The sequence below is a fragment of the Oncorhynchus clarkii genome, chromosome 2 (genome assembly GCF_045791955.1).
Source record: "Oncorhynchus clarkii lewisi isolate Uvic-CL-2024 chromosome 2, UVic_Ocla_1.0, whole genome shotgun sequence".
NCBI lineage: Eukaryota > Metazoa > Chordata > Actinopteri > Salmoniformes > Salmonidae > Oncorhynchus > Oncorhynchus clarkii.
In genome coordinates, this window is record NC_092148.1 from 13,561,692 (window position 1) to 13,624,388 (window position 62,697).

Here is a 62,697-nt window from a genome sequence, read left to right on the forward strand (position 1 = left end):
AATAAATAAAAGTAGCCACCCTAGCGGTAAGTCCTTGGTGTTAGTGGCCTATAATCAGTTGGAATCCCAGGTCTGCATCTTACATCATGGTTCCCTGTTTTCAAAAACTGAATCTGCTTTATTTAGGATGCTTAAGACAGAAGCTATCTTAAACAACAGCACAGAAAGTGTGGTTTCAAATAAAACTATTTTCTAATTAATGTGCCTACAACAGGATTCAACCTCATACCCTCACATCCATGAATGTTCCATAGTTCCCTACTCTACTTGCTAAGCTACCGATCAGGTGAACATTTTGGTACAAAATCCTAACTATATTTGCAAGTACGGTGTCCAGAATAGGTCAGTGTTTGAAAGCAGATTGGAATCAACAAAAGAGCCCAAACCACCGAGAAATCATTGGGATCTCGCATTTCTGCAACACACGGGTTGAAAAAACAGGTGACCAAACAAAGCTTCGGGTGTCTTTGATAAAGTACTTCTGATAAAGTGATACAAGCATCGGCACACTGCTTTGAAGGTAGCTGCTTAGCGATTTTGATGCATTCCTCAGAGCTCCGGTTTTAAAGGTAACATCACTACTTACCAGTACCACCCATGACTGTGTTTGCTAGTGACCGAGACGTGGCTGTTGCATTCAATCATTTTCAGTTCTGTGGCCTTCACCAAGTGAGATTCTAAGTGAATATGTTGTCATTGTTAAAAAAAATAGATTAGCTATTTCATAAGGCCTTATTTTGAGGGCCTAGTTTTACCCTAATTACAGTGGCCTGAAACTCACATTATGCTGACTTGCAAAGTGAGGTGTAATTCCTATTGAAATCCAGCCAGAGTGGGGATATACAATAATTGGAATATTTTAGTCACCTCCAACCTGCATTCAGAATGACTGACAGTGCTAGGGTTGGGAAGACTAAGATATGAGACTGCCTTAAACATCTACACTGAAACAACCCTTTCAGTAACGGGTGCAATAAGTCCAAGTAACAGATTGGAATAGTTTATAAAAATGTATGTTATTTATATTTGAGTAGCATAAGATGAATTAATCAATCAATGTACATAAAAAACTTCAATAGAGCATGCTGGGAAATATGATAATGACAGGCGTGGTTATATTTCTGGTTATTAACACCAACACTGGGGTTATTTTACGCCACTGAGTGTTAATGTAACTCTCTACAGTGTTAATGTAACTTTTGAATCAACCCTAGAAATGTTACACTGAAAAATCAACACTAGATAACACTGGCCAATTTGCTGTGTGCTATGAAAGGTACACATCTGCAGGTTTCCATACAATTCAAGAACCTTTTAGAATTCCGAAGAACTGTAGATGCCATGTCAAGAACCCCACACTTAACTCAAAGGTTCTTTATCGGACAAGAGTTCTCCAAGGAACCTTAAGAGCTAAAGAAGAACCATTTAAGAACATTTCTTGTTTCAGTGTAGATTGAACTAGATCACAGCCAGTCAAAACTAGTTTCTATAGACCTGACAGGTAAGGTGTCTATAGGATCTGTTATGGATACAGGTATCCTGTGTGTGTATCCTGTGTGTGTGTGTGTTTCTTTTCTCTCCTTCTCCCCTCACAGGTGAAAATCATTACTCCCCAATCAGTCAACAATCAATAATCAATCAGAAGACACACCTCCTCCTGTTTCCTACCCTATCACAGTTCCTTCCCCATGGTTTAAAAACTCCATCATTTGTTTGCTCTGGAGCTTAATCTCTTTGTAAATGCCATGTTTGTAGATCTCTGTTCTTCATAGATTTCAGTAGCTCAATCTCTTTGTAAATGCCATGTTTGTAGATCTCTGTTCTTCATAGATTTCAGGAGCTCAATCTCTTTGTAAATGCCATGTTTGTAGACCTCTGTGTTTCACTCGCTCTCTGTGTATTAATTAACCTCTTTTGTTTGAGCACCTCCAAATCACTTTGTCATCTCCTGTGAGTATTGTTTTTGCTTCTGGTGTTTGCTGGTGGGAAAAGGGGAAACCAAGACAAGTCGCCCATGGGCATACACTACCCGTAGGTGAACTTTGTTAAATACACTAGTTAGAACTGGGCGGACCACCCACTGTATTTTTGGTTAGTTAGCTGTTGTTAAAGTAGGCTAGTCTAGCTTAGGGGTGTTTTTGTATACTTATTGTTTCTTTCCTTGGGTCCAGCTCAGCCCCTTTTCCTGCTCCCCCCATTACCGTGTGTTTATAAATAAACCCTGAGTTTGACGGTATTATTTCAGTTGTCGTGGTTATTTCGTTCACACTTACTTTGTCACAACTATAATTTGCATGAGATATGTTACGGGTCTCATTACCATCCCCCCCTAGACTGTCGGGCCAAAAGGGATTCGTAACAGGATCGTACAGCTGAATCAGCAGATACTTGTCCAGGTAGACAAGCTCACCTCAATATGAGCTTTTTGATTTACACACCAGCATTGAGACAATTGAAAGGTAGGCGACTTTCGAACCAGTTATCTGAACGGTTCACTGAGAATAAAGACCAAAAAGTGTTGACTGTCATGATGTTGACATTTTTACATGGGGGCGATGCAGGGGCTGAAAATGAGCCAAGGGGGAGACCTATGGACCGTGGACCAGTCTCAGGACATCTGCCAGGTAAACTGAGTGTGGCGGTCAAGCGCAAGGCCAGAGCAGTCTTTAACGTTCAACATGTTTTAGCAGAATGTCAAGCAGCCTTAGTATACTGCGGTAAAGGATTCCAATAAAAGTGTGGATCTTCCCAAAAGATACTGCTCAAGTTATGACTACTACTCCTTTCCACCATTTGGCCCCTCCCTCCCTTCCTTTCTCCTCTCTCTGACATCCATCCTCCTCTTGACCTCCTCCCCTCCTCTTGACCTCCTCTCCATATATATATATATATATATATATATATATATATGATCCACACCTGTGAATCTTTCTCGTCAGCTTGATGTTGCATGTTCCCTTAGTACCTGACTGTCAATTAGGAGTAAAGGACTAACTGTTTTCTTCTGTAGAAGGTAAGTGAGTCATTCCACCAATTCGGTGCCTTTTGAGAAGTATAACTTGATTTTAAAAAAGTGATTTCATAAAATGTTAACATTGTCATAATTTTTTTTGCCATCTCAAGTGGTAAAATAAAATGAAAAATACTATAATAAGTGCCAAATAAAGGAACAGGGTTGACAAAGGAACAGGGTTGATTTCATCTTAAATCCGCCATGAATCAATCCCCTTGTGACAGGCAGAACTGAAGCTTGTTTGCAACAGGGAGTGGCAATTGAATACAAGCTTCACAATAAGTGTAATTGTTAAAACATTTCTAGCCTGTCAACCTATGGTTAATAGTGTTGGCGTGTTGAGCTTGACCCACTTAGTTTTCAACCACAAAACAACACAAAATGTCCAAAAAGAGTAGAACCAGTTCACCTGCTTTTACACTGATTTGACTATTAGATGTCAAATGTTTCTTCAGAAAAAAAAACATTTTAAAAGGAACAGTTTACCCATTTTGAATTGAGAGTTCAGTTCACACAACACGGTGGACCTTAAAATGAGGGACAGACATGAAAGGAAAAATAATTTACAAAAATGTCTTTGGCGACGACTTAAGAGAAATGTTTGGGTTAAGTGGGTAGCAATCTAACTAGAAGTCACATAGGGGGCACAGAGGGACATGTCAAAATACTGAATCTGATTTATTGAATTCTCCATGTGGTATGTATTAAAGCGATAAGAGAAGGAGAGAATGGCCTTTCTAAGGCTGTGTCCCAGATGGCACCCTATTCCCTGTTAAAGAGCACCACTTTAGACCAGGGGCCATCGGGCTCTGGTCAGGAGTCGTGTACTATATAGACTACGGGGTGACATTTGGGACACAATCTTGGCTACGTGAGCGGTTGTTTTCTCGAAGTGTATCAGTTCATTTCGTGTGTTGCTCAGGTACATGGCGCTTGCAACGTCAGGGTTGATGTGGGTTTGATTCCCATGGGGGGAATTCAGTACAAAATGTACGCACTGACTACTTTAATTCGTTCTGGATAAGAGCGTCTGCTAAAACAAATAAAATGTAACAAATATTTTTTAAATGTCAAGGGCACTTCATTTAATATAACAGGGTCTTAAAATGCAATATTGGTGCACAATTTCTACTTGAAATATTAAAGGGACGCAAAAGGCACTCTTTTTGTGGAATGATAATTATTTACCTTTTATGTTTTACAGAACTGTTTAGAATAGGATAGAATAGAGAAAAACAACGTTATTGTGGACATCTTCCATTGCCTGGATTAATGGGGAAATATGGACCTCTGTTTCAGGTTCAGCTCTGGTCTGTGGAATGGTGCAAACCTGAGTGATCTGTCAGTTAGTTTGCTGACAGCTCACACATTCTAGATTTGATTTGAGTCCCTAGTACTTAAGGAGAAGGATGTATTTCTTTCTGTGTTAAGTCTGGTGGTAGGACATCTCTGTTTCTCACACTAAATTTCTCTCACACACATGCACGTCTCTCTCCTCCCAGCCATTTCAAATAGACTCACTAGAGGATGGCCCCGGCCTTGGCAAGATCTGCTCCAGGTGAGCTCAACCATTGGTGGAGCCAGTTTAGGTTCCGCCTCCAGAACAGGAAGGGGTGGAAAGAGATGCTGGATGAAACTTTTTTGCTGCAGAACAAAAGGTGAGTTTCCTGTTGGTAAAAAATAACAGTGACTGTCCGGTATTGGTTGATATTATATTATTACAAGTGGGAAACTCTGAAAATATTAATTATAACCTGGAAGCAACGAGTTGTGTGTGTTCAAAAGCTTTGAACTCACTTAGAACGCTGATTGGCTAAACCCAAACTGGCTAAACCCAAACCGGCAATCTGGTAGGTATTCCCTTCATATTAAAAATGACAGCCTTAGGAATCAATGGTGGGCTGAAAATGTATTTTTTCTGGATGGTTTGTCCTCGAGTTTTGCCTGCCATATCAGTTCTGTTATACTCACAGAAATTATTTTAACAGTTTTAGGAACTGTAGAGTGTTTTCTATCCAAATCGACCATTTATATGCATATCCTAGCTTCTGGGCCTGAGTAACAGGCAGTTTACTTTGGCCATGCTTGTCATCCAGACATCAAAATACTGCCCCTAGCTCAAAGAGGTTATTAATCATTTGTATTTTCTTTATTATGTTTTGTTGTTGTACTTAACTGCCAAAAATACTGCTATCGGGGTCATTTCCTTAGTCAAATCAAATCAAATCAAATGTATTTATATAGCCCTTCGTACATCAGCTGATATCTCAAAGTGCTGTACAGAAACCCAGCCTAAAACCCCAAACAGCAAGCAATGCAGGTGTAGAAGCACAGTGGCTAGGAAAAACTCCCTAGAAAAGCCCAAACCTAGGAAGAAACCTAGAGAGGAACCAGGCTATGTGGGGTGGCCAGTCCTCTTCTGGCTGGCTTAGTATCCCACTTGGCAAATCAATGTTGTTTCCACTTCATTTCAACCCAAGAAATCTATGTGATCTATTTTGAATCAACATGGAAAACTTATTGGATTTGGAAAAAGTCATCAACATAAGGGCATTTCGTCTTGGCTGAGATTCCGCTATCGGGATCGATATGACAACAGTCAGTGAAAGTGCAGGGCGCCAAATTCAAAACAACAGAAATCCCATAATTAAAATTCCTCAAACATAGAAGTATTTCACACCATTTGAAAGATACACTTCTTGTTAATCCCACCACAGTGTCCGATTTCAAATAGGCTTTACGGCAAAAGCACCACAAACGATTATGTTAGGTCAGAGCCAAGTCACAGAAAAACACAGCCATTTTTCCAGCCAAAGAGAGGAGTCACAAAAATCAGAAATAGAGAGAAAATTAATCACTAACCTTTGATGATCTTCATCAGATGACACTCATAAGACGTCATGTTACACAATATGTATATGTATATGTCACGCCCTGACCTTAGAGAGATGTTTTATTTCTCTATTTGGTTAGGTCAGGGTGTGATGTGCGGTGGACATTCTATGTGTTGTTTTCTATGTTTCTTTATTTCTATGTTTTGACCGGGTATGGTTCTCAATCAGGGACAGCTGTCTATCGTTGTCTCTGATTGGGAATCATACTTAGGTAGCCCTTTTTCCCTCCTTTCAGTGTGGGTAGTTGACTTGTGTTAGTGGCACTTGTGTTAGTGGCCCTCGTAAGCGTCACGGTTGTTTATTTTGTTTTGTTGGCATCATTCCATAATAAAGGAAAATGTACCTTCACCACGCTGCGCTTTGGTCCACTTCTTCCTCCACCGACGACTGCCGTGACAGTATGTTTTTTTTCGATAAAGTTCATATTTATATAAAAAAAATCTCAGTATACATTGGCGCGTTATGTTCAGTAGTTCCAAAAACATCTGGTGATTTTGCAGAGAGCCACATCAATTTACTGAAATACTCATAATAAATGTTGATGAAAATACAAGTGTTATGCATGGAACTTTAGATACACTTCTCCTTAATGCAACCGTTGTGTCAGATTTCAAAAAAGCTTTACGGAAAAAGCAAACCATGCAATAATCTGAGTATGACGCTCAGAGACCAAACAAGCCAAAAATATATCCGCCATATTGTGCAGTCAACAGAAGTCAGAAATAATATTATAAATATTCACTTACCTTTGATCTTCATCAGAATGCACTCCCAGGAATCCCAGTTCCACAATAAATGTTTGTTTTGTTCAATAATGTCCATCATTTATGTCCAAATAGCTACTTTTGTTAGCGCGTTTTGTAAACAAATCCAAACTCACAAAGCGTGTTCACTAGGAATGTCAAAAAGTTCCGTTACAGTCCATAGAAACATGTCAAACGATGTATAGAATCAATCTTTAGGATGTTTTTAACAAATCTTGAATAATGTTCCAACCGGAGAATTCCTTTGTTTGCAGAAAAGCAATGGAACGCAAGCTACCTCTCACGTGAACGAGTGTCACGAGGTTGTGGCGCTCTGCCAGACCCCTGACTCAAAGAGCCCTTATGAGCCCCTCCTTTACAGTAGAAGTATCAAACAAGGTTCTGAAGACTGTTGACATCTAGTGGAAGCCTTATGAAGTGCAACATAACCAATATCCCACTGTATCTTCAATAGGGAATGAGTTGAAAAACGACCAACCTCAGATTTCCCACTTCCTGGTTGGATTTTTTCTCAGATTTTTGCCTGCCATGTGAGTTCTGTTATACTCACAGACATAATTAAAACAGTTTTAGAAACTTCAGAGTGTTTTCTATACTAATAATATGCATATCTTAGCTTCTGGGACTGAGTAGCAGGCAGTTTACTCTGGGCACCTCTGGGTACCTTATTCATCCAAGCTACTCAATACTGCCCCCAGCCATAAGAAGTTAACCTCATTCCAATGACAAGGCCACATTTTTTTGTTGATTTCCTGTTGAATTCACAACAGCTGACAACTCAACCAAATGTAAATCAAAATTAGACGTTGAACTGATGTCTGTGCCCAGTGGAATATGACATCAGAGCTCAGCATGTGGGAGTAGTCTGCGCTCAGAAATGATAGACAGTTTCCCACTAGTAATTACCAGCTGGAGGAGCATTCAAGTGAATTTTTCCCAGTCATATGCTGATAATTACAACATGTTATGAATGCAGCATTTGAATTTTAACTTGCAAACACACTCTCTCTCCCATAGGATGAATGGCGTCCCTCTCTTTTTTGCCGCCAAAGAGAACAGTGCAGGTTGCATTAAGAAACTTCTGGACTGTGCATCCACTAACATCTTTGAGAGAGGGGCTCTGGGGGAGACCGCGCTGCATGTGGCAGTTATGAATGATAACATGGAAGCTGCTTTAGCTCTGATGGACGGAGCACCTGAACTCATCAATGAGCCCATGACCTCTGACCTCTTCCTTGGTACATAAACTCTCACACACAAATACACTATAATATCATAAAACTCACACAGATATTTAATCACACAATCATATATTCTCTCTCTCTTACTCGCTCTCAATCAGGCATGACACCTCTCCACATTGCCGTGGTGAATCAGAACTTTAACCTGGTCCGCAGTCTGATTGGTAAAGGGGCGGATGTGGCCACGCCCAGAGTCACAGGCCTGTACTTCAGGAAGAGAAGAGGAGGGCTGCTCTACTATGGTAAGATGATTGTTTGTGGTCTGTAAGGAGTAGAAAAATGCATTTTGGTAAATGTGGTTATTTGATTCCGTTTGCTTTACTTTAGGTGAGCACATCCTGGCATTTGCGGCCTGTGTGGGGAATCAGGACATCATCTCCATGGTGATCAACGCAGGAGCCAGCACCAGGGCCCAGGACTCCATTGGTATGAAACATTCCTCTTTCTTCTCCTCGTCCTGCCCCTCTCCTCTCTCTTCTCCCTTTTTCAGCAGTTTAATATCTCCTTCTCTCCCCCCTAGGTAACACAGTGCTCCACATCCTGGTCCTGCAGCCCAATAAGACTATAGCATGCCTGGTGTTGGATCTGCTGTTGGCACGTGACATTGAGCTGGACCAGGCTGTGCCACTGGACATGGTGCCCAACTACCATGGCTTAACACCCTTCAAACTGGCTGCCAAGGAGGGCAACCTTGTGGTGAGGATGGCTAGAGGGATAGAAAGAAGGGGACAGTGGGAGACATGGGAACAGTAAAACATAAAAAATAAAACAACATCTGTCCCTCCCAGGCCTTCCAGCACCTGGTCAATCGGAGGCGAATTAACCAGTGGAACCTGGGACCCTTGACCTCTAACCTCTATGACCTCACAGAGATCGACTCCTTGGTCGCCGCCGACGACTGCTCTGTGCTTGAGCTCATCGTGGGCAGCCAGAGGAGAGAGGTACAGTACATTACAAAACACAAACATGATACATTGTAATATACAGTACAGGGAAACTGATGATGATCTCCTACTTCAGGCAAAGAGGATACTGGAAGTGACTCCTGTTAGGCAATTGGTCAGTCTCAAGTGGAACCTCTATGGAAAACACTACTTTAGGTAACAACACATACAATGAGGGGGAAAAGTATTTGATCCCCTGCTGATTTTGTACATTTGCCCACTGACAAATAAATTATCCATCTATAGTTTTAGTGGTAGGTTTATTTGAACAGTGAGAGACAGAATATCAACAAAAATATCCAGAAAAATGCATGTCAAAAATGTTATAAATTAATTAGCATTTTAATGAGGGAAAAAAGTATTTGACCCCCTCTCAATCAGAAAGATTTCTGGCTCCCAGGTGTCTTTTATACAGGTAACGAGCTGAGATTAGGAGCACACTCTTAAAGGGAGTGCTCCTAATATTAGTTTGTTACCTGTAAAAAAGACACCTGTCCACAGAAGCAATCAATCAATCAGATTCCAAACTCTGGATGTCAGGGACAAGATTGTAGACCTACACAGGGCTGGAATGGGCTACAAGACCATTGCCAAGCATCTTGGTGAGAAGGTGACAACAGTTGGTGCGATTATTCGTAAATGGAAGAAACACAAAAGAACTGTCAATCTCCCTCGGCCTGGGGCTCCATGCAAGATCTCACCTCGTGGAGTTGCAATGATCATGAGAACGTTGAGGAATCAGCCCAGAACTACACAGGAGGATCTTGTCAATGATCTCAAGGCAGCCGAGACCATAGTCATCAAGAAAACAATTGGTAACACACTACGCTGTGAAGGACTGAAATCCTACAGCGCCCGCAAGGTCCCCCTGCTCAAGAAAGCACATATACATGCCCGTCTGAAGTTTGCCAATGAACAACTTAATGATTCAGAGGACAACTGGGTGAAAGTGTTGTGGTCAGATGAGACCAAAATGGAGCTCTTTGGCATCAACTCAACTTGCCGTGTTTGGAGGAGGAGGAATGCTGCCTATGACAGCAAGAACACCAGCCCCACCGTCAAACATGGAGGTGGAAACATTATTTTCTGCTAAGGGAACAGGACAACTTCACCGCATCAAAGGGATGATGGACGGGGCCATGTACCGTCAAATCTTGGGTGAGAACCTCCTTCCCTCAGCCAGGGTGTTGAAATGGGTATTGAATGGGTATTCCAGCATGACAATGACCCAAAACACACGGCCAAGGCAAAAAAGGAGTGGCTCAAGAAAAAGCACATTAAGGTCCTGGAGTTGCCTAGCCAGTCTCCAGACCTTAATTCCATAGAAAATCTGTGGAGGGAGCTGAAGGTTCGAGTTGCCAAACGTCAGCCTCAAAACCTTAATGACTTGGAGAAGATCTGCAAAGAGGAGTGGGACAAAATACCTCCTGAGATGTGTGCAAACCTGGTGGCCAACTACAAGAAACGTCTGACCTCTGTGATTGCCAACAAGGGTTTTGCCACCAAGTACTAAGTCATGTTTTGCAGAGGGGTCAAATACTTATTTCCCTCATTAAAATGCAAATCAATTTATAATATTTTTGACATGCGTTTTTCTGGATTTGTTTGTTGATATTCTGTCTCTCACTGTTCAAATAAACCTACCATTAAAATCATAGACTGATAATTTCTTTGTCAGTGGGCAAATATACAAAATCAGCAGGGGATCAAATACTTTTTCCCTCACTGTACAGTGATCATGTTCTGATGTTGTGTTTGAGATGCTGTCATTTGTTTATGTCTAATGTTGTGATGTTATTATTGTGTTGTGTACAGATTGTTGCTGCTGCTGTACCTCCTGTACATTGGGACCTTCACACTGTGTTGTGTGTATCGCCCTCTAAAGGACGCTCCAGAGAATTACACTGTATCTGACATGGACAAAACCATCCGCGTGCAGAAAACTCTGAAGGTGGGGGAGACATGAAGGCATCTTCATATGACAGCCTGTGTGCAAACCTCAATCAGAGGTGTTCATATGAACCCTTTGTGATCCACCTGCCCTGTTCTCTGTCCCTGTAGGAGAGTTATGTGACCTATGGGGACAACTTGCGTCTGGCAGGAGAGATGATCAGTGTCCTGGGTGCCCTGGTTATTCTGCTACTGGAGGTAAAACATACATCACCCAATAGTTTTACATGTCACTTATATTTACACTGTAGATTAGATCACATTATTGGCTGTCAATATAATCTGTGTTATTCCCAATCCCCAAGATCCCAGATATGCTGAGAGTAGGGGCCAAGCATTACTTTGGACAAACGGCCCTGGGGGGGCCCTTCCATGTCATTCTGTAAGTCAACCTTGGTGCCTATGTAGCATTTATTACCTACCTAGTGATGTTGTTGCGTTTTGTCATGTCTATGTAGCCTTTATAACCTGTGTAACAACCTATGTTTCCTCCCCAGTATTGCCTATGCGTTCCTGGTGGTGCTGCTGTGTGTGTTCAGGGTCAGTGGGGTGCAGGGGGAAACAGTTGTCATGGCTGTGTGTCTGGTGCTGGGCTGGAGCAATGTCATGTTCTTCGCCCGAGGCTTTCAGATGCTGGGGCCTTACGTCATCATGATACAGAAGGTATGTAAGGGAAGCAGACACACACATGTGAATGCACACACACACACAAGCATTAGCATGACGTTACTGTAGAATGTATGCTTTTGCTGTTTTGATTCCCATATTAAACTGCTGTGGTGTTTTGTCTCATTTCCTCCTAGATTATATTTGGAGACCTGACCAAGTTCATGTGGCTGAGCTTCATCGTGCTCATAGGGTTTTCCACCTGTAAGTACATTCTGTAAAAGAGAAACTCAAAAACCATATTAATAGTACAAATGTATTAAACCAAATATAATTCCTATTTTTATTTGCCGGTTATTCCCCCTCCCTCCCTCCCTCCCTCCCTCCCTCCCTCCCTCCCTCCCTCCCTCCCTCCCTCCCTCCCTCCCCTCCCTCCCTCCCAGCCCTGTGGGTGGTGTATATGACTCAGGACCCAGACTCTCTACCTGCGTACCGCTCCTTCCCCATCACGCTGTTCTCCCAGTTTGAGCTGAGTGTGGGTCTGATAGACCTACCAGTGGACCACACCATCACAACGCCCCCTATTGTCCATGTGCTGCACTGCACCTTCTCTGTGGTCTCCTACATATTGCTGCTCAACCTGCTCACAGCCATGATGAGTGATACACAATGGAGAGTTGCCCAGGAGAGGGACGAGCTCTGGAGGACACAGGTGTGCCACACACACACACACACATTTTGACACACACACATGCACACACACACTCAGGCACACACACATAGTCTCTCCTACATCAAATAAAAAATGTACATACTCCATAAAAATAGCTTAAAACCATGATGAAAGTGTATACAGCATCCCAATCAGTGCCATTCTAATGATCCTTACATCCTTTGTCCCTGCTCACTGTGTGTAGGTGGTGGCCACTACCCTGATGTTGGAGAGAAGGTTGCCCCGCTGCCTGTGGCCCCGGCTGGGGGTGTGTGGACTGCTCTACGGCCTGGGGGAGCGTTGGTACCTCCGGTAAGACAACAACACTTCATCTAACTGGCCTATTACTGTACTCTCTGTCTTAGGTGTGGTGGTGTTAACAGTGTTTCCCCTTCCCCATCCCCATCATATACAGGCTTTAAATTATAATGACTCTCTTAATATCTCCATTGCAGGGTTGAGGATCGCAACGACCCACTGGTGCAAAAGATGCGTCGCTACATCCAAGCCTTCTCTAAGGATGAGGACCAGAGCAAGGAGCGGGAGGAGACGGAGAACACTGACATGTCAAAAGGACCTGGAAGCCCTCTGATCAGACCCAAACACAGGGGTGGGATAGATGGATACAGGAAGTCCCTGGCACGCTGGCAGATGATTCGCCACAGCGCTCTGGGTTTAGATGTGGAACAGGAAGAGCCTGAGGATGACCAGGAAGTAAGATAGAGCTGAGGTTTAAGACAACAAAACAGATCGTTATGTTGTTATTATATAGTATACGAGGCACACACACATTTTGAAACACACATGCAAACACACACTCAGACACACACATATTGTCTCTCCCACATACTCCATAAAAATACCTGAAAACCATGATGAAAGTGTATACAGCATCCTAATCAATGCCCCTCCCCCATATTCTCCATGGTAAGTGGTTCCTTCCTAGGTGAACCACTGAGCAAAGATATGTGTGAAGACTGTATCATGGGTGAAGGAGGAGAGAGTGTCGAGTGACACACAGCGTTTCATCTGATTTTAGCTGCCGGTGATGGGCAGGACTGTTTGTAAATGAATTTGATCAAGCTATGTTGATTCCTTCTTGATGAATAAATAAAGCAGGAAGTAAAGAAGTGCACCTTCAGAGGGGTTGCTGATGACACTGACGAAGGCTGAAACGTTTGTCTATCTACCCACCCTTGAATGAAATAAATACAAAAAATGTACCTTGAATCTCTTTTTTGAGTGTGGACCAGCTAAACAATTTAGGAATTCTATTACATTTTGCTACCGGCACCTGTTCTGGGTGCAGTGGTCACAATAAGTTTCTCTGTCATATTAGCCACCTAGCAATTTTATAAAGTTTGTTTTAGCTAGCCAGCTAGATCATCGTAACTAGCTACCTTGTCATTTCAGGCTATCAATTAAGTTAGAATGGCTTGTCTAACTAGCTTAGCAGGCATGCCAGCTGGCAAGGTTGCTAGACTTTAGATAATATAAAAATTGCTTTAATTCTTGTCTTATGATAGAATACACACCACATGGCCAAAAGTATATGGCACCCCTTCAAAAGAGTGGATTCATCTATTTTCAGCCACACTCTGTTGCTGACAGGTTTATAAAATCGAGCACACAGCCATACAATCTCCATAGACACAAATTGGCAGTAGAAGGGACCGTACTTGAGAGCTCAGTGACATTCAACGTGGCACCGTCAGAGGATGCCATCTTTTCCATCAAATGTCTGCCCTGCTAGAGCTGCCCGGTCAATTGCAAGTGGTGTTTTTGTGAAGTGGAAACATCTAGTAGCAGCAATGGCTCAGCTGCGAAGTGGTAGGCCACACAAGCTCACAGAACAGGACCGCTGAGTGCTGAAGCGCGTAGTGTGTAAAAATCGTCTGTCCTTGGTTGCAACACTCACTACCGAGTTCCAAACGGCTTCTGGAAGCAACATCATCAAAATAACTGTTTGTCGGGATCATCATGAAATGGGTTTCCATGGCCAAGCAGCCACACACAAGCCTAAGATCACCATGCACAATGACAAACATCAGCTGGACTGGTGTAAAGCTCGCTGCCATTGGACTGGAGAAGTGGAAACGCGTTCTCTGGAGTGATGAATCACGCGTCACCATCTGACAGTCCGACGGACGAATCTGGGTTTAGCGGTTGCCAGGAGAACTCTACTTGCTCAAATGCAAAGTGCCAACTGTAAAGTTTGGTGGAGGAGGAATAATGGTCTGGGGCTGTTTTTCATGGTTCGGGATAGGCCCCTTAGTTCCAGTGAAGGGACATCTTAATGCTACAGCATACAATGACATTCTAGATGATTCTGTGCTTCCAACTTTGTGGCAACAGTTTGGGGAAGGCCCTTTCCTGTTTCAGCATGACAATGCCCAAATGCATTCACAAAGTGAGGTTCATACAGAAATGGTTTGTCGAGATCAGTGTGGAAGAACTTGACTGACCTGCACAGAACCCTGACCTCAACCCCATCGAACACCTTTGGGATGAATTGGAACGCTGACTGTGAGCCAAGTCTAATTGCCCAACATCAGTGCACGACCTCACTAAAGCTCTTGTGGTTGAATGGAAGTGCCTGCAGCAATGTTCCAACGGTCAGTGGAAAACCTTCCCAGACGAGTGGAGACTAGCTTGTTTGATTGCCTTGCGAAGGGAATAGCTACACTGTTTGTATTCTTTCATGTTTCCAGTCACCTTGCCCTGATTAAAAGCAGTGGTTTGCGCTTTCAGTTTTGCGTGAATGCTGCCATCAACCACAGTTTCTAGTTGGGGAAGGTTTTAATTGACGCTGTGGGTTCAACATCACCAATGCACTTGCTAATAAACTCGAAACCGAATCAGCGCATTCATCAATGTTATTGTCCGACACTATGCGGAACATATCCCAGTCCACGTGATCGAAGCAATCTTGAAGCATGTAATCAGATTGGTCGGACCAGCGTTGAACAGACCTAAGCACGGGCGCTTCCTGTTTTAGTTTCTGTCTATAGGCTGGGAGCAACAAAATGGAGTCGTGGTCAGATTTTCCAAAAGGATTTATATGCTTCGCGGAAGTTAGAATAACAATGATCTGGGGTTTTGCCAGCCCGGGTCGCGCATTCGATATGTTGATAAAATTTAGGGAGCCTTGTTTTCAGATTAGCCTTGTTAAAATCCCCAGCTACATAAATGCAGTCGTAGATAATGCAATCGGCATTTGATTGTAAGGAATTCTAGGTCAGGTGAACAAAAGGACTTGAGTTCCTGTATGTTGTTATGATCACACCACGTCTTGTAATCATAAGCGTTTCGTTAAGCATACACCCCCCCGCCCTTGTTCTTACCAGAGAGATGTTTGTTTCTGTCAGCGTGATGCGTGAAGAAGCCGGGTGGCTGTACCAACTCTGATGACGTATCCCAAGTGAGCCATGTTTCCGTGAAACAAAGAACGTTACCATCTCTGATGTCTCTCAGGAAGGCAACCCTTGCTCGGATTTCGTTAACCTTGTTGTCAAGAGACTGGACATTGGCGAGTAGTATACTCGGGAGCGGTGCGCGATGTGCCCGTCTACGGAGCCTGACCAGAAGACCGCTCCGTCTGCCCCTTCTGCGGCGCCGTTGTTTTGGGTCGCCGGCTGGGATCCGATCCATTGTCCTGGGTGGTGGGCCATACAGAGGATCCGCTTCGGGAAGGTCGTATTTCTGGTCGTAATGTTGGTGAGTTGACGTTGCTCTTACATCCAATAGTTCCTACCGACTGTATGTAATAAAACCTCATATTTGCTGGGGTAACAATGTAAGAAATAACACATAAAAAAGCTAAATAGTGCATAGTTTCCTAGGAACGCGAAACGAGGCGGCCATCGTAGCCGGAAGTACTCATGTGGGAACTCCTTCAAGACAGTTGGAAAAGCATTCCAAGTGAAGCTGGTTGAGAGAATGCCAATAGTGTGCAAAGCTGTCATCAAGACAAAGGGTGGCTATTCTGAAGAATCTAAAATACATTTTGATTTGTCACTACAAAACACACTTTTTAGGTCACTACATGATTCCATATCTATTATCTCATAGTGTTGATGTCTTCACTACTATTCTACAATGTAGAAAATTGTCAAAATCAAGAAAAACCCTTGAATGAGTAGATGTGTCCAAACTTTTGACTGGTACTATATACAGTTGAAGTCGGAAGTTTACATACAGTAGACTTAGGTTGGAGTCATTAAAACTCATTTTTCAACCACTCCACACATTTCTTGTTAACAAACTATAGTTTTGGCAAGTCGGTTAGGACATCTACTTTGTGCATGACATAAAATAATTTTCCAACAATTGTTTACAGACAGATTATTTCACTTATAATTCACTGTATCACAATTCCAGTGGGTCAGAAGTTTACACACACTAAGTTGACTGTGACTTTAAACAGCTTGGAAAATTCCATAAAATGATGTCATGGCTTTAGAAGCTTCTGATAGGCTAATTGACATCATTTGAGTCAACTGAAGGTGTACCTGTGGATGTCTTTCAAGGCATACCTTCAAACTCAGTGCCTCTTTGCTTGACATCACGGGCAATCAAAAGAAATCAGCCAAGACCTGGTTCATCCTTGGGAGCAATTTCCAAACGCCTGAAGGTATCACGTTCATCTGTACAAACAATAGTCCGCAAGTATAAACACCATGGGACCACGCTGCCGGCATACCGCTCAGGAAGGAGACGTGTTCTATCTCCTAGAGATGAACGTACTTTGGTGCGAAAAGTGCAAATCAATCCCAGAAGAACAGCAAAGGACCTGGTGAAGATGCTGGAGGAAACAGGTACAAAAGTATCTATATCCACAGTAAAACGAGTAGTATCACGAGTAGTATTGAAGTATCATCTCAAGACATCAGTCAGAAAGTTAAAGCTTGGTCACAAATGGGTCTTCCAAATGGACAATGACACCAAGCATACTTCCAAAGTTGTGGCAAAATGGCTTAAGGACAACAAAGTCAAGGTATTGGAGTGGCCATCACAATGCACTGACCTCAATCCCATAGAAAATTTGTGGGCAGAACTGAAAAAGCGTGTGCGAGCAAGGAGGCCTACAAACGTTTGACCTAAGTTAAACAATTTAAAGGCAATGCTACCAAATACTCATTGAATGTATGTAAACTTCTGACCCACTGGGAATGTGATTAAATAAATTAATGCTGAAATAAATCTCTCTCTACTATTTCACATTCATAAAATAAAGTGGCGATCCTAACTGACCTAAAACAGGGAATTTTTACTCAGATTAAATGTCAGGAATTGTGAAAAACTGAGTTTAAATGTATTTAGCTAAGGTGTATGTAAACTTCTGACTTCAACTGTATATGCAGTATTACATGTCAAAAACGAAATATTTGTACATGGGTATGACTGGGTTGAAATGTAGACTAGATCCATTTTCAATTTTCTTGGACCATGTACTTTATCATTCCAAGTAAAGCACATGAACACTTTTTATGAAAGATTTGATGAGACAGTGTGATAATGGATTCTTTATTACATGGACAAATTATATTCAACTTTTGTTTCTTTCAGGATTGTGAATCAATACTTAAAACAAAATGATTGGTTAATGCACATAATCATGTAGGTCATTATCACATTCAAAGGCATTAAGAAAACATATAGAAAACATCTCAGCAAACAAGCAAATAAGTGCAATATACAGTGTTAATCTTTAACATTAGTGCAGATTCTAACTGAAACTGTAAGGCCGACTTGATTGTTCTTCACAAGGCATAACTAACTGTAATGTGATTATATTTACCATCATTGGTTATACCTGGATGTCTAATGAATTATAACATAGACTTAGGTCATAAAGTGTATAATCAAGGTTTAAAAGGCTGTTGATAGAGATGTGTAATCATGGGATAAAAGGCTATGGAATAGGACTGAATGATAGCTGGAAGACTAAAGAGAATCCGTATTGACAGGTTTCTTAGTTGGAATATGGCAGTGGCCACCAACCCTGCTGACCTACAACACTGTGTTGTAGGTGTACAACACTTAAATGATTCAGCTAATCAAGGTGATTCGTTGACTAGCTAAATCATGTGTCTTACTGCTGGGCTGGAACAAAAGCCTGTACTTCGTATAGCTCTCCAGGACCAGGGTTGGTGACTGCTGGCAGATGGTGAAGTCTGGCCTTTAGCGCCCCCTCTGGCAGATGTAGAAGCTGTACTGGTCACATGATGTGGAGCTCCAGCTTCTCTCAGGAGGATCCCTTCCGGTCAGTAACCCACAATCCCCTTGTCTGTTGGATCCTGACCAGTAACTACCAATGAGAGGAAAGGGAACAACAGCTCAGTACTGTCCATACTAAAACATTACACTTATTTTCATTTCTGGATAACAAAGTCTGTTTGCCATCTTGAAGGCCAATAAACATCATCATCGGTTGTGTCACCTCTGTCCCAGTGCAGTGTTGTTGACCCAAACCCAGTTCCTGGTTCTCTGTCTCAGGCCGATCCAGTACATCAGGTTTCCCTTCTTCGTTAGAAAGGTCTGGGAGAATGCAGTTTTTATTGGACTATTAGTAACCTTCATCAATCCAACTGTTAAGTATGATTGTCATACAATGATGATAGCAACGCAACAGTGATTGTATGGTCACTGTTATACAAAGAAGAGAAACAAGAGGTAGAGAGGAGTAACAATTGTAGTAGAACCACCTGTACTGTTTTGTTTGTTATGACAGCCAGATCTGCCCCTCTCTTTTTACACTCGTCCCTGCTCTCGTCCCAGTTCATTCTGTCTCTGGAGAGGAAGTAGCAGGAGCTCTCAAAGTGCAGCCAGCCTTCATCACACATGTGGCAGGCAGGGACTGGAGGAAAGGAGGGAAATTACTATTCAAGTACAACATGTAGTTCAATTAATACATGTAGGTTCAATTATTATTATTAGCATTATTATTAGCATGGTATGAAGTCAAAGAGAAAACATTGTAGTGGTACAATACATCTCAAAGCATTAGATCGATACATTGACAATATGTAGAGCGATATAGTTGAATAGGTTACATTAGACTAACACACTACAGTAGTGGACTCACCCTGGCTCTGTTGTTGGAAGTATTGTGCTTGGCATGTCTGCAGGCTGCACACCTCAGTGGACTGGAACCTCTCCTCTTTAGCGTCAATCCCTTTTTCAGTCACACTCCCCTTCTCTTTAGCCTCAATCCCTTTTTCAGTTCCATGACAGACCTGAGGCTGGGATGGAACTAGAGAATAATGAAGAAAAAAAGAGAATGGAATCCTATTACACGTGTGTTTAGTTCTTTCTTGCATAGAAGGCTATCTAAACCAACATGCTAGATATTCTATCAAATTAAAAATGAGTCTTGCTTGTTTCTAAATCACTATTCTAGAATAGAATGTCTATGATACTCACATTTGACACAGAGGATGATGATGATGATCAGTAGAACCAGACAGATGACAGACAGTAGTAAACACACTGCGCGGTACAGACCAACGTTCCCCAGGACCTGCAGGTCTAAACAAGGAAAGAATAGTCTTAAGGAACATCCACACCAAAGACAATAACTATAACGATAACAATAACATTATACACTGAGTGTACAAAACATTAGGAACACCTTCCTAATATTGATTTGGACCCCCCTTTTCCCCTTAGAACAGCCTGAATTCATCGAGACGTGGACTCTACTAGGTGTTGAAAGCGTTCCACTGCGATGCAAAGCTTCCCACAGTTGTGTCAAGTTGGCTGGATGTCCTTTGGGTGCTGGACCATTCATGATACACTCAGGAAACGGTTGAGTGTGAAAAACCCAGCAGCATTGCAGTTGTTGACACACTCAAACTGGGGCGCCTGGCGACTACTACCATCCCCCGTTGAAAGGCACTTAAATATTTTGTCTTGCCCATTCACCCTCTGAAAGGCACACATACACAATTCATATCTCAATTGTCTCAAGGCTTTAAAGCAGACAGCCGTTTTTCACTGTTTCGCTGTGGTTTTAGTCATCAATCTAGCAAGAGGTCAATATTTTATTAATGTAGTAATGTTTCCCCCCCTAGAAAGCTATGACCTTTGGCTTTCACCTGGAATTGTTTATTTATGTCTGAGAAAATAACACTTCAACCCATATGATCTAATACACCATACAAGTATAATACAAATATGATTTATTCATTTTTTTGTGAATGAATAAGCCTTTTAATACTTCATAAAATTTCCATATATAGTTATAATCGGATGTAGGAATATCTACCCGTAATATTTCACCTTCTTTATTATATTAATGATAGTCAAAATCTGTTAAAATGTGTGAACGTCTAAATCAACATTTGGGCCATATAAACAGCTTGCATCCCTCCTATAGACAAGGGGAGAAGGGCCATGTAAAGGGCTCAATTTTGTCATTCTGAACACATGCAATGTATCTATCTGCCTCTGACATAAAATGTTTGATGTCCTCACAAACTTGTGAGTGTGTAGGTCGCAATCTTTATCGTAGAGCTATGAAAGTTATATATTTAGATCTGCCTGCTCGAGACAAATTCAGTAATTGCTTTGCCATGTCTGTGCCATGAAGCAGTCAAGACGGATAAATGTTTTTCTAAGGACCGCCCCTTTGACCTAACGTTGCAGTGAAGTGATATAAATGGATGTAATGATGCAGCCAACCACCAGAGGGAAGCAAATACAAGTTTATTCGACAAAGGATGTTGACGTGGTCCTAGGAAACTATGGATGGCTGTCTTCTGGTAAACATTCATATTTTTAAAGTAATTCTAGTGCCTGATTTGGAAAGAGCAGGTGTTCCTAATGTTGTGTACACTGTATATAAAAATGAATATATCATTTCAATAACCTCTAAAAAGCCTTGCATTTGAATGCCTGTTTCATTCTGAAATAATAATAATCTAGCCTAGGCCGGATTAGGCAACCATTTTGATCAGTAATGGGTCTTTTCTTGACAGTTCACAAGGTTCCGAACGGCACATTAACAGGACAGTGAGAGTGTGTATTTTGTCAGGATGTATTGCTATTAACATATACAGTACCAGTCAAAGGGCTGGACACAACTATTTATTCAAGGGTTTTTCTGTATTTTGTACTATTTTCTACATTGTAGAATAATAGTGAAGACATCAAAACTATGAAATAACACATATGGAATCGTGTAGTAAACAAAAAAGTGTTAAAAAAAGCCACCCTTTGCCTTGATGACAGCTTTGCACACTCTTGGCATTCTCTCAACCAGCTTCATGAGGAATGCTTTTCCAACAGTCTTGAAGGAGTTCCCACATATGCGGAGCACTTGTTGGCTGTTGTTCCTTCACTCTGCGGTCCAACTAATCCCAAATCATCTCAATTGGGTTGAGGCCGGGTGATTGTGGAGATCAGGTCATCTGATGAGGCACTCCATTACTCTCTTTGGTCAAATTGCCCTTACACAGCCTGGAGGTGTGTTTTGGGTCATTGTCCTGTTGAAAAATAAATGATAGTCCCACTAAGCTCAAATCAGATGGGATGGCATATTGCTGAAGAATGCTGTGGTGGCCATGCTGGTTAAGTGTGCCTTGAATTATAAATAAATCACAGACAGTGTCACCAGCAACGCACCCCCACACCATAAGACATCCTCCTCCATTCTTCACATGCGGAGATCATCAGTTCAGCTACTCTGCGTCTCACAAAGACACGGCGGTTGGAACCAAAAATCTCAAATTTGGACTCATTAGACCAAAAGACAGATTTCCACCGGTCTAATGTCCATTGCTCGTGTTTCTTGGCCCAAGCAAGTCTCTTCTTCTAATTGGTGTCCTTTAGTAGTGGTTTCTTTGCAGCAATTTGACCATGAAGGCCTGATTCATGCAGTCTCCTCTGAACAGTTGATGTTGAGATGTGTCTGTTGAACTCTGTGAAGCATTTATTTGGGCTGCAATCTGAGGTGCAATTAACTCTAATGAACTTATCCTCTGCAGCAGAGGTAACTCTAGTCTTCCTTTCCTGTGGCGGTCCTCATGAGAGCCAACTCCCAACTCCATAGGGCTTGCGACAGAACTTAATGGAACTTTCAAAGTTCTTGAAGTAATGATGGGCTGTTATTTTTCTTAGCTTATTTGAGCTGTTCTTGCCATAATATAGACTTGTTTTTTTACCAAATAGGGCTTTCTTCTGTATACAAGCCTTACCTTTTAACAACACAACTGATTGGTTCAAACGCATTCAGAAGGAAAGAAATTCCACAAATTAACTTTTAACAAGGCACACCTGTTAATTGAAATACATTCCAGGTGACTACCTCATGAAGCTGGTTGAGAGAATGCCAAGCGTGTGCAAAGCTGTCATCAAGGGAAAGGGTGGCTACTTTGAAAAATCTCAAATATATTTTGATTTTTTTTAACCTTTTTTTGGTTACTAAATGATTCCATGTGTTATTTCATAGTTGATGTCTTCACTATTATTCTACAATGTAGAAAATAGTAAAAATAAAGAAAATCCCTTGAATGAGTAGGTGTGTCCAAACTTTTGACTGGTACTGTACCATCGGAAAATATGGCCTTATGCGGATATGGCTGTTTGTCATGTATCATCATTCTCCCAAGTCGTTCTATATCAGCTGTGGTGAAAAAAAAGTACTCAATTAACATACTTGAGTAAAAATAAAGATACCTTAATAGAAAATGACTAAACTAAAAGTGAAAGTCACCCAGTAAAATACTACTTGAGTAAAAGTCTAAAAGTATTTGGTTTTAAATATACTTTAGCATCAAAAGTATATGGAATTGCTCAAATATACTTAAGTATAAAAAGTAAAAGTATTAATAATGTCTTATTGCTTATATTATGCAAATCAGACGGCACCATTTTTATGACATTTTTTTTTAAATGTACGGATAGCCAGAGGCACACCAACACTCAGCCATTAATTTACAAATGAAGCATTTGTGTTTAGGTAGTCCGCCAGATCAGAGGCAGTAGGGATGACCAGGGATGTTCCCTTGATAAATGCATGAATTTGACAATTTTCCTGTCAAAATGTAACGAGTACTTTTGGGTGTCAGAGAAAATGTATAAAGTAAAAAAAGTAAATTATTTTATTTAGGCAAGTTTACTGTGCCCTCCTCTCGGAGCAGCCTCACGCAGCTAGAACCAAGAGCGCGTTTTTGATTGGTTGTTAGGTCATGGGTAAACATCGCTCTGAAAGTGACCCCAAACGATTAGATCGATCTCGTTATCCACTAATTTTGTAGTTATAGGTGTAATGTGAACGCTCCTGTTCACTTGAACTAGAACGATTTCAATTGTTTGATGTTATAGTTCGTTATAGGTATCGTTCTTGGACGGCCCTGGCTTTGTTAAATGGCCGGCACCATCAGACATTTTATAAGCAATCACTACGAGCAACAATTGAAATCCTGCTTACCTTTATCTTGCTGTTCCTTCACTTCAACCGATAACTTTGTGTTTGCCTCGTCTGGTAATTTGGCTGTCCCTCCACTTCCTCCAATACGGCAAAATTGTATATACATTACTGTCGTTCCTGACCCACAGACTGCGACTGTAAAGTACTGTGAATGCTAAATGGCATGCACTGTGGTTTAAAAAAAAAATCCCTCTCAGTCTCTATAGCAACGTGCCCTTTTCAGATGTATAACTAATTCCTGTAATACAATACTCAGTCTGTCCCAAAATCATTTGGCTGCTGCTGCTACTTTCTGTCTCTCTATCTCTGCGTGTCTAGAGACAGCGTTCTGAATAACTGTCTGGAGAGATATCAAGTCCTTGGAGTGATGTCCATTCAGCCAGGCTGTGTTTTTCAACAATAGATTGGGTCTCTGCTTGGAGGTCTGCTATTATCATGTCTCAGCCTTGATTGTGAGACAGACAAACAGGTCCTTTCTCTCCAGATGGGTTTACTTTATGTTACAAGCTAGATAATATTATCCCCTAAAACTAGACATTTTCACCACATTATTTCATGTTTCCATGACAGAAATATAGAAATCCTGTTATAGGGACATTTTGGAACATTGACATTCTGTTTTTGTTATAACAACTTCACCTGACCTGTAACATGTGCTATATAAGGGTTGGCAATGAATGATCTCAAAAGTCTAGACATGCAGATGCAAACTGCAAGTTGCACACCACACACAACATTAATAGTAGGCTAGACGGAAATGTGTCGGTAATCAAAATTCGGAACTGGGAAAATTACTTTCACTGTCGCACTGACTATTTTTCTCTCTCTCTCACACACATAGACTGAATGAGTGTTTCTCTATTCCTCTTTTTCCTCTCTTGCGTAAAAGTAGAAATAATGTTTATTATTTTAATAAGACATTTTTAGACATCCATTTATTTAGGATTAGTTCAGACATATGTAATAATAATGTAATAATCGTATAATTATAATATTTGGGGTTTAGGCCGAGTGTCTGTAAATCACTTTGTGACATCTGCTTCTGTAAAAATGTATTAATAAAATATATTTAATTGATTCAATTTGATGAATAATATAATAACAGTGTTGTAGCCACTTGTACCTGGTCTGTCTTTGGCACAGGGCTGGCCACGTGAAGCTTCAGCATAAATGTCCTCCGATGGACTCTTCAGTTTGGAATAGACTGTAGATTCAGCTTCCTCGACTGATAGACATGCAGACACACAAATAGGTTATGTGGAAGCTTAGGACCAAATTAATCTTCTCAGAACACAACAAAAAATAGCCTAAGACGCTTTTTAAAAGGATTGAACCTAATACCGTAATAGAAATGAAAATATGCTGATGTATTCCGAGGAAAGTGGTGCAAATTTACCCCAGTAGCTGAAGTTTGGTGATGAAGATGTTCTCTTTCTTTACCTGAGGTCTCCAGAATTATCTGACTCTCGTCCACTTCCACGACTCTTTCCTTCTCTCGGGGGATTTCTTGCATCTCCATGATTCTCTCGTTTTCTGTCTGGGTCTAGAACTTTCTATTTCCCTGGAAAGCCTATAAGCCTGTTCAGCAAAAGCTTCAGAAAGTTACTTGTGTAGCAAGTCTCCCACACACAAACCAAATATTATCATCAATTATCATCAAATTATCTCCCTTAGTCTCTATAGCTAATGTCACTTGAATACAAAATAAACAATGTACTAAAGTTATCCCTCCTTTCAATTACAAGTTACACTTCCTCACTGATTTCTCTTTGGCTCACTCACTCTTTTTTATTAAGGACGTTTCGTCATTCCCACTCGCCATTACTGAATGTCAGCAATTGATTTGAATTGTGATTTCTGGGAAATGTGACAAAATGAGTCACACAGTATATCCAAATGAAACATCTTAGAACTTCTGCAAAAGACAAATGTCTTACATTCACAACTTTTATAAATAGAGGATGAGATGGGGACAGCTTGTGATATGACAATACACACTCGCACACAGTCTTGCTTGAATAAAACGTTTTTTTTTTTTTTTTAAATGACAAACTGCAGAACTAGCAAACCATGCATTTCGGATTTTATTTTCCACAAAAGTCCATGATATTAATTTACACAAAAAAAAAAATATTTGCCTTAAATACAGATGGCTGGCTGAGAAAGAAAAATAGAAATTAAAAGAGCTTTCCCCTTAACACTCTTCTTTTATTGAAATATCTTTTTCACTCCCCCTATTTCCAATTACCCCGTTATTTTTCAAATTTAGAATGCCTTACCATGGTTGAGAGCATACTGACACAGAATATGATCACCCCAAAAATACTGACAGAACCCACCAAACTCTCCTCCCCACCGCCATCTCCTCCCCACCGCCATCTCCTAAATACTTAAAGAATAATAGGGATGAAACATTACAAAGAGTTCTCTCCCATCTCCTGTCTCTCTCTCTCTTTCCTCCTTTTGTCCCGACTCAGGCACCGTAGACGCTCTCGTTACTGTAGGTCATGTATAGGAACAGGTCCTCTTCATGGTGCTCCTGTGAGGGACCGGGGAGGACAGGGACAGGGAGGGAAATAAGGATTTAAAATGGCAAAAGCAGAACTGCTGACAATAACTGAAGTATGTACACTGAATAAAACATGATACTTTAAATCTAATTGTTTATAACATACGCAAAACCCACGCAACACAATCTCAATGTAATTGAGTTGTGTCACTGACCGTGAGGAAATGCCTGGCATCTGGATCTCGCGTTAGGGGGTCATGGGGGTAGGATAAAAGGTTGTGTCAGTGTGCGTGTGTGTTTACCTCATAGACAGCAGAGAGAGGAGAACTGGATGGGGGAAGGGAGTTGTTTACGAAAAAGAAGAGAGCCTCCTCAGGTCTCATAGACACACGTTGTCGGATCAGGAAGCACAGTTGACCCACTGAGAGAGAAAAATAGAGAGATGGTCAGACAGGGACTTACAGAACAAAACTAAACACATTACCTAGACTTTCATTTCAAAAGAAGAGGAAGAGTGGCGCTATAGTGGAGAAAATAAGGAAGGGGGAGAGAAGGAAGAGAGGCACGGGGAGAGGGAAGAGGATAAGAACAAGGTCATGAGTTGGAAGAGAGGAAATAATTGTGAGAAAGACAGACATCTCATCTCGTCAGTTTCACCTGTGAGGTCAGAGGGCACAAGGTACTTCTTCTTGTCCAGGTCAGGAGCTCTCGACCTGGTAGCCCTCTCCACAATGATCTGGTTTAAGAGGGAACACAGTACTTGGTCAGTAATTACACACTGCACCGTCATGTCCCATTCAACTGGAGCCAAGAAACTTGGCATGCAAGGCTAACATCCATGTATTGAACCCTATCTGACCTTAATAACACCTTACTAGCTTCCTTTCCTTTAATCCTATGCCAGGATCACTTATCTGCTGATAAAAGGGATGGATAGGGTTTTTAGGCCTTGAAAATTAATTCACAATCATGAGTGTGATGTCCTTTCAGATCAGTGGCCAATGGTCATAAGAGAAATTAGTTAAGGAAAGGAAGCTATCCAACACTACTGGCATTTATTCTGTTCACACTCACTGGTATCTTGTCGGGATGCTTGGCTCGCACCCTCTCACCCTCTGCCCTCCTCACCTCCAGTGGTACAGAGCGCTGGTACTGACTGTCCATCTACAGAGACACACAGGGATGGGTCAACAGTGGTTAACATTTGATAATACATCATATATGGATGCACCGTTATCATTGCAACACCACTGTATACAGTGGGGCAAAAAAGTATTTAGTCAGCCACCATTTGTGCAAGTTCTCCCACTTAAAAAGACGAGAGAGGCCTGTAATTTTCACCATAGGTACACTTCAACTATGACAGACAAAATGAAAAAAAAAAAAATATACAGAAAATCACATTGTAGGATTTTTTATGAATTTATTTGCAAATTATGGTGGAAAATAAGTATTTGGTCACCTACAAACAAGCAAGATTTCTGGCTCTCACAGACCTGTAACTTCTTCTTTAAGAGGCTCCTCTGTCCTCCACTCGTTACCTGTATTAATGGCACCTGTTTGAACTTGTTATCAGTATAAAAGATACCTGTCCACAACCTCAAACAGTCACACTCCAAACTCCACTATGGCCAAGACCAAAGAGCTGTCAAAGGACACCAGAAACAAAATTGTAGACCTGTACCAGGCTGGGAAGACTGAATCTGCAATAGGTAAGCAGCTTGGTTTGAAGAAATCAACTGTGGGAGCAATTATTAGGAAATGGAAGACATACAAGACCACTGATAATCTCCCTCGATATGGGGCTCCACGCAAGATCTCACCCCGTGGGATCAAAATGATCACAAGAACAGTGAGCAAAAATCCCAGAACCACACGGGGGGACGTAGTGAATGACCTGCAGAGAACTGGGACCAAAGTAACAAAGCCTACCATCAGTAACACACTACGCCGCCAGGGACTCAAATCCTGCAGTGCCAGACGTGTCCCCCTGCTTAAGCCAGTACATGTCCAGGCCCGTCTGAAGTTTGCTAGAGAGCATTTGGATGATACAGAAGAAGATTGGGAGAATGTCATATGGTCAGATGAAACCAAAAATATAACTTTTTGGTAAAAACTCAACTCGTTGTGTTTGGAGGACAAAGAATGCTGAGTTGCATCCAAAGAACACCATACCTACTGTGAAGCATGGGGGTGGAAACATCATGCTTTGGGGCTGTTTTTCTGCAAAGGGACCAGGACGACTGATCCGTGTAAAGGAAAGAATGAATGGGGCCATGAATCGTGAGATTTTGAGTGAAAACCTCCTTCCATCAGCAAGGGCATTGAAGATGAAACGTGGCTGGGTCTTTCAGCATGACAATGATCCCAAACACACCGCCCGGGCAACGAAGGAGTGGCTTTGTAAGAAGCATTTCAAGGTCCTGGAGTGGCCTAGCCAGTCTCCAGATCTCAACCCCATAGAAAATCTTTGGAGGGAGTTGAAAGTCCGTGTTGCCCAGCAACAGCCCCAAAACATCACCGCTCTAGAGGAGATCTGCATGGAGGAATGGGCCAAAATACCAGCAACAGTGTGTGAAAACCTTGTGAAGACTTACAGAAAACGTTTGACCTCTGTCATTGCCAACAGAGGGTATATAACAAAGTATTGAGATAAACTTTTGTTATTGACCAAATACTTATTTTCCACCATAATTTGCAAATAAATTCATAAAAAATCCTACAATGTGATTTTCTGGATTTTTTTTCCTCTAATTTTGTCTGTCATAGTTGAAGTGTACCTATGATGAAAATTACAGGCCTCTCTCATCTTTTTAAGTGGGAGAACTTGCACAATTGGTGGCTGACTAAATACTTTTTTGCCCCACTGTATGTATACTGCTGTTAATTGTAGTTGTGCAAATAATAATGCAGGATAAAATATGTTAAGTGATACTCTTCAAACAATATCTATTCTTAAGTGTATAGTTAATTTAAAAGTAAAATATAGCCTAACTAGTTGACTATGTGTGAAGCCTGGAGCCACTTATCAGCTGTACCTTGATATCAAGGTACCAAGACCATGATGACATAATGGATCAGGTACACAAAAACAAACTTGTCAAGGAGAGTCAGATATGCTACTGTATGCTGTCTTGACAACTCAATCATTTGAAATCATGTATTGTATGTGGAGGGGCCAACAATGTTTAAACGTTTATTAATTTTTAATTTAAACTATATAAATGTGATATGCATATATAGTCTTATATTTGCACTTGTTGGTCAACTAAATATTGAGATTAGATATGAAAATGTACAACATAGCCTACATTGCGTGAACACACTGTCTTGCTTTCTAGTGGATACATTAATTAGCTACACAGCTTATTTACAAACATCGTGTGATAGCCATGGTAACGTTAGCTAAAATGTATTATCATAATAGCTACAGGTTGAATTCTGTATAGCCCTGTTTATATCACAGCCACCTACAGTAGCCTACTGTTGTGGTTTTTCAGACAATGGCAAGGTAGCCACGTCATTATTTACAGTTTTGGGCTTGGTCAGCTGAGTAGGCGAAGGTTAACGTCAGCTGCCTCCAGTAGCTAGTTTACGTTGCAAGCGGATGTTATGGCGAATCCTTATAGCTGAATGAAAAACGTATTCACATGACATCCAAAAGAAAGCCAATACCAGCCAACAAATCGATCAAAGCCAATGAGCTATTTCTGATATTGTGCGAGATTGAGGAATATGCTGCACGATCTCGAAGCGAAGACAATGAATAAACAGCCAGACACTCACCTTCTTTGGAAAAACGTAATAAAAACAAATACAAGTGAAAATTCCACACCGATCTTTCCCACCGACTCTTCACGTAACCAACGCTATCATATAATGAGCACGACGAACAGTTATTTTGGATGAAATTATTTAAACGAAATATATTCTTAAATAGCCGACTGTTCTAACCAGCTAGCTACTTCTTGCCCCAGAAACAACAACAAATACCGTCACGCCCAATTTGAGTTATTTAGACCAATGAACGTCCTTTGCGCTGACGGACAAAGTTTTTAACCACTGGGGCAGAGTTGGGGGGCGGCGTTTAAGTTTGTTTACAATGCTCCCATTGGAGTAATGGTGCTGTTTCCCGCCCCCCAACTCGGTTTTTGCTTGAATTACGTTTTAATCAACCAATTAAATTGTTGGAAAACTGGGCCAGGAGCTGTTTCCTCTACGTGCCAGACGTTGCATACGTGCCAGACGTTACATACCATTTGTCCTGTAAAAAGTACGCTTTAAGTCAGGGCTGTAAACATAGTTGTGTTCAGTCTAAGTCCTTTGACCAGGGTCTGCTATTGATTTTAGGCCTAAAGTCTATGGTGTAGCCAAGTTCTCCTGCTGTTCACTATTTGCTATCAAAAACAAAAGTCAAAAAAATGAAAAAGTATTTCACATAGGCCATTTATTCCCAAAGCATACTTCTCAGTCTCCTCGACACAGACAGAACAGCTTATTTTGATGATTGCACCTATTTTGCCATAAAATGCTATTGTGTAGGCTACATGCACAGTCCTGGAAATGTATTGCACTTACAGCCCTTTCAACATTCTTAACAATGTGCATACATACTCTCTCTTTATCTCATAGTCTTCTGCATCTCAAAATGGGATTAAGTATCCTCGCCTGGCTACTCAAACTCCTTGTTCCAGTCAAACGCTACGCCATGCCCGCAGACATTAGTTTCTTCTACGGATCTGGATCTTAATACCTCCCTGACGATTTCTAGAAAGCAAACACATTCTGACCGTTCTGTATGGTCCCAGAAACCGATGGGTTGGGCCAGATCCAGAGCACACATCGGTAAAGAGGCATTTAAAATATTTGTCGTTGGCTTTGATACTCTGATTGGTTAAAGATGATCAAATCGCTGATTACTTTGTTTTGTTCAACACCCCTCAATTAGACATCACCACAAACGACTTCAACTATGGCAGTCTTATACTGAAGTATGTAGTGAACATAGAGCAGCGGAAGTATTCAATTTGAGCCGTCAACCAATAAGTACCCACCATAAAAGTAATTTATAAAATATTTTTAATATACACAAATAATACATTGCCCTGAATATATAGAAACATTTTGTTCAAAGACAATAACCTCTATTGCAAAATGGTGCATCATACCATGTCTTATTTTTGTTGTTGTATTTTTTACCCCTTTTTCATGATATCCCATTGGTAGTTACATTCTTCTCCTATCGCTGCAACTCCTGTACGGACTCGGGAGAGGTGAAGGTCGAGAACCATGCGTCTTCTGAAACCCCCCGACCTGCCACAAGGAGGAACTAGAGCGCGATAGGACAAGGACATCCCGGCCAGCCAAACCCTCCCGTAACCCGGAGGACGCTGGGCCAATTGTGTGCCGCCTCATGGGTTTCCCGGTCGCGGCCGGCTGCAACACAGCCTGGGATCGAACCCAGGTGTATCATGAGGCCTCTAGCACTGCGATGCAGTGTCTTAGACCGCTGCGCCACTCGGGAGGCCCCATGCCATGTCTTTAAAGTCCCCAAGTAAAGCAGTTATGGAGAAACTGCTGTCCTTCTCCGGGGCCACAGGACCTCAATCCACAATGTTCTTAGATGGCTGATTTCTAATACATCCTGTAACAGTCCATCGACATTCATTGCCAGGGTTCGATTTACAAGGCTACCCTAGACACTCCCAGGCACCTCCAAAAGCCTTTCAATAATTTACGTTGACACTCCTGTAAGTGTTAAAAGGTATTAATGTCAGTCCAGTGCCTCTCTCTAAGGCACCCCCATCTAAGGCACCCCCTCTAAAGCCATTCATCCCCTTGCCATTCATCCCCAATAAGCAGGTTGAGGCCGGGAGGGACAACTCCAGGCTGAAACACTATGTTTCATCCACTGTCCAAATCCACATGTCCCCAGTAACACAGTGACTAGGATTCCACTAGTGCAGTCATGCAGTGGATGGTTTGTCATACTGCAGCCGTGGCTGTGGTAATTTTTAGAGCGTCCAGCAGGTTGCGCTGTCGGACCCTGAGGCTGGCTATGGTTTCCAAGTGGGACTCAGGAGTCCATCCTCTGTGTCTGTCTGACAGCCTGGTCCCCTCCACCCAACCTGAGGAATGACAGATAGAGGGAGAGGGAGAGAGCGAGAGAGGGAAACAGGGAGGGGGAGAGGAAAGGAGGGGGAGAAGGGAAAGAGTTTTAACAAAAAGCAACTAAAAAAGCAACACATTTGTAGCACTCAAAAACACTGAGGTATGGAGATGTGTATTCCCACAACCAATCAGGAAGTGGGTGGTTCTGTCTTCCTTACCGTCGCTGCTCTGCTGGTGGACGAGAATGACCTCAGCCTTCTCCAGGGACAGCTCATCTGGTTGGTGGGCAACGAAGGCTCGGACGCACTGCATCTGTGTGAAGTCTGAATGGGAGAGAGGGTCAGAGGACAAATACAGCAGGGCCATGAGGGTCAAGATGTCCCCATTGTCTGGCCATGCTAGGCTGGATGGCAGTATAGCAATTTTCAACCCACCTTGTGCTGTAGAGTAGTCAATAACAGGATGGGGCCTGGAGACAGCTGAGATCCAACGCAGTTTATCACCCCTGAAAGATCACAAGAAAACACACTTTTTACACACAATCACACACACCTGTGGATTAAACTACTCTCATTCTTTGTAACACACACACAGGCACACACTCACACACACACACACAACCCTCTCTGTCTTACTGTGTGTCGGTGCTAAGTAGCAGGGCTTTCTTGTTAAGGTGGAGGCGGAAAAGGTTCTTCTCTAGAGAGTGCAGTTTGACCCGACAGTTCTCAGCTCTCAGTTCTGACACTGGAGCATGGTCTATCACCGTGAACCTGCCCCCTCTAGAGCGAGGGAGGAGAAAGGGAGAGGAGTGGAGAGTAAATAATGCCCAATGATGAGAACATTGAAAAACTTGTCAATAAAAAGTGATATCAGTCTAGATTTCCAAATGCTTGGTTTGCTTTGGTTGTTGTGTGAGTGTGTTTGTCTGAGGGGACTCACTCTTTGTGCAGCGACAGCAGCAGATAGTCATTGAAGAGGTGAAGGTAGACACTCCTCTCTGTCTCCTTCAGAGAGAAATCCATCATCTCAGTCACCGGTCCCTCTCTCACCAGCCTACGAGACTGACTGACCAGGGGGAGAGTCTACAACACACACACATAGGTTCAACACGGTTAAAGCTTGCTGCTGTACTTGTATTGCAACTTGTTATTGTGATCAGTTCAACACAGATATGTTCAAGGGATAGCATTGAAGCAGGGGATCATGGGAGATGTAGTTTATTACTCACCCTGCATTCAAAGTCTACTCTGGCACTGAGAGAGACCAGCGACTCAATGCTCTTCATCTGAGTAATACTGTCATTGCTCTCCTGGATCAACTGAAGGACAGAGGGAGAGAAGAGAGATGGTTAACAGTTATCTCTTGGCTACATCATGTAACAGTGCACCACCAGAAGGGAGGGGGGGTGTAACATACCCTCTCCAGTAGCTTCATAGCTTTGATGGCCTGGACCTCCTCCTCTGTGCCTTGGGCTGTTCTCTTCACAATGTTCTGAGGCAAAAATACAGAGAGAAATGGGGAGAATGAGAGAGATTGAGAAGGGGAGAGTGAGACCAAGTCGAAGAGAGGATTATAAGGAGTCGCATACTTAGATTGTGCACTTAAAACATACACACAGTCACACAAAGACACCTGCACAAGGAGTTTGATTCGTGTGATCCTCTGGAAGGGGAGGATGAGGAAGGAGCGAAGAGGAAGACGCTGACACACTGAACTGCGTTCCAACTTCTCCACTACCCGCCTGAACCCTTGGTTCTCATCCCTGCAAGGCAGACAGAGAGAAAGAAGGTGCTGTTTGTAAGTCAACGTAAACACATATAAATGTGCAGTAATACAAAGAGTGTCAGAAAGAGTCCAGTCAGTGAACCCTGGGGGAGGACTCACATGAGTCTCTGGTAAGTGGCATCCTGATATGATTGGTTGGTGAGGTAGGGCACGTAGACCTTCTTGAAGCGTTGACAGTGGCGAGCGATGATGTCACACACGGTGAAGTGCATCATATCAGATTCTACCCTCTCTTCCAGCTTCGACAGAAAACTATGAGAACAACAAATACAGAAAAGGACTATGTGGTAAACGTTGACAGAAACAAGATAAAGAGGGGCATAGAGAGGCCCGTGACATTCAGCCTGTGGGTTTACTAGTTTGTGGAACAAACAAATAAGTCCCAGTCCTCTCACCTGTGGCTGATGGCTCGGACATCAGCCAGCCTGGAGAACAGCCAGCTCCTGTCCTGAGTAGTCAACAGCTCCCCGAGCTGCTTAGACTTGACAAAGTGATCCACCACAATATCCAGACTACGACAGTATGACGCTTCTGAAGTTACAACCTCAAACTGCACCTGACAGGAAGAAGAAAGAAAGGGGAGAGGGGGAGAGGGGGGGATTACAGGCACTGTTCCAAATACCCAGAGGACCCATAGATCCAGGCTCTAAAAAAAATCAACATTAGCTACTAGGCCCCTGGCAAATGTCATCATCGACATCGCTGGTTGAAGGGTCAACTGTTTGTTTTTGTTTACCTCCTGCAGGCGTCTCTGGTCGTTAGTCAGCTCCCCAAACGCAGCACTGCTCCTGACCTCAGGGATCTCCTGCCACAGGCTGGGGGACTGGGTGAGGGAGATGGAGAGGCGGGGAGAGGAAGGCCTGGCCGAGGGGGCCTGGGGCGGCTGTGGTATGGGTAGGAACTTGGCACTGGTGCCACTGGAGGTAGATCCAGAGTGGGACAGAGAGTGGGGGTGGATGACTGGGGGGAGACAGGGTAAGGGCCTGCGTGCCGGAGGGAGCGAGGGGGCCAGAGAGGAGGGTACGGGGGACAGGGGGACAGGGAGCTCCTCGTAGATGGAGAGGGCGTCAGAGCAAGACTGACTGAAGATCTCCCTGTTCTGAGCCGTCTCACTGTACTGCTGGTAGAGCTGGGAATCTGAGAGAGGACAAAGGGAGGAAAGGAGAGAGAGGGAAGAGAGAGAAAGGAGTAGAGGTGGAGGGGAGGCAAATAGTGGTGACGAGAGAGATGAGTAGAGTAAGAGAGAGAGAGAAGTTAGACAGGGACAGAATGGGTATAGATGAAAAGGTAGAGGTATAGAGAGACAGAGAAGTGGGTTAGCCAGAGTGTATGGTTTGCATTTTACACTTCTTGGAATGCCATGCTGTAGCAGCAACAGTTGGTTTTAATTGGCGTTAAGAGATATGAATACCTGCACAAACCTGCCTGTGGCCCTGGAGCGCACGCACACACACACACACACACACCTGCCCCATTTCATACAATTTCACCATGACTCATAGACCTGCAAACCTGCTGCCATGTTGGTATGTTTAAACGATTGGGTCGGAAAGTAGAACAGAAAATGAAATCCTACAGTTTATAGGTTCCGTGGAAGAAACCTACAACATGTTTGAGCTGGAAAACAATCTGGGAAAATACAGAAAGGGATCAAGCACACACTGTATACATGATTAAGCCATTCACAGGAAGAAGTCTGTCTTGGGACTCACAGTACACTGCTATACAGTCATATCTAGTCTCAGATTCAATCTGTCTGTGGACACGTTTGTTTAACAGTACCTTCACTGGCAGATGATATCTGTCTGTGGAAGTATCTTGTTTGATTTTACTGACTTTTTCATTTCAAATTACAAGGAGCGTAGTCAACCTAGAAATACATGTGCCTTCACAGATTCCATACCTACATAGCCATAAACACAAGACTAGCTCTCTCTGCTCATTGTAGCATAAAAGGTGCTATTGAACTAACATTACTATCATATTATTACATATAAAATACATGTCAGAGAAGTGGATGTGTGAAAGTGGATGTGAGTGCCTCAGGGATGAAGGAGAGAAAAGAGAGGCAGAGCAGTAGAGGAAGAGGTAGAGGTAGAGCAGGAGAGGTAGAGCAGTAGAGACAGAGCAGTAGAGGTAGAGGTAGAGGTAGAGCAGTAGAGACAGAGCAGTAGAGACAGAGCAGTAGAGACAGAGCAGTAGAGACAGAGCAGTAGAGCTAGAGCAGTAGAAGTAAAGCAGTAGAGATATAGCCGTAGAGGTAGAGCAATAGACATAGCGCAGTAGAGGTAGAGCAGTAGGGGCAGAGCAGTACAGGCAGAGCAGTAGATGTAGCGCAGTAGAGGTAGAGCAGTAGAGCTAGAGCAGTAGAGGTAGAGCAATAGACATAGCGCAGTAGAGGTAGAGCAGTAGAGGCAGAGCAGTAGACGTAGCGCAGTAGAGGTAGAGCAGTAGAGGTAGAGCAGTAGAGGCAGAGCAGTAGAAGTAGTGCAGTAGAGGTAGAGCAGAGATACTCACTGTAAAATTTGGAGTTCCTCCTATCCATTCTGATGGTATCCGTGACATTCCTGGACAGAGGGAGAGACAGAAGTCAGAACAGGGAACCGTCCACACTTCATCTACAGAAGTAGTGTGGTATATTTTGTGACAACCCTCCCACTCTGTCTGCCGTATTCTTTCTCTTTGCTCTTGGTTTCCTTGTTTTCGGGGAGCGGAGCTGAGCGGGTCGGGTCGTCAGCGACATGGGACACACCTGGGCCCGGGTGTGTCCCGGGATAAATACACCTCTTCCCCATTCATTGAGAAAACTCTCTCCATGCAGACACACTGTTAGATTTTGGTAGTAGCATTTTTTGTGGTTGTTTTGTTTGTTTGCTTTGGCACCTTTCAACTCCCCTCATTATCACATTTATGCACGCAACAACTCACTTACACTACTGATTACACACACCATTGTTAATAGTATTTACGTTACCGCAGTTAATACATTTATTTGTGTTATCCCTAATCTCCACGTTGTCTCCCTTTTTGGACAGACTTTGAGCCGGTTCGTGAACATTTTAACTCAGGCACTAACTAACAGAGCCTAATGTTAGGGTTAAATGGCAGGCAACAAATCTAACTGTACTTATTGCATGCATGACATAAAAAGACTGACTCTATACATAAAATAAAATATGAGAATGTAATAAAACAGTCACTGTGGTAGCCCAGTGCACTAACATAACTCTACTCACCTCAGGTCCACGTCTCCCCAGTTGACGCTCACCTCCTCATCATCTGGAAGCAGAACATATTGGTTCCAGTGTAGTCCAGAGAGGTAGAGCAACATAACCCAATAATGTAATATACTGTGGCTGAGAACAGCTCAGCCCAATATGGCCGACAGAACAGGCAGAGTTGGGCTGTTTGCAAAACTCCCCTGGCTGTGCTCCACTCTAGGTGGTGTGCTCTAAACAGAACTACTGAACTGAAAACAGAGTTGGGATAGAATGGCTAGAAGAGTCATGGAGAAAGAATGAGTTCTGGTTCCAGACAGTCTAACCCTGCCTATTTATTGCGAGATTCTGGGATTGCCACACTGTCTCCACCTACACTGTCCTCCTCCCTTTCCCCCGCCCCCTTCCCCCATTTCAGTGACTCAGCTGATGGCAGTTTCTTGTATGTCTCCGCATAAAATCACTTCAATGAACTGATGATGAAATTCACACCAAGATTTTAAGGAAATTTAAACAGCAGAACAGAAGTCCACAGTTGTGGTAAGGTTGGGTTAGTTAGCATCAGAGGTTGGGTCTCATTAAGATTTTTGTGAGATCCCACATGAAAAAATACTAGTTTACTATAGAATATTACAATACTTACTATAGAATGTTGTAGTATACTGTAGAATACTATGGTAAATACTACAGTAATGTCCACAAAAACACTCGTCAGCAAAAACACTCCAGTAAATACTACAGTATATTACAATTAGCAAAAACACTACATTAATTACTTTTGTATATACTACAGTTATTTTACTACAGTATTTATACTATAGTTAATTGTAAATACTACAGTATACTACAGTAAATATTCCAGTATTCTGCAAAAACATTACAGCAAATACTACAGTAAAGTCTGCAAAAACTCTACAGTGAATACTTAAGCAAAAAGGCGAGATGGGGTGTGGTTTATGGCCAATTCACCATGCAGGACGCAACGCAGAGTGCCTGGATTACAGCCCTTAGTCGTGGTACATTGGCCATATACCACAAACCCCTGAGGTACCTTATTGCTATTATAAACTGGTTACCAACGTAATTAGAACAGTAAAAAGTACTTTTTTGTCATACCAGTGTTAGACAGTCTGTTATACCACGTCTTTCAGACAATCAGCGTTCAGGGCTCGAAACACCTGGTTTATAATATAGTATTTATACCATAGTATACTATAGTATTTCTTCATGTGAGTATCAATAACTAAGAATTAACATTTGTATAACTGTCTTCAAATGAAAATGTTTGAACTCTTCTGTCTGGCGTTCTAAAAGGTTTGGTTAGGTTGACAAAATGAGATGATTGAGATGATCATGAAAGGAGTTGAGCATGAAGATCATGATTAGGATGTTCTAATGTTAATCTGTGTGAGGTGTTGAGCTGCTTTTCTCTTGATTTATTCCTCCTTCTCTTTCTGTCTGTCTCACCTGACACCTGGAATATTCTTGTTCTGCGATCCCTTGCATCTCCTCTTCCTTCTTCTTCCTCGTTTCTTCTTTCTGTTGTCTTGTGGAACCCCAGCCTCCTATATCGAACATCGGTGCCCAAATCTTGGAAGCTACAAGTGCTCTTCACCCCCCCTCCTCCTGTTTTTTTACTCTCTTCCTTGCCCTCCCTCATCCTCTCCTCTTCCCCTCCTACCCTCTTCTCCTCCTCCCTTTCCACTTTCCTTTCCTCAGTCGCCTCTCCCACTTTCCCTCTGTCCTCGGTCCCATCCTCTATCCTCCTTTCCTGCTTCCTCTCTACCACACTATTCTCTTCCCCATCTCCTACAGTCCTCTCTTTCTCCCCTTCTTCCTCCGTCTTTTCCTCTGTGGTGGTGATAGGTTGTTCTGAATCAGGGTTGTATATAAGGCTGGGGCAGCTGGTTGGTTTGTATAGGGTGTTGCTCACAGAGAGAAACAGATCTTCCTCTTTCTGGGAATTCGCTTCTTTCTCTGCATCCAGTATATGAACCTCGTCCCCAACTTCGACCCCTTTCTCCATCTCACCCTCAACCTCTGTCACCATCTCTACCTGGATATGTATATGACTGTCTGTTTGTCTGTCCGCACACACTTTCTTACCCTCCACCTCCTCTCCCTGTGTGTCTGTAGGTGTGTCACCATGAGTATTGTGTAGGGTCAGGGCAGCATGCATGTCTATGGGTTTACCATCACCAAGCATAGCTGTGAAAGCCTCAGCATGCACGTCTGTTAGTTTCTCCCCTGTACCTCTCTCATCCTCCACCTTCCCTGGCTCTGCCTCCCGTTCAGCCAGCCTCTCCTCTACCGACTTCCTCCCACGCTTCGTCCTCTTCTGAACCGTGGCGTAGACGGTTGAGGCTCCTCCCCCCTCTAGCGTCTCATCCTTTTCTTCCTCTAGCTCCTCTTCTACCTTCTCGGTCCCTCTTGTAGTCTGGCTGACCTCTTGACCTCCCTGTGACTCTGGCTGGGGGTTGCCGAGGGCTGGTTCCTCTGAGCTGCCAAGGATTTCGCTCAATACGTTCTTGGCCCACTTCATGTGTGAGGCCTGGGAGTGGCGCTTGGCCTCCTCTTCTGTGCTCCAGGTTCCCCTTATACAGATTTGGATGGCCACAGCTTCCTCTGGGCTCATCACTACAGGGTTATTCTGGTCAGAGGTGGCTTGGTCAACTACAGGGATCCCATGGTGGTGGTACTCTCCACTGGGATGTGAAGATGGACCTATCTCTGGTTCTGTCCTCCTCCTGTCTGTTGGGTCCCTCTCTCTTGTTTCTGTGTACTCTTCATGTCTTTCTCTCCACTCTTTGAGGAGTTTTTCGGTCTCAGAGTTCCTCCTTCGCTCTATCTCAGAGTATGGGTTCTCCTCCATGACCTTCAGTCGTTCTCCGCTCTCTCGTTCTAGGGTGGTGTGACTGACGTCCACTATGGAGCTCTCTTCTGTGTCTGTTCTCTCCTCCTTTGGCACGTGGATCTCATCCCTCACTATTTTCCTCTCATCCTCTGCCCCTTGGTCTCCATCTCTGGAAGGGTTCTCATGAGGGAGGTGTGTGATGTCACCACTGTCCCTATGACCATATCCAGGATTTTGATTGGTCCGCTCTGATTCCATGTCACCCAGGACTGCTGTCTGATTGGGTTTTGACCTGGGCAGTGTTTGTCCAATCACACAGAATACATAGGAGGGTTGCTTCTTCCCCTTTCCAACATTCACCTCTCCCTCCAATGCATCATCTTTTTGCTCTGTCCGCTCTTCTGTTCTTTCTCTCTCTCTTTCATGTCTTCTCCCTCCACCTCTCTCCATCTCTCCCTCGCTCCCTTGAAAGCAAACAGGTTGCCTGGTAACATGATTAGTGAACCCAACTTCCACAAATTCCTTGCAGTCCTCAAACTCCTCTTCTCCACCACTGGACACAGTGATAAAGCCGTCCTCAGAGGAAGGGATTCTATCCCTCCCTCCTTCCCACTCTGCATATCTATCACTTCTTCCTTCTTCCTCTCTGTCACCCTCTGTGTTATCTGTCACATTCTCGCTCTCCATCTCACTGTCCCTCTGCCAGCGTTCCTCTCTCTCTCCATCACTGTAAGTCTGGTGTTCCTCTCCTCTGCTATAACTCCTCCAGGCTTCTGTCTCATCGTCTTCATCTACATTTAACCCTCTCTCCAAATACCTCTCCCTCCCTCCCTCCCTCTCAGCTTCTCTCTCTTCATCTATGGACTTTCTTTGTTCCACCGACCTATCCTCTTGTCCTTCTCCCTCTGTCTTCCTCTCTTTTTCTCTGCCTGCCCTTTGTTCCACGGATCTGTCCTCTTCTTCACTTCTCTCTCTCCATCTGTTAGTGTGCCTCTCTCTTTCTCGCTCTATAACCTCATCCTCTAAAGAGGAGTCTTTGTTATATCTGACCTTCTGTGGTTCTAACCACATCTTCCTCTGCTCAGGGCGCTTTGGTATCGTCTCTTCCTTTCCTTCTTCTCTCCCCCTCACTCTATCTGGTCTCTCTCTTTCACTACACTCTCTCTGCCCCCTGTCCACATCTCCCTCTGACTCCTTCTCTTCATGACTTTCTCTTCTCCATTTTCTTTCCCTCTCTATGTCACTGCTCCATTCCCCACTGCTCTGGACTCGTGGTGGCACCCTTGGGGCTGTCTCACTCGGCGATCGGCTAGCTCCATCTGCTTCTCCCTCCCTTTTGGGATCTGTCTCTCTGTCCCTCTTCTCTCTGCACCTCCTCTCTTCATCCTTCCCCTTGGAATATCTCTCCCTCTCTCTGAATCTCTCTCCATCCATCCGCTTCCCTCTCTCTCCTGTTACACTGGGCTGTGTTTTCTCCGGATCCCTCCTATCCCTTGGTCCGTTCTCTCGCCTGCCCCCTTCTCTCACCCCATCCCTCTCTCTCTCCACTTCCCTCACTTTTCTCCTGTCCCTCTCTCTGTATCTGTCCATGTCCCTCTCTCCGTATCTGTCCATGTCCCTCTCTCCATCAATGTCCCTGCCCCCGTCCCTCACTCTCTGTCTATAAGCATCTTTACTTCCATCCCTCTCTCTGTACATCTCCCCCCCTCTCCATTTCTGTCTCTCTTTCTCCCTCACTCTATCCCATGCTGCGTTCCCCTCAGTGTCCCCCTCACTTTTACTGTGCAGATGTTTCAGTTCTCTTCTGTTGTCATCTCTCACTCTCTCTTTCCTCTTCTCTCCATCACTGTCTCCCTCACTCCTGGTGTCCCTCTGTCCCTCTGTATTTCCTTCCCTCCTTCCTTCCCTGCCCTCTCTATCGGAATAGTTCTGTGAATCTCCCTCTCTTCTTCCATCCTCTCTTTCTCCCTGCCAGAGTTTTGACCTCTCTCTCTCTCCATCCATATACCTCTCTCTTTTGCTCCGTAGGTCATTACCCTTTGAGTCCCTCTCTCTTCTCCTCTCTCTGAAATCTGGCTCCGCTTCCCTCGCTCTCTCCCTCCGTCTCACTGTCTTATCCTCCATGGGCTTTCCTCCATTTTTCTCTCTGTCCTCCTGTGCCCTGATTCTCTCCTTCTCCCTCTCCCTCTCTCTGTGCCTTTGGAAGTCCCTCTCTGCATCTCGATACCGCTGTATCTTTGCTGCTGTTTCTCGTTCTCTCTCCCAGTCGTCCATCTCTGTTCCCTTCTGTCTCTCCAATTGTCTCATTCCTTCTTTCCCCACATCTTCCTCCACAAATGCACGTATTCTTCTGTCTCTCTCTTTGCTATGTTTTACAATTGTAGGAAACGTGTCTCCTTTCTTTCTCTCCTTTTCTCTGTCTCTGTGGTTCCTGATCTCCAGATTTGAAGTAGGTCTTCCATTGGCACGTCTCTCTCCCGCTCCCCCCCTTTCTCTCTCTCTCCATTCCCTTTCCTCCTCCCTCCCTCTGGATATGGGGGAACAGTCCTTCTCTCTGTTCCTCTCTCTTGGTCCGGGTTCCATCTCTTTTCTTCTATTTCTTGTCTTGTCCTTAAATCTCTCCATTTCTCTTTCTCTCCTCCATTCCTCCTCTCGGATCCTCTCCCTCTCTCTGTCTGTCCGGGCCACTGTTCCAGGTCTGGGACTTGTTTCACGGCAGATCTGGCTGATTGGCTGAGGGTTCAAGTAGGAAGCGCTTTGATTGGATGGATCAGATGTGTCAAAGGGAGTCAGACTGGGGCGTTTGGTCCCCATGGTAACATACTTTTTTCAGAACCTGAAAGATGGTAATATTCTCTCATTAATTTATAATTAATCACAATCTGGACATTCTGCAAGGATACTGCCACAACCAATATAATCACTTGAAGTAGCAACACTTTCAATCACGAAATGGAGATAAAATAATATTGAGATCAATGAAAATGGAAGGATAACAACAGCATTACATGCTGACCAGACCGGACACGTCGCGTGCGCGAGTGTCGCAAAATAAATTTAGAGATCCATGTTTTTCAATTATTGCACCCACACTGCTCGCGTGCGCCAACGAGCGTCTGCGATGCCAAGAGCTAAAATAGAACTCCTTTCTATTTCTGACACAGATCAGGCTGAAAGTCCTGCATTGGTTATACCCACGTGGGTGATTGAAAGACAAACTGTTTTGCCGGTTGTCGTGGTAATACTATGAAAGTGTAGATGGATCCCCATATAAATTCAAAGATGAAAAATCCTGGGAGTAGGAGAGATGACTAGAAACAATTCGGCTGGCCGTTTTATGTGTGGATTAATTGTCGGAGTAGAGGACCTTGTGCATTTCAGGTAAAATAACACCTCAATGTTTATATCCCATGACAAATGAGCTAGCAACAGCAAGCTAGCTAAATAGGACAAATTAGCTAGCAAATATAAACTAACTAGCTAAATTGCCATACATGTTTAATGCTTTTCGACCTGTCCCCAAATTAATGTCATTGGTTCAGAGTTTGTTTAGATATTTTAACCTGCGTGTCGTGATCGCGTTTGGTTTAGGGGGACAAAATAAATGCATGCACGATAGCGCACGTCGTGTTAGGCCTTTTGTGGCCTCTGAACACTGAAGCTGAATAGTGGCCTAGTGTCTTTACCAGCCCTGACCAATGCTTCACTATTCATTCATTCAAATTGGAAGTAGAAAAAAAAAAAAATACAAAAAGGTGGAAATACTATAATACAACACAAGTCCAATGTGTTATAACTGTGGGTGTTATGATGATAAGAATCACAGGCAACAATGTGTTTATGCGATCAGTTTGAGACCACAGCATCACAACCTTTAGTCAGACAACACTTAATAGCCAACCCTGTAATTCAATACACTTGAACTCAAATGGGTTCTACTGCTAACTGCTTGAGTTAATTTAAAGAGAAAATCTACTCAAAAACTATATTTTCCCTTTAAGCGCCAAGTATCTATACAACAATAGAGCCAACAGCAAAGTGTTGTAGATAATGACAGTTACAGCCCCGCAGATTGTGACACCTGGGAACACTGATTTACTGAACGCAGCACAGTTCACGTCTGCATAGCACAGTCCACATAACATCGCTCAGCACATGTCTGCATAGCACAGTCCACATAACATCGCTCAGCACACGTCTGCATAGCACAGTCCACATAACATCGCTCAGCACACCAACTAACCCTAAAACAGGACTCTTACACACAATGAAAACACATGTAACACATAAACCACTAGACAAATTAGCCATGAAGAGATCTAAGGGACTCACCTGAGTTTAGTACGCTAGAGATGTCCAGTCTCCCTTCTCTCTGCAGCTCTCAGTTAGTTTAGTAGTGTGAACTAACAAGGATTGCACAACACAAGCAATCCTTCCTCTCCAGATCTGCTGGGGGGGAGTTCTATTTCAATTTTAATCCAATCCTGACCCTCTGTCTCTCTCAGCATCTGTTTTCTTCTCAATCTGTCTGTCAACCTCTACCCTCTGCTCTTCTCTCTCTTGCTGTTGCTGTTTCACCCCTCCTCCTCCCTCCTTCCCTGCTCAAATTCCCAAACAAGTCTGAACAGATTGACACTTATCTTCCCCTTCCTATTTTTCTCTCTGTCTTGTCTTCACAGCCGCTGTTAATGAACAGAAGAATCTGGACAAACTAAATGAAAGCCCGCGGACTTCGTCCCACAAATCAATCTGTTCTCCTTCCTCCAACACTGACGTGATCAGTTACTGTTGATCCCGAGATGAAGCTTGCTGACTCACTATCTCTCTCTCTCCTGCTCCATTCCTCTCTCACTAAATACAGGAAGTACACCTCCTGGGTGACTCTCCCTTGTCTGTGATTGGTTGATGCAGGATAGTCGGGTGTGTCTGCATAGCACACTTAAGGTAGGTAGGGGTTGTAGATTCTAGAATCAAGGAAGGGGGATGGGAGGCAAAGAGGAGTGAGAACACACTCACACAGTGATTCAGCAAACAAACCACCAACACAGCCTACAGCAGGCTTATAAAAACTTCCCTAACAATTCCCTGGAGAAGTAGTAAATTGGGAAAGGAAAGCTAGTTCTTCAGATCACAGTAACAGGATTGGGAAATGACAGAAAAGGAAGAGGGAATTATATATATGTCAGCTGTACTGTCAGTGCTGCAAGGGCCAGGAGTTTACCCAGACCACGTGACATGATTAGGAAACCTTTGGGCCCGAGTCATTACAAATACCAATGATTTAAGTATGTAAACAGTCTTTTTATTATCTATGAGAAATGACTGGAATCTATAAGAATACTAAATCATGTAAATCCATAAGTTAACGCTCCTTTCCGCTGGTATTTTCTGGGCTGGGGTTCGATGAGGGTGGGGTGTCAGAGTGGAGGGAAGCTACACCCCCCCTGGATGGGAGACAGCAATCAATTGCAATTGAATGATGAAAATATTCATCAAGTCTGTTGCAAAATATTTGTGGAGAAGAAACTGTATTTTCACATCTGTCCGTTCCACCTGTAGATAATCCTATTGTACCCTCATCCCAAGATCAAACATACCTGGAGTGCATGCACTCTGTTTAAACCAATAAATGAAGTGGTGGGCTACCTCTAATCCTTTCATGTAAATGCCTGAAGGAGGATGCCAATTAAGTTAGTGACAATCAGACAGAGAAAACAGGTTTGGACTATATCACCATCACCACTCCACACAGTGATCAGTGAAGAAACATTGTTGATCCTGGAACATACTTTTGTCTATATCATTGTGAGCTTGATGTAGTTATTTCACTGTTAGCTGAGTTGAGGTTCCTCGGAAGAGTGGAAGAATGGTCAGCATGATGAATTTAGTGACACATTCAGCCATGGTAGACATCCATGAGACTTCCCCCTACATCAAACATCTCTCCGGTTTTAAACTGTGTGTATGGTATCAGACCTCTGCTCTGCGTGATGATGCACATGACTGGTCCATTCAGGCCTTGAACATATTATTTATAAAATGCCTAATGACTTGTAAGTAAATAAAGACGGACACAATTATTGTATTGTATATTCTATATCAACTATATCATCCTATACACCCCAACACACACACTATTTGTTTAAGCTTCTGCTACTCTCTGTTTATTATCTATGCATAGTCACTTTAACTCTACCTACATGTACATATTACCTCGAATAACCGGTGCCCCCGCACATTGACTCTGTACAAATACCCCCGTATATAACCTCGCTACTGTTATTTTACTGCTGCGCTTTAATTATTTGTTACTTTAATTTTTTACTTATCAATTTTTTACTTAACAGTTATTTATCTTAAAACTGCATTGTTGGTTAAGGGCTTGTAAGTAAGTATTTGTAAGGTGTATGTTCGGCACATTTGACAAATAAAATTTGATTTGAAGCTGTGCATTGCTGAAGACATTAATGTTGTTTCACAGATTTACACTGGCTAAAGTAATGGGAAAACACGAGAGAATGGCGAGGGTTTAAATTCAAAACATCACTTGCTGTGTGATGTTTGTTCGTTCTTGCCACCCTTACCAAGCACTTCCCAACTACAAATTCCCAAATCAGCTGACAGGGTTGTGAAGCCGTTGAAGGAGGAATATGACCACTATTGTGCTGCTTCACAGCAAGCGAAATGGAGGAATCCGGGAGAAAGAGAGCGTGTTTGTTTGAAATGGAAAAGCGTTGTGGTAGCTTTGATAAAGAAGAACATCAAGATAAAACAGCTGCTTTACAAGCGGGAGGCACTGTTGAGTGCTACATCCAGAGGGGTTTGTGCTGATTGTACAGAGATTGTGACAGCCGGTAACTGATGTCTTGAGATGTTGCTTCAATATATCCACATCATTTTCCTTTCCTCATGATGCCATCTATTTTGTGAAGTGCACTAGTCCCTCCTGCAGCAAAGCACCCCCACAACATGATGCTGCCACCCCCGTGCCTCACGGTTGGGATGCTGTTCTTCGGCTTGCAAACCTCCCCCTTTTTCCTCCAAACATAACGATGGTCATTATGGCCAAACAGTTATATTTTTGTTTCATCAGACCAGAGGACATTTCTCCAAAAAGTACAATCTTTGTCCCCATGTGCAGTTGCAAACTGTAGTCTGGCTTTTTTATGGCGGTTTTGGAGCAGTGGCTTCTTCCTTGCTGAGCGGCCTTACAGGTTATGTTGATATAGGTCTCGTTTTACTGTGGATATAGATACTTTTGTACCTGTTTTGCTCCAGCATCTTCACAAGGTCCTTTGCTGTTGTTCTGGGATTGATTTTCACTTTTCGCACCAAAGTACGTTCATCTCTAAGAGACAGAACGCATCGCCTTCCTGAGCGGTATGATGGCTGCGTGGTCCCCTGGTGTTTATACTTGGGTACTATTGTTTGTACAGATGAACGTGATACATTGCTCGATTTAAAAAAATAAATCTCACTGTTTAGGAGTGCAAAAGCAATTGAGTTATTGCACACACACACACTTCACAGAGTAGGTGTTCCCTAACATAAATATGCAGATGTATACTAGAACGCGCCAATAGGATATCGCTAGCGCGTGCTTGCTCTGCCCACTACGACTCATTTGATACCATTTGAAACGACAAGCTGTGGTCTATCTTGGTTTAGTTACATCTTTGCTACAGTCACATGCGTTTCCTTGTTTAGTTCCACTTCCGCATCTCACATAAAGTAACGTTAGACGCTGTATAATGATTTTATAGCATAAATCGTTTACTTTAAAGTAAATTTTATAGCGGACTGTTAACGAACATGATTTCGTAATTGTGCGTGATCGAAATTGATTACCAGGTGTTAGTCTGTTGCATTTGCAAGACAAAACGGGACAGTGTCCAGTTTAGCTAGCTTAGCTTTGCTTTCTTTTGCTAGCTACTTGATCAGCTAGGTTGTAGCCATTTCAACCTAACCCAACCAACACTTCGGAATAACTGGCTACATCTTTTCGGAATGAAGGTATGTCTAAAAGTAGTTTGTGTTACAGTATCAGCCGCGGCTAGGGTGGATTCAGGATGCGTAACGTTCTAAAACGTTTCAAAAGTTGCATGACAGCTGCTTTGTTAATTACAGCTTTATCTATTTCGCAATGATTTACGGCATCTACCACGGTGTTCAGTTTATCTTCGACAGTTTTGCCTTGAGCGCTCACGGAACGTTGCAGAAACCATCCTGAATGTACCTTAGGTCATGGGTGTGCAAGTCAAGATGGCGGGATAGTTTCATTTCCTCCTGCAAACAGAGATGTTATGCCGCATTTAAAACAACTGTAAACTCGGAAATCTCAAACTTCTGAGCGTTCGAGACAACTGGGAACTCAGGGGAAGAAACGAGCTCCGATCGTTATTTTTTTTTAAACTGTCCGCCTAATTCTAACTATAACTAGGGCCTTTTTCAAGAGCTCCGAGTTGTAGATCACTGACGTCATGATTTTACTTGGTATTTTTCCGAGTTCCCAGTTCTCTTGAACGCACCATTTTTGAAAGCAGCTTTGCTGCGTCATTTGTCAGAGTTCATTTGGTCTGACTCGCTGTTGTAGTAGAGTTTTGTCTTGGTAGGCCTACTTGCTCATGATATGTGTCTCTGTCTTAGGAATCACATACAGTGTACAAAACAATAGGACACCTTCCAAATATTGAGTTGCACCCCCATTCTCAGAACAGCCTCAATTCATTGGGGGCATGGACTCTACAAGATGTCGAAAGCGTTCCACAGGGATGCTGGCCCATGTTGACTCCAGTGCTTCCCGCATTTGTGTCAAGTCGGCTGGATGCCCTTTTGGGTGAAGGACCATTCATGATATACACAGAACTGTTGAGCGTGGAAAAACCCAGCAGCAGCGTTGTAAATATTTTGTCTTGCCCATTCACTCTCTGATTGGCACAATCCATGTCCTTAAAAATCCTTCATTAACCTGTCTCATCCCCTCCATCTATATTAATTGAAGTGGATTTAACAGGTGACATCAATAAGGGATCATAGCTTTCACCTGGTCAGTATGTAATGGAAAGAGCACATGTTCCTAATGTTTTGTACAATCATTGTAAATATCACAAGGCAGGTGTTTTTTCTCAGTAGTCCTACTACAGCGTTAAAAGTGCAGCACTCGTTTACTGCTTTTATCGGTGTCACTGTGTCAAATGAATTGGTTAGGCAATGAATCAGTCATGCAGTGAAACAGACCAAATAAGCCTTACTAAGTATAGTATTTTAATCGTGTACCATTATATATTTCCCCCAGGTGTCCATGTCCCCCCCACACACAGCGAAGTCTGTGCGGCTGTTAGTTCTGGCTGTTCAGCTGGTCCTGTTAGTGTGTGGAAGCCAGGCCCGTGACGACACCAAGAGGTGTAAGCTGTTCTCTGAGTCCCCGGCAGAACGGAAGGTCCTCAGTCTTCTAGAACCGCTCACTAACAAGACGTAAGGAATGACCATTTTAGAAATGGAAGAAAACATAGAAATATCTGTGGTATATCCTATTGCTTTACCAGGTGAGGGGTATCAAAGCAATTGTTTATCAGCCAAAAAGTAAGACTCCACGCACACTGACGTCCATTGCTTGTGGAGATGAAATTAGACTTTGTCAGCTGTCACAGAAATGAGCCTTGCATGATGGTATAAAAGGGTTATTGTTCAGCAGTTAGGAGGCCACATTAAGCTTGGAAACTCTTTAAGTTTTAATTTTCCCGAGATTGTTCATTATTGTCTACCTCACTCATGTAACATCACACGTAACACTTATACAAGGTAAAGTTGCCTCTTTTTTTTCACGGTTCCCTTGGTTACAGTTTCTCTGTGAAGACGACAAGCGACGAGGAGAGCTACACGTACCAGTTCCAAGTGTGTGGGGATGTGGGGAAAACGGTCGGAGCGGGACTCGTTCAGATCGACCATACCGAGAAGAAACTTGAGATCGTGCTTGGCCTGTACACTGTAACACAGGCTATCGGAGGAAGTAAGAATGTCTAGGTTCTATATCTTCTTTTTTTTGTTTGTCATGTGGCGGTCGTATCAGTGTGTTTATATTATAGTATCTCTGTAAGTCAGCTCTAGCATGACCAGATATAGTGATGCCCTTTCTCTCTCCCCTTCCATCTCTCTCTCTCTCTCTCACTCTTTCTCTCTCGCTCTCTGCTACCCATCACCCCCTACAGGTGACTGGGTGATGTTGATCTACAGCAACGGCACCAAGTATGACGGCCACTGTTCCAAGGAGATGAGGAAAGCCATTGTCATGATCTCCTGCAACAGAGGAGTGGAAATGGTGAGAGAGGGAAGGGAGGGTTTGGTCCGTATTCTTCAATGTCTGTAGATCACTGTGGTGTGATGATTTGACTTGCCTATCTCCCTCTCTCCCTGTCACACACTGATGCACACCTCTCTACATCCCCTCCTATCGTCCCCCCTCTTGCTCAAACCTCTCTCTTTCTCTCTCTCTCCCCATGTATCTCTTAGGGGAATCTGGAAGTGGTGTTGGAGGAGAGGGAGAGGGACAGGGACTGTTTCTATCTGTTTGAACTGGACTCCAGTGCGGTCTGTCCCGCTCTGCCATCCCAGCTCAGTGCAGGTTCCATAATACTCATCATGTTAGTACTAAGATTATGCATCCTTCCTGATTACACACATTCCGGCAACTACAGAAATACTCAGACTTATCCCCAACCCGCTGACTGGCACGCAGGGTAGCAACCAAAGCTCTCCATTTCTCTCTCCAACAAATACTCAATACCCTATGAAATGGACTTGTCATTCGCTCACAACAAACAAAGCTACAAGACCAAGCAAAACAGATCATATTTACATTTATTGGTATTCATTATAATAATGGTCTCTTATTTCCTCAACGCTTAACAAAACAGAACACCAGAATAATTATCACTGTGAATCATTGTTATGCTTGTTTATATGTCAATTAATGGGATGGGTTTCCAACTGGGGACTTGACACCTTTTTAAAATGTTTATTCATTCCTCTGTCCCAGTGGGTTCGTCCTCTTGTCAGTGTACCTCATTTGTGGATTCCTCTACCAGCGGTTGATTGTCGGGGCCAAAGGGTTGCAGCAGTTCCCCAACTATGTCTTCTGGACGCAGGTTGGCAACCTGGCAGCGGTGAGTGTTTGTAGAAGTCACATCACTGTCTCACGTCAGGCGGCGTCACTACTACGTGAAGCTCGTCCCTCAACTGTTCTGTCTTGTAGGACGAGGACATAATCGAAAAAAATCTAGATTTTGCTCATCCGCCTAACACTAATGGCTAATTCTGAAAATCACTCCTCTTGGTAGCTATGATGTGCTGGCTACTACGGCATATCCTGCTCAGTCAGCTGAGCAAACTTGCTCCAGCTAGCAGCCTAGTGCAACGTGTTTGAATGGCCATACAGTATCTAGTTTGCCAGCTTATTGATGAGGTACGGCAGCAAAGTTCTGGGACTGTTCTCAGAAATCAGCATGTATCTGACTCGGACAGATAGCACTGTGCCTCGCTACTTTGGAACATTTGGCCAACTCGATAATGTCCCAGAGAGCAGTAGAACTCGGCGCGCTAATGACGGCAGAACAGATATCATGAAAACGAATTTGTCCATTAGCTGGAACTTCACTGCACTAGCTAACTAGAGGGAGTATTCAGCATGGAGTGTGTGAACTGGTGTTGTTAGCATTCCTGCCTTTCATTTCATATGGATTTATTTGAGACTGGTTCAGTAAGCACACAGCTAGCAAATCTCTGTGCACATTTCGAATTTCATAAATACTGATTCTACCACCACAAAATACCTAGCTAGAGAATTAGGTAGTGAAAACTTGCTCATGAAAAAACATCAATATTAGCTACAGGTTTATTGTTTTTGGTATGATTAACTCTGACACTTTTTTGAGGATGAAAGGGGTTTTAGTGGACTATGTCAACTTGGTAACATCTTCAAGCTTCTTTCTAGCTATGCCATGAGTGTTTGCGAGTTATCAGATAGCACAACGGCCATCTGCACTGAACTATCTGACGTGAGACTATGGACGTCACATATCTCTCTGGTACAATCCCAAACCAAACCCTATTCCCTACGAGTGTTTTAGGTTGGAAGAGGTTATATGGGTTGATTTGGGATTCAGGGTCTATGTTGAAGGAGGATATATGGGTTGATTTGGGATTCAGGGTCTATGTTGAAGGCCACAATTATGCATTACTTGAGGGCACTTAGCTGTTCTTTTGAGGGCTGGGATTGGCTAGTCAGTCATAACTCTCACTCTCTCCCTCACCCTCAGGATGGATGCAACATCGTGTGTAGAACACAGGGCCCCGAAGAGGAACCTCCCACATACAGGGGTGTGTCCACAGAGCCAGAGGAGGAGCCAGAAGAGAGGGATGACCACTTGCTTCCCATGTGATCTGATGTCAGTAGTGGGAGGGATCTATCCCGTGTGAAGCTTTTGACACTTCGGATAGATATTGCCCTTAGGCACAGATCTAGGATCATCACTTACTCTTTCCAAGTCCGGAGAAACATAAAACTGACCTCAGTTCAGTGTCTAGGCGCAACGTCATCCTAGTTCATTTTGACAGTTTCAGGGATGAGTTTAGAGGTGGGCACACCAGTTTATGGAAGACTGGAGGATTTGTGACATCCAGGATTCCTAAACACTTAGTTCATTATATTATATGGTAAGTCACCTGCCCTGGTTTGCATGGCCCAGGCGTCATTATTTGGAGGTGGCAACAAAAACCTGGATACACTTCTTTTTTTTTTTTTTCTTTCATGAACTGGAGTGGCCACCTCTGGATGGAGAGTGACGTCTCAAACAGACTCTGTTACATCTGGTTCATCTGGCACAATACAAGGTGTCGTTACTAGTTAACGCAGCCACAAAGTCATGAAACCCCACCTATTTCTACAATGTATCTTTTAAACCTAACTAACCTTAACCAAACGGATAACCTGATGCCTAACCCTGACCTTTTAAATTGAGACCAAAAGCACAATTTTGTTTTCATTGAATTTTCACAATAGAGCCAATTTTGACTTTGTGACTGTATTATCTAGTGGAAACCGTAAGGCCTTTCTACATGACTGACATGTTACTGCTGATAATGCAACCATAGGAACAGTTTCTGACACTCCCATCCAGTTTGTTTCAGTAGCTGATGGCTGTGTACTGACTCGTAGGTCACACTTTATTTGAAGGTCTGCTTATACACTGCTTAGAATAAATTTTACGTAGTAATATCACAGTAAGTGAAAAAGCAGGCTTTTGTTCACGATTACACACTTACAAGTCATTGTAATAAATTGTTTACATTTAAAACGGTTAGATATGTTTACTGTTAAGAAATAAAGAAACACTATCACTTAGCCTAAAATGTGTGATTGGGTAAAAATATTGAATAATGACCTTCAAATTCAGTTGGACTACACTACAGTACAGAGCCATTTCAACCAATGCACTGCTAGACATACACATTTAGTCCGTGTTGCTATTTTAGAGCAGGATGCTGACTGGGCCTTGACCAAAATGTACTTCTGACCCGTTCTACCTTTTCCTTAGCTATTTGAAGAGTAGGGTTGGAACCAATTCCATTTGAATTCTGTTCCTATCAGTTCACTTCCTATGTTGACAAAATTGAAATGGCATTGACCCCAAACTATGGTACTGAGTAGTAGCTGTGTTCATAACCAAGTGGGAAGGTGGTAATTGCCAGTTGTGAAGTCGTAAATACCAGTTGGATACGTTTTACGTTCTTTGAATTTGTTGGGAAACGCTGATTCGCTGATTGGCTAATGGCCAACAGGTGGCGTCAACTGTAAATTAAAAGTACAGCTTTCACGCTTGTAAACAAATTAGTGTTCAAAAACCATATTAATATATTGTTTTTTATAAATAATGCTTTGTTGCATTTAACAGCCAAAAATGCTGTTATCGAGGTAATTTTCTTATAGGTGACGTCAGAGGTCACCATGAGGGAGAAGTCGGAGCTCAGGGATGATAGACAAGTTTCCCACTAGTAATTACCAGTTGGAATGGTGTTAAAGTGGGTTTTTCCCAGTCATGTGGTAAATGCCACCTTCTCACTTGGTTATGAACGCAGTATTAATGATACTGAGGATATTGATTATGTTTAGGATTTTGTAATATAATGCTGTGATTGAACAGGTCCTTCATAAGGCAACAGAAGGCACTTTGTGTTCAACAGTAAAATGGAGGAACTTAAGTAATTGATATAATCATGAAAAATACACATGTACTATCTGTGACATGTGGGTGAATGTTTTTTTAAATTTAATTTTTGTTTCTTTGTGGTGTTTTAAAAACAAAAAAACTTAGCCCATGGCACTCGCTTAGTTCAATCAAGACCTGAAAGATGGCATTAGTTAGACCCGACCCAGGACAACAGGCCCCAATAAGATGTGGCGAAATGGATCAGAACTAAACCAGGTCTGGGTTCAAAGGATTTGGTCAGTTCTGACTTTGGCTTTAGTTTGTGATGCTGTTTGTACTTGCAGAAGAGGGGAAGAGTAAAAGAGAATTTGCTTAGTTTGTTTTGTGCTTTTGCATCAAATTAAATATGAATTGTGTTTTATTACAGTTCTGAATCTGTCATGTATGACAAGTTTTAGAGTGCTGGTGTGTTTGCAGGGACAATTAACTCCCAAAGCAACGCAATGTAAAACATAATAAATATATTTTTAAAACGATTGCTCTTTGTATGTACTGATAAAATATGATTTATATTTATTTATATGTCCAATATACCACTGCTAAGGGCTGTTCTAATGCATGGCGCAACACAGTGCCTGAATACAGCCCTTAGCTGTGGTATATTGGTCAAATAGTGTACACAAAACCCCCAAGGTGCCTTATTGCTATTATAAACTAGTTACCAATGTAATTAGAACATTAAGTAGTTTTTGTTATACCAGTAGTATACGGTCTGATATACCACAGCTTTCCGCCAATCAGCATTCAGGGCTCGAACCACCCCAGTATTTAAACATGATCTAGATAATCTTTATTTTTTTCTTTCCAGTTTAATAAGTCATATACTAAACATAAACATACTACCTAATTAATAATAAAAATCACAGTTATTGAGGTTTAGTTTCTCTGGAATATGAGGTTGAGGAGGGCTAAGTAGCAAGCCAACACCACCTGGAGTAGGGCCCTCAGCTTGTCTATCTCAGCCTGGACAGAGGGCTCTATCTGCAGGTAACTCCAGTGGAAGTCCCTGGGAGGGTTCCCTCCCTGGTGGTAGTGTCTCACAATCATCACTGCTCTCTTCATCTGAGAACACTTTTCTACCTCCCCCTCCCTATTCAGAATGTACATGTAGGTCTGGACCTGGTAGCTGTACTGGTTACTGTTGGGAATTGTAGTGACCAGTTTCCCAACCATGTTGCCGGTAGTGCTTTTGCATTCGATCACGAGCTGTTCACGTTTCTTCTTTTCAGCGGCTTTTCCGTTTTTTCCAGAATTGCACGTCTGGATTTGGGCGAGAAGTCCAACGTTCCGCTGAGGAATCCATACTAAACTTATGTTGCCTTTTGATGTATGACCTCTCCCAGGTCATGAAAGAACTTGAGCATTTCCAACTCCTCTGCTTTATTCTGGAAGAACATACCGAACCTCCAAGGCCCGGGTGATACTCCGTTCCTCCAAAACACTGACTCGTCACAATACTCTTTGCTCTAAATGTCTTTCACATTCACTCAGGTTCCTTTAGTCACTATCAAAGACAACCCCCCCCCCCCCCCCCTCCCCTCCAACCTAGCCCAACTCCTGGTGGCAGCACTGGTGTACATCGACGGTGTTGAGACAGCCATATCACCCATGTACCTATTCCTCAGCCTGTGTTGGTCTTGCTCCCCCTCCAGTGTTTCCTACGCTGTTCTTCATCATCCTCTTGGTTAAAGAAGAGGAGTTTTGTGATTTGAAGGACCTGGCTGTCCCTTTTAACCTCCCGGCAGCCCAGTTGAGGAACGGCTTTGAACCGGATGTTAAAGTGTTCCAGGTCTGGGATGATGGCCTGGACATCCTGGATTCTGCTCTCCATGTTAGCCAGCTCAATCATCTGTGGGGTTAGGACACCTTCAGGGAGCCTGACGCTCAGTGATTTCATCAGCTGGAGGTAGTCCTGCTGGGTTAGATGTGTCTTCTCCTGGTCTTCCACCAACCACAGTGCTATCTCCTCTCTGTCCTACCTCATTCTCACCCCCTCCTCCCAATCCATCTCTCCCTCCACCTCTTACACCCAAACCTCCATTACCTCTCCCACCCACCCCTCTGTTCACTCTTTCTCTCTTCTCTATCTTCAGTTCTACTGGTTCTACATCTCCCTGGCCTAGTCCGTCTGTATTTGCAGTCACCCCCTTCCTCCTCTCCCTCGTCTCCCTGGACCTCTGTCCCTTACTTTGAGTTCTTCTCCTCCATTTCCTATCCCTACGACCTTTCCATTCTCTCTAACATTTTCTTTTCCATTTGTTCCATTTGTGACACTTCTAATTGATTTGATTACTAGCTCTGTTCCTCCGCCTGCATCCCCCCCCCCCCCTCTGTATTTACTCCATGCTGCTCCTACTCTGCCTCCCCCCTTTCCAACACCGGTCTTTGCACCCTTTCCTCCAATATTTTCCTGACCTAGAGCACATTTTTCTTCCCTACTCCCCCTCCTCTTCTCCGTAACTGGAGATCTTAATTCCTCACCTCATTCCCCACTACCTCCTTTCCCCCTTGTCTGTCGCTCCTTCACTCCTCTGTTTCCCGTTCTTCCTCCTCTGCCAAAGCTACGATCTCATGTGGAAGCCTGTCATGTTGGCCAGAGTTACGGTCAGAAACTCTAGCCTCAGTAGTGGATGGAAATGGAAAATAAAAAGAAAGACCTGTTTGGTTTGATGAAGTAACTCACAATCAGACAAACCTCAAAGTAGAGAAGACTGGGATCTGCCAGCCCACTATTTCACAATATCCTCTCTCACTCTTGTCAGTTTATTTTCTCCATGACAGTGTTGTAATCATTGTCATATGCCTAAAAGAGGCAACTCCCAATGTAAAGTGGTGTGGACCTATTGATACAAAAAATAAATGACATCAAATTTCATCCTTTCTGATAAAAATGCCTGTAATATCAACAACAATGACTACAAATAAAATAAACACAAAACACACATCAATATTTTTCCAGAGCAGTTAAAGATATTGAATGGGCCCCAAAGCAGTTACAAATTCGTAACATATTGTAGAAATTGGAATTTGTAACATCACATGAATTGCAGGAAAAAATGTTGCAAGACGTAAAATATCATACGAAATGGATGACTTTATTCTCGGGGACCTGTTTTGGCTCGTGAGCTCTACTTTCAAAACTACTGGCTGAAATGATAAAGATTACACGTTTCCCTTTTATGTTGTATAAAATAGCAAAGTAGACCTTCTTAATCACTGAAATAGGTAGGCAAAACTAAACTTTACTGACACACAAGTATAAAAAAAGAGTGATTTTCAAAGGTATTGGGACAGTGATCATTTGTTGTTTTGGCTCTTCACTCCAGCACTTTGGATTTGTAATGATACAATAAAGTGCCGACTGTCAGGTTTAATTTGAGGGAATTTTCATCCATATTGATGAACCGTTTAGAAATTACCACATTTTTTGTACATAGTCCCCCCTTTTAGGAGACCTAAAGTATCGGGACAAATTCACTTATGTGTATTAAAGTAGTCAAAAGTTTAGTATTTGGTCCCATATTCCTAGCACGCAATGATTACATCAAGCTTGTGACTCTTCAAACTTGTTGGATGCATTTGCTGTTTGTTTTGGTTGTGTTTCTGATCATTTTAAGCCCAATATAAATGTATGCTAAATAACGTATTGTCATTTTGGAGTCACTTTTATTGTAAATAATAATAGAATATGTCTCTAAACACTTCTACATTAATGTGGATGCTACCATGATTACGGATAATCCTGAATGAATCGTGAATAATGAGTAAAAGAGTTAAGACGCACAAATACTGTATCAAACCCCCCCCCCCCCCCAAAAAAAACAAACTGCTAACCTCCCCTCTTATTGTCATGGTGTGAGATGTTAGCATGTCTTGGGGGAATGCTATTTGTGCGTCTAACTTTTTTACTCATTATTCACGATTCATTCAAGACTATCCATAATCTTGGTAGCATCCACATTACTGTATAAGAGAGGATTTGACAGGTGTAAGCAATATGGTGAAATGTATTCAGAGACTATCAGAGGGCAATGTGGAGCTATTGCCATATTACTAACACCTGTCATTGTCTTAGAGCTCCACAAGTGCATGGGTTGTAGGGTCTAGGAGTCCATTTTGGATTGGCCTACTGTTTTTATTTAAAAAAAAAAAAAGTATTAACAATAAATCAATACAGGAAGTACATGTGGGAACAAGTGTGTATATATACACAATATACAGAGGACAATTGGGCTAGGGGGTACAATATCACATTACACAAGGACCTTAAGGGACATATAGACACTTATTATTCTAACAGCTTTCTTGTTAGTAGAGTATTTCATTGTCTTAAAATTCAGTTCAATGTATTTTTATAAGGTAAGACAATGTGGTGTTTGTTTGTAAATTTAAATTTGTGAATATGAAATTTGGCCAAAAGAATAATGAAATTAATGACATAAAAATGTTTCAGCTTATTTCTATCATAGGTAAAGAATCCAAGCAGTACATCTCTCCACATTAGTGTAAGATCTTCATAAATGTGTTTAATTATAAATCTACTGATGTCTTGCCTCAGTTTTCTTACATGAATACAATGCCAAGACAAGATCCAACACTGTTTCTGGGTGGTCATTACAAAAGGAGCAATTTGAGTTAATGTTTTCCTTAGACTTCTTCATATAGTGGTTGGCAGGATAATATTTATGAATCATTTTAAAGGAAACTTCCTTCATTTTGTTAACAATTAGGTTTATATGTGGCAACATCCAAACTTTTTCCCAACAGATATTATCAATAAATCCATTCCAATAAGGCATGACATAAGGTATAGATACAACATCCTGCTGAAACAAGGATCGTATCGCTCTGTTGTTGAATGGACCAAAAGAGAAACAAATCTTTCCTACTGATGAGTCAACAGGGTCAACGGAAGGTAGGTTCTGAGGGTCAGGTCTTGACATGTTCCTGAATAATAAAGCAACACCTGAGGGAATGGCATCTAAAAGAATTGGAAAATCTTTAGGTGTTACAGGGACCTTGTAAAGTGATAAGAATTCTTTATAACTGAGTAAAAGACCCTCTGCATTTACCAGTTGGCTCACCAATAGGATATTAATTCAGAACCAATATTCTAAAAACAAATAACTATTTTTATACAATATATCCCGATTATTCCATATATAATATCTGTGTGAAGAAGAATTTTGCTAATAAATTAAGGACCATGACAAGAAAACCTGGCGATGAAAAGCAGAACGTTTCACTGGAACTTTGTCAATATTATAATTGCAAACCAACATGAAGTTAAGGCCACCAAAAGTAGAGAAGATATGATGAGGAATGAAATTCCACATAGAAGTGGGTCTTCTTAGGAATTGTTTTATCCAATTAATCTTAAGAAGTATTATTTAAGGTAGTAAAGTCCAGAAAATTCAGCCCACCATTCTCATAAGTGTTCATTACAACAGTTTTCCTAATGTAATGGGTATGGTTTCTCCACAGAAAGTTGAAAAGCATCTGGTCTATCTCTATCTTATTTTACCATCAAGATATGAAGATAGAGCGCCATATGTTAGTCTAGAGATACCTTCAGCCTTGGTTATTAGGACTCTTACTTTTAAAGACAAGTCCCTCTGTAGCCATTGATTTAGCTTCTTCTGGGTTTTTTTAATAAGAGGGTTAAAATTTAGTTAGCCTCTAGACATCTGATCCTTTGTAATGGTTATGCCTAAATATGTAAGTTATTTTACTGGAATACCATAATACGAAGGTGTCACACAATCTTTGACAGCTATGAGTTCACATTTATTAATGTTAAGATATAGACCAGATGCTTTGGAATTGTATCACATTGATCGATATGGGAATTTGGTTAGCGTCTTTCAGAAAAAGTGTAGTATCGTCAGCCAGCTGGCTTATAATAATGTCTTTACCAGCTATGGAAATACCTTGGACAGGACTATTATTTAAAGAAAGAAGTTGGGTGATCAATAAAAACAGGTACAGAGAGATAGGACAACCTTGCCTAATTCCTCTCTTTAACTCAAATCTAGGTGAGGTGCCATATTTCAATTTGATAGAGCTGTTACCATTTGTATAGAGTCTTAATAGCCTTACGGAAAAAATCCCCAAAGCCAAGTCTCTCAAGGGAGTGGAAGAGGAACTGATGCTCTACTATGTCAAATCCTTTATAAAAATCAAAAAAATTATATGAAGCTTTCCTCGGGTTATTAGGTCTGAGTAGTCATGTATGTCTAATACTAGTCTGATTGTAACGTTCGTCACCTTCCTCTGATGAGGAGTAAGAGAGGTCGGACCAATTTGCAAGGTGGTAAGTGTCCATTGCAATAAGACAAACTGAACACTACAAAAATACAAAATAACAAAGTGAAACAAATGAAACGGTCCCGTGTGGTAACTAACACGGAAAATAATCACCCACAACTCAAAAGTGAAACCAGGCTACCTAAATATGGTTCTCAATCAGGGACAACGATTGACAGCTGCCTCTGATTGAGAACCTTACCAGGCCAAACACAGAAATAGCAAATCATAGAAAAACTAACATAGACAACCCACCCAACTCATGCCCTGACCATACTAAAACAAAGACATAATAAAATAACTAAGGTCAGAACATGACAGTACCCCCCCCCCCCCCCCCCCCCCGGACTCTGCAAAACCTAAACCTATAGGGGAGGGTCTGGGTGGGTGTCTGTCCGCGGTGGCGGCTCTGGCGCGGGACGCGGGCCCCACTCCACCATAGTCCTTCTCCGCCTCTTTACCCGCCTCCGTGGCCTCTTTAACGCGGCGACCCTTGCCGCCGACCTCGGACTGGGGACCCAAGCCACAGGTCCAGAATGGATGGGAGATTCCGGCAGCTCCGGTGTGAAGGGCGATTCCGGCAGCTCCTGGCTGACTGACGGCCCCGGCAGCTCCTGGCGGACGGGCGGCTCCGGCAGCTCAGAACAGACGGGAGACTCCGGCAGCTCCGGACAGACGGGAGACTCCGGCAGCTCCGGACAGACGGGAGACTCCGGCAGCTCAGGATAGACGGGAGACTCTGGCAGCGCTGGGCAGGAGGAAGACTCTGACAGCGCTGAGCAGGCGGGAGCACCTGTAGGAAGGAGATGGAGAGACAGCCTGGTGCAGGGGTCTGCCACCGGAGGGCTGGTGCGTGGAGGTGGCACCGGATAGACTGGACCGTGAAGGCGCACTGGAGCTCTCGAGCACCGAGCCTGCCCAACCCTACCTGGCTGAATGCTCCCCGTAGCCAGGCCAGTGCGGCGAGGTGGAATAGCCCGCACTGGGCTGTGCTGGCAAACCGGGGACACCATGGGTAGGGCTGGTGCCATGTACCCCGGCCCGAGGAGACACACTGGAGACCAGATGCGCTGAGCCGGCTTCATGGCACCTGGCTCGATGCCCACTCTAGCCCGGCCGATACGAGGTGCTGCTACGTACCGAACCGGGTTATGCCTGCGCACCGGGGACACCGTGCGCCTCACGGCATAACACGGTGCCTGCCTGGTCCCTCTCTCCACGGTAAGCACGGGGAGTTGGCGCAGGTCTCCTACCTGACTTCGCCACCCTCCCCATGTGCCTCCCCCCAAGATATTTTTGGGATTGCCTCTCGGGCTTCCAGCCGCGCTGCCTCCTCATACCACCGCCTCTCGGCTTTCGCTGCCTCCAGCTCAGCCTTGGGGCGGCGATATTCTCCAGCCTGTGGCCAGGGTCCCTTTCCGTCCAGAAAATAACTAAGGTCAGAACGTGGCACTGATATTGTTAGAAATATGTCTGTTCCTCATAAAGCCAGACTGTGTTTCATCAATGATTGCATCCAGGACTTATTTTATTATTTTTGCAAGTGGTAAGCCTAATATCTTATAGTCATTATTAAGAAGACAAATTGGATGCCAGTTATTGATGAACAGCACTTATTTTTTAGACTTGGGTATCAGTGTTATTAACCCCTGAGTCATTGTAGGAGGGAGAACATTGTTTTTAATACTCTCTAAAAAAAGACTTCAAATGTACTTGTTCAGAAAATAATTTGTACAATTCTGATACAATTCCATCAACACCTGGTGATTTATTGTTCTTTAGATGTTTGGTAGACTCTATAATCTCTTCAACTTTGATGGGTTCATCACACTGTTTAGATTCTATATCACTGATAGAGTGAACATTATTCAGTGAGTCAAAAACATATATGTGGATTCCTGACAGTACGTAGAGCTATACACATTTCTGTAAAAATTGCTACAGTATTTAGCGATTAATTTTGGGTCATCTGTAATAACACCATCAATGTTTAACTTATGGATAGTGTTATTTGTAGAGTGAAATATCTCAAGTCTGAAGAAATGGGATGAATTCTGATCTCCCTCCTCAATCCATTTTTCCCTAGATCTAA

General features: G+C 42.8%; 5 protein-coding genes across 7 annotated transcripts; 2 read left to right on the plus strand and 3 right to left on the minus strand.

The window, feature by feature from the left end:
* The first annotated feature begins 4,540 nt into the window (after positions 1-4,540).
* LOC139379600 (transient receptor potential cation channel subfamily V member 6-like) lies at positions 4,541-13,259 on the plus strand. The gene is made up of 15 exons (XM_071122399.1): positions 4,541-4,671; positions 7,689-7,909; positions 8,014-8,154; positions 8,240-8,338; positions 8,433-8,608; positions 8,701-8,853; positions 8,933-9,012; positions 10,672-10,807; positions 10,918-11,004; positions 11,112-11,188; positions 11,304-11,469; positions 11,610-11,676; positions 11,856-12,124; positions 12,330-12,436; positions 12,580-13,259. The coding sequence occupies exons 1-15, from the start codon at positions 4,541-4,543 to the stop codon at positions 12,845-12,847; spliced, it is 2,178 nt and encodes a 725-aa protein (XP_070978500.1). The 3' UTR covers positions 12,848-13,259.
* Positions 13,260-17,638: 4,379 nt separating this feature from the next.
* On the minus strand, positions 17,639-25,340 carry LOC139421956 (CD209 antigen-like protein E). 2 transcript variants are annotated; one of them, XM_071173099.1, is made up of 8 exons: positions 24,999-25,318; positions 24,682-24,783; positions 23,559-23,636; positions 19,550-19,654; positions 19,212-19,379; positions 18,832-18,983; positions 18,567-18,664; positions 17,639-18,434 (listed from the first exon to the last, which is right to left on the minus strand). In XM_071173099.1, exons 1-8 carry the CDS (start codon positions 25,075-25,077, stop codon positions 18,308-18,310), a joined length of 909 nt encoding a protein of 302 aa, XP_071029200.1. In that variant the 5' UTR covers positions 25,078-25,318; the 3' UTR covers positions 17,639-18,307. The 2 variants fall into 2 exon arrangements, with proteins under 2 accessions (XP_071029200.1, XP_071029208.1); XM_071173107.1 differs by lacking the exon at positions 23,559-23,636 and having other exon boundaries at positions 24,999-25,340.
* A 284-nt stretch (positions 25,341-25,624) lies between these two features.
* On the minus strand, positions 25,625-30,078 carry LOC139421971 (gamma-aminobutyric acid receptor-associated protein-like 1). Its single transcript, XM_071173117.1, has 5 exons — positions 29,854-30,078; positions 27,142-27,231; positions 26,725-26,803; positions 26,370-26,488; positions 25,625-26,097 (listed from the first exon to the last, which is right to left on the minus strand). Exons 2-5 carry the CDS (start codon positions 27,229-27,231, stop codon positions 26,032-26,034), a joined length of 354 nt encoding a protein of 117 aa, XP_071029218.1. The 5' UTR covers positions 29,854-30,078; the 3' UTR covers positions 25,625-26,031.
* A 1,054-nt stretch (positions 30,079-31,132) lies between these two features.
* LOC139421982 (trichohyalin-like) lies at positions 31,133-44,888 on the minus strand. Of its 2 annotated transcripts, none has more exons than XM_071173134.1 (15): positions 44,368-44,888; positions 39,435-42,871; positions 37,200-37,242; positions 36,481-36,530; positions 34,700-35,100; positions 34,359-34,519; positions 34,063-34,215; positions 33,811-33,940; positions 33,595-33,669; positions 33,407-33,496; positions 33,118-33,260; positions 32,814-32,957; positions 32,613-32,683; positions 32,397-32,501; positions 31,133-32,195 (listed from the first exon to the last, which is right to left on the minus strand). In XM_071173134.1, exons 2-15 carry the CDS (start codon positions 42,847-42,849, stop codon positions 32,053-32,055), a joined length of 5,124 nt encoding a protein of 1,707 aa, XP_071029235.1. In that variant the 5' UTR covers positions 42,850-42,871; positions 44,368-44,888; the 3' UTR covers positions 31,133-32,052. The 2 variants fall into 2 exon arrangements, with proteins under 2 accessions (XP_071029235.1, XP_071029227.1); XM_071173126.1 differs by having other exon boundaries at positions 31,826-32,195; positions 38,649-42,871.
* A 2,806-nt stretch (positions 44,889-47,694) lies between these two features.
* On the plus strand, positions 47,695-54,775 carry LOC139421998 (cation-dependent mannose-6-phosphate receptor-like). The gene is made up of 7 exons (XM_071173144.1): positions 47,695-48,048; positions 49,331-49,509; positions 49,878-50,044; positions 50,244-50,353; positions 50,545-50,675; positions 51,071-51,197; positions 52,350-54,775. The coding sequence occupies exons 1-7, from the start codon at positions 48,043-48,045 to the stop codon at positions 52,470-52,472; spliced, it is 843 nt and encodes a 280-aa protein (XP_071029245.1). The 5' UTR covers positions 47,695-48,042; the 3' UTR covers positions 52,473-54,775.
* The last annotated feature ends 7,922 nt before the right edge of the window (positions 54,776-62,697 follow it).

Bases quoted from the DNA above. Each gene is read 5' to 3' on its own strand.
- LOC139379600 (XM_071122399.1), top strand. From the start codon at position 4,541: ATGGCCCCGGCCTTGGCAAGATCTGCTCCAGGTGAGCTCAACCATTGG. The intron at 8,155-8,239 runs GTAAGATGATTG...GCTTTACTTTAG, and splicing joins AGGAGGGCTGCTCTACTATG to GTGAGCACATCCTGGCATTT. The intron at 11,189-11,303 runs GTAAGTCAACCT...TTTCCTCCCCAG, and splicing joins GGGCCCTTCCATGTCATTCT to TATTGCCTATGCGTTCCTGG.
- LOC139421956 (XM_071173099.1), bottom strand. From the start codon at position 25,077: ATGGAGATGCAAGAAATCCCCCGAGAGAAGGAAAGAGTCGTGGAAGTG. The intron at 24,784-24,998 runs GTAAAGAAAGAG...CATGTCTATCAG, and splicing joins GATAATTCTGGAGACCTCAG to TCGAGGAAGCTGAATCTACA. The intron at 19,655-23,558 runs GTAAGCAGGATT...TTCCTTGTTTAG, and splicing joins GAAGGAACAGCAAGATAAAG to ACCTGCAGGTCCTGGGGAAC.
- LOC139421971 (XM_071173117.1), bottom strand. From the start codon at position 27,231: ATGGACAGTCAGTACCAGCGCTCTGTACCACTGGAGGTGAGGAGGGCA. The intron at 26,489-26,724 runs GTGAAACTGACG...TTTCTCTCTCAG, and splicing joins TGTGCCCTCTGACCTCACAG to TGGGTCAACTGTGCTTCCTG. The intron at 26,098-26,369 runs GTAAACACACAC...GGTCCCTCACAG, and splicing joins CTCTCTCTGCTGTCTATGAG to GAGCACCATGAAGAGGACCT.
- LOC139421982 (XM_071173126.1), bottom strand. From the start codon at position 42,849: ATGGGGACCAAACGCCCCAGTCTGACTCCCTTTGACACATCTGATCCA. The intron at 37,243-38,648 runs GTGAGACAGACA...TTCTGCTTCCAG, and splicing joins AAGAATATTCCAGGTGTCAG to ATGATGAGGAGGTGAGCGTC. The intron at 32,196-32,396 runs GTAAGGAAGACA...GTCATTCCTCAG, and splicing joins CCACCAGCAGAGCAGCGACG to GTTGGGTGGAGGGGACCAGG.
- LOC139421998 (XM_071173144.1), top strand. The intron at 49,510-49,877 runs GTAAGGAATGAC...CCTTGGTTACAG, and splicing joins GAACCGCTCACTAACAAGAC to TTTCTCTGTGAAGACGACAA. The intron at 50,676-51,070 runs GTTAGTACTAAG...CCTCTGTCCCAG, and splicing joins GGTTCCATAATACTCATCAT to TGGGTTCGTCCTCTTGTCAG.